This window comes from Myotis nattereri (assembly GCF_964212035.1).
Source record: "Myotis nattereri genome assembly, chromosome: 10".
Classification (NCBI taxonomy): Eukaryota; Metazoa; Chordata; class Mammalia; order Chiroptera; family Vespertilionidae; genus Myotis; species Myotis nattereri.
The window spans coordinates 25,906,725-25,978,437 of NC_138085.1; the positions used below are offsets into that span (position 1 = coordinate 25,906,725).

The 71,713-nt window shown below is 49.4% G+C and overlaps 1 long non-coding RNA gene across 1 annotated transcript; it reads left to right on the top strand.

The window, feature by feature from the left end:
* Window positions 1-9,386: 9,386 nt before the first annotated feature.
* On the top strand, window positions 9,387-35,853 carry LOC308525858. The gene is made up of 8 exons (XR_013996490.1): window positions 9,387-9,599; window positions 12,028-12,293; window positions 13,340-13,498; window positions 21,534-21,673; window positions 22,548-22,631; window positions 23,801-23,892; window positions 26,029-26,150; window positions 35,481-35,853. It is a non-coding gene; the product is annotated as an uncharacterized lncRNA (long non-coding RNA).
* The last annotated feature ends 35,860 nt before the right edge of the window (window positions 35,854-71,713 follow it).

Sequence of the window (71,713 nt, forward strand, 5' to 3'; positions counted from 1 at the left end):
GGCGTCTTCCTCAGACACAAACCCCGACTAGGAAGGCGCCTCCCTCCTGGAGCCACTGGTGCGGGCAGAGCGGGGGTCGCTGCCCAGAGGACCTGGGGCCTGAGCAGGGCGGTCCTCAGCCCGCGCCCCAGGGCCCCGCGGCCCCCACTCGCCATCTTCCCTGCAGAAGCCTCCTGGCTGCCCTGGCCGTGCGCTGCCAGCAGCCACACAGGTCGGACAGTGCCCACACCTCCAAGCTGTTGGCTCCACAGGCTCCTGGCTGACTTCCGGGAGGGGCGGGACTTCCGCGCAGTGGGCGGTACCTGCGAGGGCCCGTTGTGCGCCACCTCGTGGCGGGAGGCGGCAGCACAGGGAAGTGTCAGCAGCCAGGTGCCTCCTGGGGGAGCTCTGTGCTCTGAGCTGGGGCAGCAGGGGCTGCTCTAGCTCCCACAGCAAAGCCCTGCAGGTCCCAGTGCAGACGCCTCCGCCTGCCCCGCCATGGAGGGGCCCTGCTGCTCGCAGGCATCACGTAGGCACACGTGGGCGTAGGGACTTGGAGACCATGCCCACAGGGAATGTGCCCTTGGCCTGGGCGCCTATTGGCCAGAATTGACGGGAAATTTCTACTCAGCTTGCTGTTGCCACTCAACCCCGGGCCTCGTGCCTCCGTGTGCCGTGTGGGGCCTCTTCTGTGGTGTGTTCTGTGCCCCCGGTCCATGCGGATGGGACAGAGTGGCCGTGGCCTTGTTGAGAACGGCCTTGGCCGGTGGACTCCAGGTCAGAGGGGTCTCAGGGTCTGGGGTGGGTGGGCCTCACTGAGTGACAGGTGTCCTGGTGGAGGGAAATGAGACTCGCTGGCAGAGAGAAGGTCATATGACTTGGACGCAGAGATGGGTGGGCGGATGGGGCTCCCAGCCCGGGAACCGAGGACAGCTGGCTCCACCTGAAGCTGCGAGAGGTTTTCCCTGCAGCACCAGGAGGACCAGCCTTGCCCTCTCCCTGATCCCGGGGCTGAGAGTCTCACAGGCAGCGTGGAGAGCTCCGGTCCCTGCCCACCTGCCCGGTCACTGCCTCCTGGGCTCCTGGAGAGAAGCCACAGGAGAGGAAGGGGCTCCAGGCTGGGGCTGAGGAGCAGGAGGAGGGGTGCCTGGGGCGCTGGCTCATCCCTGATGCCCTGGGCACCTCCCATCCTATACCCTGACCTGTGGACCTGGGTTTATATCTGCCCAGAGGGCCTGAGGACCAGGGTGCAGGGCCGTGCGAGGGAGACTCAAGAGCAGGCGTGACAAAGCTCCTCTTAGGTCTGAGCCCACCTCCTCTAGTGCTGCCTGTACTCAGCACCCTCACTACCCCCACCCAAGTCTCTACAGCGTCTCCCTTCTGTCTTACACCCTGGAGCCCATGACTCTTTCTCATGCAATGGTTTCTCTGGTGCTAATTGGGAAGAGGGAGTCAGTCGCCCCCTTTCACAGGAACCAAATGAAGTGAATCCATTTATTCCCAAGGAGTGCTGACAAGGGCTCTGGCACAGAGGAGCTGCTCAGTGAATGAATGCCAGCGCCCTCCGCAGGCACTCAGGGCAGATGGTGGACAGGAAGTTCTGTTTCTCTGCTCCTGGTGAAAGGCCTGGTCGCAAACATAAGACAGTTCAAGAATGACACGGAGGCTGACAGGTGAGAGCTTGGGACAGGGTGCTGGTGTGCACGCATGTGTGCACGAGAGAGAGAGAGGGAGGGAGAGAGAGAGAGAGTGGGTATGTGTGTGTTTGCAGGACATGCAGTGTTTCCTAGGCTGTCATCCTAGAACTAGCTTAGGGAAAATGCATGAATCTATTTTAATGAAAAGGTAAGTGCAAATGTCCAAGCTGCTCCTGTGCCAGCTCACACTCAAATGGAGAGTGAGCGCCTGTTCGCCACACCCCCTCCATCATTGACTCCTTCCTGGGTTTTCATCTGTGCCCATCTGGTAGGTGGAAGGTCAGCATAGAGAGACCCTGTGAGAAGGGAAGGGATACGGGGGACCCTAGGCTGCAAGGTCACCCAACCCTCTTCTTCAGCTCCCTCCAGCCAGCCACCCAGCCACACCCAGCTGTTTTCCCCCCTGAGCCTGGGGAGAACATTCGGGCAGACCCTGGGAGCCGCCCAGTCTCTTCTCCCATCCTTGTGACCATGGTCCTGCCGCTCCTCCTGCGGGTCCTCTTCGGTGCACGCGCTGGCAGAGGGCTCACTCTCACCCTCGCAGGCCCCTGCCATTCAGCCCACCCTACCAGGCAGTGGCCCTGGCTGAGCTGCAGCAGCCTGTGCTGCTGCTGAGAGCCCATGGGTGTGTCCAGGGGCTTCAGAGGCCACGTGATACACACAGACATGGCTAACAATTAACTCATATGAACTTGGGATTCAATAAATTATATTAAAAGCAAAGGTGGTAACCCTGGCCGGTGTCGCTCAGGTGGTTGGGCATTGATTGTCCTGTGCTCCCAAAGGTCACCGATTCCATTCCCAGTCAGGGTTCAGGCCCAGGTTGCATGTTCAGTCCATGGTAGGGGTGTTGGCAGAGGCAACTGGTCAATGTCTCTCTCTCTCTCTTTCTCTCCCTAATCCTCTTTCTAAAATCAATAAAAACATAATAAGAAAGAAAGGTTATAAATACTCAAAACTTGCCCCTTGGCCTTGTTGGCGTGGCTCAGTGGTGAGCAGAAACCAATGAAACAGGAGGTCACGGTTCAATTCCCAGTCAAGGGCACATGCCTGGATTGCAGGCTTGATCCCCAGTGGGGGGTGTACAGGAGGCAGCCAATATATGATTTTCTCATCATTGATGTTTCTCTTTTCTCTCACTCTCTCTCCCTTCCTTTCTGAAATCAATAAAAATAGATTTAAAAAAACACAAAAATCCAAAACTGGTTACTTGGAATTTTTTCCCTGTTACCCATACTCTTGGGGTTATTCAGACCTATCGTACCTGCGTGGAGGTGATATTATAGAGCAGGGTGGACCATACATCTATCCCCAGGTTCGTGGTCGGGACACCATGTCAGCAGCCTGAAATCACCTCTGGTGAAAATATTTGCACCCTAGGAATTGGCCAGTGTTACCAAATCGCGACTTGATTTGTTTTCTTCTGTGCCTGTGGTCTCTAGACTTGAGAAAGTGATGCAGAAAATGTTAATAGTGAAGATTAAACCTGAAAGTGTGCCCTGGGTGAATATTATGACACGTAAATCGTCTCTCTGGTTTTTAAAAAGACCTCTGTAGGCCTTGCAGTGTCAACACATTATAAGAATTGAGGGACTGGGCTGGCATTCAGAAAAGCACTACCTGACTGAGTAGTCACTCACATCATGAACAAAAGAGTGAGCATCTCATAGGCACCTCCAGTTTGTCTTACTTGCTTACATAACAGCAAGCATCACCCAACATTCTCATTGGAATGACACTCATCCGTCAGTTGAGGGCAAGCATAGGGTAGCTATAAATTCACCTGTTTGGCAAAAATCAAGAAGAGCTTTCGAAGGGAGTCAATGGGCTGTGTATCTACATGTTTATATTCTCGTGTGTGTGTGTGTGTGTGTGTGTGTGTGTTTATGTGTGTGTGTCTCTATGTGTGTCTGTGTTTGTGTATGTGTGTGTGGACATATAAACACACTCCCTCCTCTTCCTCTGGTTGGTTGATAAACATGTGGCTGGATGCTTCTTTCCCGAGGTGTGTCTGACCTTTTCCCATTTTCTCACTTTCCTGCTCTCCCCAGGGGGAGCCCCTCTGGTGCCACAGGTGACCCCGCCCTCTCTGCAGGCAGACCTCAGCCCTGAGCAGTCACGTGGATGTTTACCACCCCCCAGAGCACACAGCTCCCAGCCAGTGCAGAGAGGTGGGGTCCTGGAGCTCAGGAGGGCCTCGTTTGGGTGCTCCCTCAGCCATAGGACCCCATGGCACAACCCTGGGAGGACCACCCCCTGGGTTGGGTGGTATGTGAGTGAGAAGTCAGAGTTGGGAGCAACTGGGGGAGTGAGGGATAGGACACGGGGAAGGGAGGGCGATGCCCAGCATGGTCTGGGGCAAGGGGACAGAGGGGATGAGAGGAGGAGCAGAGAGGCTTTGGTGGGGGAGGAGCGTGAACGGTGTGCTGAGCATTGTGGGGTGGAGGTGTCTTTGGGACCTACAAGCTGGGAACAGATCAGGCGGTTCCCAGGAGAGGCCTGGCCTAGCGGTGCTGGGAGTCTTCTGGGAAGATGGCAGTGAAAGCTGTAGGTACGACCAGCTTGTCTGGGGCTGGAGGGGGATGAGAGCGGGTGGGGTACACCCCGCGGTGAGTCACATGGAACACATAGTCCGCAGAAGGATGGGTGTAGCTAGTGTGGAAGCTGAGGGAGGGAGGTTCACAAAGGTAGGTCAGCGGGGTGGATGCCAGAGGTGTCAGGGGCTGAGAAGTTGTGGGAGGCAGGCAGACCAGTTGGCCAGGCCCTGCCAAGACCCAGGGACAGGGCTGTCAGGGGGACCTGGGATGAGAACAGTCAGCTAAGAAGGGCGGGCACATTCCAGATCCATTCCACACCCAGGTTCAGGAGAGCGAACACCTGTGGGAAGTGGAGAGAGGAGGGGTCCAGCCCGCACCCCAGGTTTTGGCTTCTGTGATTGACAGCTGGTGGCCTTGGTTAAGCAGGGAGCCCAGAGGAGTCAGGGACAGTGGAGAAGCCTGCAGCCTGGGCAGGGGGTCTAAGGCAGCGACCTCAGGCCTGAAGCTCAGGAGCAGTCAGTGCTGGGGAGCAGGTGGCTCAGCCTTGCAGAGGGGCAGGGAGGGGGCTGCCTCCATGGTGGAACCGGGGAGCAAGCACACAGGGAGCTTCAATGAGTGTTTGTGGAAAGGATGAGGGGGGACCCAGGGACCGGCCAGTATGCGCCCTGAAGAGCTGTCCCAGAGGGGAGAGAATCAGGGGACAGAGGCTGAGAGCTCCCAGGGGTAACCGGTCAGGTTCAGACCCTGCAACAGCCAATGGCGGAGGGGAGGCGGCCTGCAGGGGTCCACCCGCTCAGTTTGGCTCCCATCTTTGGGGAGGGCAGCTCGCAGAGGGGGCGGCTCCCCCAGGGGCAGGGCCTCGGAAAGAAGGGGAAAGGAGGCCACAGGAAGCACCTTACAGAAGAGGCTGGTGAGGGAGGAGGGACACGCAGGCGGCAGCTGGACGGGCTGCCATGAGGTCAGGTCAGGGGGGATCTTCACCTGTCGTCCTCCTCCCTCCTCGGCCTCTTCCTAGTTGAGTGGCCTTGGAAAACCCAAGGATCATTTTTTTTTTTAATATATTTTATTGATTTTTTACAGAGAAGAAGGGAGAGAGATAGAGAGTCAGAAACATCGATGAGAGAGAAACATCGATCAGCTGCCTCCTGCACATCTCCCACTGGGGATGTGCCCGCAACCCAGGTATATGCCCTTGACCGGAATCGAACCTGGGACCTTTCAGTCCGCAGGCCGACGCTCTATCCACTGAGCCAAACCGGTTTCGGCCCCAAGGATCATTTTAAGCTGAGCTCCTGCTGTGATAGAAATCCCAAATCAAAATGGGATTCCACTTAGAGGGACTTAAAATACACCAAGGCCTGGGAAGAGGATACACGGGGAGCCCGGAGCTCGGGCATCGCTGCCAGTGATGAGCGGTGAGGAAATCCAGGACTCAATTCTACTCCAACTCATTTTATTACAAACCCATCTTTGTATTCCAGAATCAATGGCTAATCAGTACAGGTCACAGCACTCGGAGACAGAACACATTTGCACACCCAGTTCTTTGTCAGCACATTAAGGCCAAAGGAAAACCTCTTTATAGAGCCCCGGTCCCCAGGCCAAGCCCATCCCAGGAGAGCACCTTAGGAAACCGGAAACCATGTGTCAGGAAACTGGCCATATACACACTAGAGGTGTGACTCCTAAAGAGAAAGATTGATGCCAGCTGATGTCAATATAGCCTGTCCCCCCCAAAAGGTAAAAAGAGGTAGGGCTGCTGATGGAAAATGAGTCCCCATTGGATGTAAATATGGGCTGTCCCCCAAAAAGGTAAAGAGAGGTTGGGCTGCTGATGGACAATGAGTCCCCATTGAATGTAAATATGGGCTGTCCCCCAAAAAGGTAAAGAGAGGTCAGGCTTCTAATGGACAATGAGTCCCCATTGAATGTAAATACAGGCTGTCCCCCAAAACAGGTACAAAGAGGTCAGACAAGTGATGGAAAATTCTCTCCATTGAATATACATGTAGTATCCCCCCAAAATGTAGACACATTAAGAGCTGATAACGCACTTAATTTTCACTTCTTTTCAGTTTGAACAGATTTGAAGAAATCAGTGAAGACGGTAAGATTTGAACGAAGAGCATGTCTCCACAGGACTTTTTATGGGGACACAGAAAAATTAAAGTTGAGGGGACGCAACACCCAGCAGTCGAGGAATCAAGGGCAGTTATTGAGAGATATGCGTACAAACACCTAACCGAAGGAACGATTCTTGATGTGTGCGGCTCCATGGCTGCGTCAGTTGTGGTCCAGGCGCTGCTGCTGCTGAAGCAATGGAACCGCAAACACCGAGAATCGCTGCGTTCCGTGTTTCTGCGCATCCTCTGTCCACAGCGGCCCTGGATGCCTGGACTGGGGCCCGTTCGGGACCAGACACTTCATCCTGGATGTGTCCCCATCACAAAGTCCAGAGGATACATCTTCTTGGTTCCAAGCTGAGTCTGGCTTCACCCATTACATCAAATCCGCTAACCCTGAAAAGGAGGGAAAATTGAGTTCTCAGCTGTTAAAGTGTGTGTACATTTGGTGGACAGCCAGCCTGTGGTACATCCATTTGGGGGACACCTCAAAACACATATATTCCATGAGTGCCTACACGGGTATGGAATATAGTAAATTGGGTTTCTATCCCGGGGAGTGACTCAGAAACAAAGACTCAAAGTGTCATCCTCGATGGTGGACACCGGGGGCTACAGCCACGTTAGCGACCAGGCTGTACCCGCCTCTCGCACACGCTCCCCTCTGCACACTGTGGCCTCTGCTGGGAGGGGCGGGCAGGGCTTCTCTGCGCCAGGCGGGGCAGAGCCCATGATGGTAGAAAAGTGAACCCGGGGGCAGGTCCGGGGCCCAGGAGCCAGCTGGAGAGAGGCACAGCCTGAGGCCACCTGCCTGGAAGGCCTCGGGCCCCGGGCTCAGGAGTGTGGGGCCCAGGCCTGGCTCGGCAATGCTCTGGCGTATCAGTGAGCCCGACTCCAAGGTCCACCCAGGGCCGCGAGTTCTTGGTCGTCAGGCCAGTCTGGGCTTCTCCTGGGAGCCCCAGGCTTCTGGAGATGGAGTCAAGTCCGGACCACAGGGCCCAGCCCTGAGAGCGTGCCTTCATGTACCTGCTCACCCACAGCAGCACACACATGGACGCTTTCATGGAGGTCAGGTTGCTGACACATGTTGTAAGGGGCACAGCATCTGCCTCAGGGAGTGTGTTTGTGACTGCACTGTGAGCATCCCCGGGCCAACGTGGATTTGTTCAAAGAGACCAGTTTCTGAAGGGTCAGACGTGTGCAGCCATCGTGGGAGTGTGACCCTAGGGTCCGGCAGAGCCTTGTCACTCACCGAAAGATGGGAGCAGCGGCGGGAACACTTCTTCATTCCAAAGTCGCTCCTGGCCCCTCCGGCCGATGGGAGAGGGGGCCCTGGTGGTCAGAAGGGGCGTCAGGAGTTTGAAGGCTCAGGGGCTGCGGGTCCAAAAGACCAGTCACCCACGGCCACGCTCATCTTCTGAGCTCCACCTGCTGGTCCCACGCAGCTGTGGCGACACCCGCCTGCTCTCTAAGTTGTTCCCATGACTGACGTTCTCAGGGGCCCGTTGGCGTGGGAGCCACGTCGGGTGACTTGCGTGGGCTCTTGGCAGGGAGCCCCTCCCTGTGGTCCTGCCCTGGACCCGTCGGGCTCTGAGAAGCTGACACTGCCAGGACAGGGGCCACGGTGGCCACGTGCCCTGAACGTCCGGGGCTGAGGCCTCGTCCTGGCAGCCGGGGCTGCAGTCACTGTGTGGTGCTGGGGCTGGAGCTGCTGTGGCCGCCACCTCCCGTGGCCATGGCGGGGCCGTGGAGGAGGCTGCAGGGGAGCCAGCCTCTCCTCCTTTGGGGGAGCCAGTGAGAAGCGCCTCCTGTCCAGTGGTTGGCACTGGGGACCCTGGCGGTGAAGGAGCTGGGGCAGAGGGTGTGGCTGGCTGTTTCTGCCCTCGAGTCCTCAGAACCCCCGCCTTCAGGTGACTCCTGTTTGCCGGCCTGTGGCCTGAGGTCCCAAGCAGCTGGGCTGAGGCTAGGCTGACTGCCCTATTTAGGGACAGGCACCAGCGGGCAGCTGTGTGGGAGGTGGGGGGGAAAGGGGGGAATGGGGTGGCCTGGCTCTGCCCAGAGAAAGGCTCTGAGGAGGCAGGGCTGCCTCAGGGCGCACTGGGTGGGCCTCGGGCTCAGCAGGTCTCAAGTTGGGCTTCACATACCGCCCCGCCTTCAGCAGCTTCCCCCGCAGGGGCTGACAGTCCTTCTGCGGGCACAGAGCTGGAGGGCATCCTCCCTTTGCTACTGGCAGGTGCGCCTGCCTGGCCCCCGGGGGTCAGGAGATGAAGGTGTTTCTGAGCAGGTACCTTGGCAGGTCATCGGGCACCTGGGAGTGTCCTACAGAGAAGAGAGGAACGATGGAGAGGACTTAGTGAGGGCAGGAGGGTTCTCGGAGAGCCCTCCCCTCCCAGGGCCGCCCCTCACAGGCCACATGGCCAGGACCAAAGTTTCCGCTCCTGCTCAGCCTGTTCACAGCCTAGCGTCACCCCAGCTCCCGCAGCGCCTTTGGTCAGGACGCCAGGCCTGGGTGCTGGGTCAGCAGAGGCATTTGAATGGTCAAGGCTGCCTCAGTGGAGGGCCACTCCCTTCAGTATCCGGTCTCCAGGGATGCTTCATCCAGGTCTAGGCGTCACCTGGGGGTGTGTCTGTGAAGCTCAGAAATGGCATGCCATGTTTCTGTGAGGACCTCCGTGTCTTTCCTGCACTTTTCACAGGGTCTGGCCCTACAGGGTGAAGGAGCACTGGCAGAGGGGAAATCAGCGCGCCCCTCACCGCCCCAGTCCCACCGGGGAGCGAGCAGAACCGGCCTGGAAGTGCGGCAGCTCCGGGTGGAGGCATCTCAGGCTCCTAGTGACAGGACTCGGCGCAGATGGAGAGGCCGGGACGGTCCAGTCACAGCTCAGCCTCCAGCTGACCGGGTCCTGCTTCCGGGCTCCACTCGGCGCCGGGGACAAGGCGGTACCGGCGGGCGGACCCAGCATCCTCCCCCGAGGCGAGCAGAGCCGGACCGCGGGCTGCGGCACCTCCCGCGAGACCCGGTGCTTCAAGGCCCCGCCCCCGGGCCCCGCGCGAAGCAGGACGGGAAATTCAGCGGAGTCTGTCCTTTGCTTTTAGAGCTGGAGCTGACGCCCGCGGTCCTGGGCTGCTGCTCGCCGGTTCCCGGGAGCGGGGGGCGGAGGGGGAGGAAACGCTCAGCGGCGGCGGAGTCCCCGTGACCGACTCTGCTGTGGCCCCGGGGGCGCAGCCGGGCTCCCGCGCCTCGCACGTCCCGAGTGACTCAGGCGAGTCCCGGCCGGCGGCACTGCTGGTCGCCGTGTGTCCCTGACCCCGCACCCGACCGCCCCGGGCGGCGTGGCCTGGGCTCCGCGCCGCCCCTCCCCGCGCCTCCCAGGCCTCCTTCCCAGCTGAGCGCGGTGTCCCCGCGGCCGAAGCTCAGAGCGGGCCGCCAGGCGGCTGGTGCTGCTGAGGCCCCGGCTCAGCCCGCGGGTCTCGCTGACCCTGAGGCCCCGGACGCGGCCCTTCTGCCCAGACCGGGCTCCGGTGCCTCCTGTGCCTTCGGGTCCCCCCCTCCCCCCCAGCCGCCTCGGGTGCTCTTGGCAGGTCCCTGTTCCCAGGAAGCCAGGCCGCAGTCTCCCTGGGAGCGCATCAGTTCCATGCGGAGCTGTTATAGGGCCCGGGGAACCGCACACACAGTTGGGGCTGCAAAGATCTAAATATACTAATCAGCACAAAGTGGTCATTGTTCTGTGCAGGCGATCCTTTAATTACCGATTCTGTGGCTTCCTCTCAGAGTTAATATGTTGGATAACCTGTTGACTAGAACATAGGAAGGCCGGCTGGATTTTGTGGTGTTTGGTGTAAGTTTTATAAGGCACTGTGGGGTGCACAGTCCTCTGCCAGGGGCTGTACCCACGTGAACGCCGGGCAGTAGACAAAGAGGACATGAGAGACAGAGGCATATAGGAGAGTCTTTTTAAAAAAATATTTTCATTTTTTTTTACGTAGAGGAAGGGAGAGGGATAGTTAGAAACATCATGAGAGAGAAACATAGATCAGCTGCCTCCTGTACACTCCCTACTGGGGATGTGCCTGCAACCAAGGTACATGCCCTGGACTGGGACCCTTCAGTCCGCAGGCTGTTCTCTATCCACTGAGCCAAACCGGTTAGGGCAGGAGAGTCTCTTTTGCAGGCCATGTAGCCATTGCTAACAAGGAGCCATCAGACAAAACAGTTCTTCAAAGTAGCTTCACACAGTGGCTGCGCCAAGCAGCCCTTGCTAATACAGTAGCAAACAGGAGCCATACCAAGCAGCCACCCACCGGCTGGTTAGGAACACGTTTGTACTAACTTAGACACAAAGGCTTCCTGCCCAACAGTGACATCAGTATTTGGGTTATAGTAAGGTACTCCTGCCCAGTGTGTACAGTACAATCTCTGTGTCCTTGCTTAGATTGGCCTTGAACATCCCAGTTAGGATTCTCCTGCTCAGATTGGCCTTGAACATCTGGCGTACCCTGATGAGGCTCCCACAGGCACTATCTCAGTCATGGCCCAAGTTAAACTGTTCTCAAAACTGACTTATCAGAAGGAGGAAAAAGTGTCATGAATGTGACATAACCGTTCTCTCAGGAATAACACTTAATTCACAGAAAACATAACTGCAACCCTAGAGGAGCTGCATGGGAACCACAGGCTTAGATATTTCAGCCAAGAAAGCTGCTGGTGCCAAAAAGATCTCAGAGGAGAAACGAAGTCAAATTAAACTGTTTGTGATGTGAAAGCCATTTCAAACACTGTTTTTAAAGGTTGTCTAGTGCTGACATGAATGTTTGTTTTGATTCCTGTATTTGAGGATTGCAGCTTAACCGCTATGCCACAAAACCGTTTTACATATAAGAGTTGTCTGAGGCAGAACTGTCATCCACCTTCTACAGTGGCCGAATTTGACTGGCTGTTAGTTACTGTTCATAGAAATGTTCTGGAAGTAAGGGGTGAGGGCTCTTACCACCCACAGCTCATCCACTTCTTTGTAGTAATAAGCTGAACTGTTAAGTTTGCAAACAAGCACGACTGTTCCATTGCCAGTAATTTTATTCATGCCTTGGTCTTTTGGGTTTGCACCAGAAATTGGAATTGCTTGCAATTATATGTTTAGGTGGATTGAGCCTCAAAATTAATGATGACATTTACTAGTTTCTTAAAGCACCAAGTGGTTCAACTTTTGATGCATTAGAAATGATATGTTGTTTTTGTTTGTTTCATTTCAATATGCCAGTCATCTGTCAGGTGTGCTTTTTAAATGTTGTTCCAGCATTTGAACAGAAATGCCCTTAAATGTTGAGAGCCATTTACTATAAAGTAAAACTTGTCTAAATCCTTAAATGTGAAATGTGGAGAAATTAGTGAGTAGTAGTAGGAAATGTAGGATCAATATTGTCAGACATCAGTGCTTATCTCTCAGCCCAGTGATTTCCTACAGTTGATTTTGTCAGCAGCTAACATGTAGCTGTAATGTTAATTATGTACTGATAGTGTGAGGTAACTATGAAATGGTAACTAATTCCCTGAAAGAATCAGATCTGGAATGCTCTTTGATGTTATGATTACTTGTACACCTACAATGTGATAGGATTGTATGACACTCATCTAAGGATTCATGGCTCTTCTGTAAACTTCTGATAATTTTCTTCTCATTTTGATCCCAGCAGCTGGCCAGAATGTGTTTGAATTCATACAGAAATAATATTGATATCTGAAAGCCATGTTGAACTTCTCTGAAGAAAGGGCAACAATGATTGCAGCTGGGGATTTGCAGGAATTTGTTCCTTTCCGTCGAGACCACTGCAGACAGCACCCTAATGCTTTGAACCTTCAGCTTCGGCAGCTGCAGCCAGCCTCTGAGTTGTGGTCGTCTGATGGTGCTGCTGGCTTGGTGGGATCCCTGCAGGAGGTTACAATCCACGAAAAACAGAAGGTTTTACCAAGTTTCTCAGTTTGCTTTTGAAATGTAGAGAGATTCGATCTACTTGTAATTTAAGGCTACCCAGATGCAACTGAGAAATGAGTATGATGCTACTTCTAGGGTATTGGTTAAGATTTGGTAATTTTCATGAAAGCTAAAAATAATGACCTTAATTGTATTACAGTGTCATGGCTGTTTAGACATATAACTCAGGGATTTATAATGAGAGTCACTATGATTATGGTCCATTTAAATCTCTTTTTCTTCATTTAGTACGTGGGACCAGATTTCATGTTATTTGATGGTTAGATAGTCGAGTTAGCAATGGTCCCTGCTGCCCAAAACTTACATATTTCTAGAGGAGAAAGGAAATGCCACATAAGTAGATACAGTACTAGTTTTTAAATAGGGGAATGAGAAGTAAGTGCATGTTAAACAGTCAGTCATTCTCATCTTAATTCCATTTCTGTATCCCTTTTGGGATACCAAAATTTCCAGGAGCGGAAGTCTGTAGTTAGGAATCCAAACCTTTCTCTGCCCTGTTCATTCTGATGGTTGGCACAAGGGCAGGAAAGTGAATGTATATGCAGTTGTGAAGCAGGGAAGTCTGCATGGTTGGTAAGCTCCCCCAGTGTCCCATGTGCACTTCACTGCCCCCTCTGCTTCACCCCCCATATGCTTCATATGTCTTTAGTCTCCCAAGAATGTTGGTTTAATTTTTGGATATATAGGTAAGGTCTAATTTTTGTTTATTTATGTTTTTGGCAGCATAAAATGGTAACGTAATAATAAAATACTTAATATAGAGAATTCTTGAGGTAAATTCCCATTTTTGAAATCCTGTAAGATACAGTATGATACATACACCCACACCCCCTCCTCTGTTAATCGGTGGCACCAAACCTAAGAGTTGGGCTTGGACTGAGCCTTACTCCACAGACAGAGCAGGAGACTTGTATCTGAATTGCGGTTCAATTTTAATTAATAAATCTTGCTCCATAATGTTGCAAAAGAAATAAAAACTGCTTAAACATGTCTTACATATGTAAATTTTTTAGGAAAGCTGGCAGTTAAGGAGAGGCAGAAATGAAATTGGAGAAATGGATTATGACGAGGAACTCTATGTGGCTGGAAATATGGTGATCTGGAGCAAAGGGAGTAAAAGCCAGGCATTGGCTCTTTACAAGGCCTTTACCGTTGATAGTCCTGTTCAACAGGTGAGTTGATTTGAATTTTAGTATTTGATTGATTATTTAGTGTTTTTTTTTTTAAACAATGCTTTTATCCTAATTTTAACAGAAATAATAAAAACAATATATAATGATCTCAGTAGCTAGATATATGTTTTAACATGTAGTGAAGATAATGGTAGGGAAATAAACATTTCAGTTATTTTCTATATCATCATTTTTTTGCACTGTTCTTTGTCAATTTCATGGTAATGTTTAAACACTTGAGTAATTTAATTAGTTATTGCCGAGAAAATTCATGACTTAAATTTAAGGGTATAAGAATATATTAGCACATGATTATATTTGGTTGCAAAGTGTTGAATAAATAAAAATCAAGTTCATAGTGAAAATAGAGAGTACGGGAAAGGAAAAAAAAATCTAATTTGCTGTCATTGCACATGCTTGGGTTGCTGGCTTGATCCCCAGTAGGGGGCATGCAGGAGGCAGCTAATGAAAGTTTCTCATCATTGATGTTTCTATCTATCTCTTCCTTTCTGAAGTCAATGAAAATATATTTATATATGTATTTATATTTCATAAATTTATATATAAATTTATATGTATATTTATTTATATGTAAACTACATGTATTTCTAACTGATTATAAAAAAAAGAATAGAAACAAATAAAAATTAGTAATTAAAGGGACAGAATTAAGCATTTGCTCTGCCTTTTTAGGAAGCCTTGCAGTTCATCTCCAGTTAATAAAGGAAAACCCTTATTTAAAGTAGAATTCCAGCTAATAAATATAGAAGGACTGGTAGAATTTGAAAATCGCTATTCTGTGTAACCTCTTACTCCAGTGTAACCTCTGATTCAGACAAGGATTGTAAATGGGATAGTAATGCCATTGCGTGAAAGGTGTTAGCATGGCACCAAGGTGTCACCCAAAGTGAAGAAATAAATGCATCTCTACTTTGAAGCTGCATGTTGTTCTCCACCTCCACAACCTGGTGGGTTACCATCACTGATAGGGGACAGAGGACTCCTTTATACCTACAGCTGTAATGTGGCATGGAGACATGATGTCATCTACTCAGTTTTCTTCCCCCAAATATTTGATATGAATATGTAGACCTAACTTCCAGTTATAGGAAGTATGGGGCCTAGAGGATCAGTTTGTAAAATGAGATGAGGAATGGGTGGAGGTATAGATGAAACAAGAACCACCAGAAATTGAGAATTATTGAAGCTGGCTGTTGGAGATTTATTATGTTACTCTGTTTCCTTTGTATATATTTGAAATTTTCTATAATAAAGACTTAAAGAAAAAACCACTATGAGATACAATTAGACAAATCCAGAATATGGGATAGTCTACATTCTGGTCTCCTTAAAGAGTTAGTCATGGAGAGAAACCAAGATGGCAGCATAGGTAAACACTGGAGTTTACTGCCTCGAACAACCACTTCAAAAATACAACTAAAAGACGGAATGGACACCATCCAGAACCACAGGAAGGTTGGCTGAGTGGAAATTGTACAACTAGAAGGGAGAAGGAAAGAGAAAAGCATACCGAGACTCAGAGGAGACGCAGTATGGCAGTAAAATACTATGGTGCGGAGGTGCATGCGGAGCGGGCTGGCGGCTGAGGGCATGGTTGTCGTTTTCAATCAGGAGGTAGTCTCAGGCTCTGAGCTCCGGTTCCAGGCAAGTCTCTAGGGACCCAGACTCATACGGGAGAAGCGGGACTGTCTGGCATAGGTCAGAACTCGAGGGCAGCTTTCTCTCCGAGGTGCTTGCAGCGATTACCAGGACATTGAGAAGCAGAGCCTCTGAGGGCTGGACTGAGAGCAGCCATAACTGCTAGCCCCACCCTGTTGATCCCGTGGGACCCGCCCCGCCTAATCCCTGCAGGGAAGATTTTGCTGTATAGCATCAGGCAAAGGCTAGATTAGCACCTCCCTAGAGATCCAGGAGCCAGGAAACCCAGAGGTAAGAGTGGAACCATCCAGTTTGCAGCTCCGTGGAACCATAAAGGACACACTCAGGGGGCAGACTCAGTGAGCACCAAAGCCCCATTGAAGCAAGTCTTGCCCCAGAGGAGTGTGTCCAGCACAGAAGTTCTCCCACTGCAGACACAGCTGATACTCACAGCCAATTGGCCTGGAGGTCAATTCCTCCCAGTGATAACTGCAACAATCAAGGCTTAACTACAACAAGAGTGTGCACAAAGACCACAAGGGGGTGCACCAGGAGTCTCCTCCTCAGGTAATTGGGGAGGCTGAACCACTGGGCCCTAGTGGACACTCAGCACAGAAAACCACTTTATCAACACAGGGAAGCATAAAAATGCGGAGACAAAGAAGAAGGACACAAATGACAGAAATGGAGGAAAGCAAACTACTGGATATAGAGTTCAAAACCACACTTTTAAGGTTTTTCAAGAATTTTCTAGAAACTGCCGATAAACTTAATGAGATCTATAAGAAATCTAATGAGACCCTCGAGGTTGTGATAAAGGACCAACTAGAAATTAAGCATACACTGACTGAAATAAAGAATATTATACAGACTCCCAACAGCAGACTCTCTAGCCTTGATTGCAAGAATCAAGTCCACGATTTGAAATATGAAGAAGCAAAAAACATCCAACCAGAAAAGCAAAATGAAAAAAGAATCCAAAAATACGAAGATAGTGTAAGGAGCCTCTGGGACACCTTCAAGCGTACCAACATCCGAATTATAGGGGTGCCAGAAGAAGAGAGAGAACAAGATATTGAAAACCTATTTGAAGAAATAATGACAGAAAACTTCCTCTACCTGGTGAAAGAAATAGACTTACAAGTCCAGGAAGCGCAGAGAAGCCCAAACAAAAGGAATCCAAAGAGGACCACACCAAGACACATCACAATTAAAATGCCAAGAATAAAATACAAAGAGAGAATCTTAAAAGCGGCAAGAGAAAGACAGTCAGTTACCTACAAGGGAGTGCCCATACGACTGTCAGCTGATTTCTCAACAGAAACTTTGCAGGCCAGAAGGGAGTGGCAAGAAATATTCAAAGTGATGAATGCCAAGAACCTACAACCAAGATTACTTTATCCAGCAAAGCTATCATTCAGAATTGAAGGTCAGATAAAGAGCTTCACAGATAAGGAAAAGCTAAAGGAGTTCATCACCACCAAACCAGTATTATATGAAATGCTGAAAGGTATCCTTTAAGAAGAGGAAGAAGAAGAAAAAGGTAAAGATACAAATTTTGAACACCAAATACACATCTATCAACAAGTGAATCTGAAAATCAAGTGACTAATCTGATGACCAGAATGAACTGGTGATTATAATAGAATCAGGGGCATAGAAAGGGAGTGGACTGGCTATTCTTGGGGGGCAAAGGGGTGAGGGGGATGTGGGAAGAGACTGGACAAAAATCGCACACCTCTGGATGAGGACAGTGGATGGGGAGTGAGGGAAGTGGGTGGGGTGGGAACAGGGTAGAGGGGAGTTATGTTGGGAAAAAAGAGGAACAAAAGTAATAATCTGAACAATAAAGGTTTAATTAATAAAAAAAAGAACAGTAGTAGAAAGCAAAAAAAAAAAAAAAAAGAGGCATGGAGGGGGAAAAAGGTGGGGCCTATTGTAGGTTAAAAGAGACTAAAGGACATCACCAAATGCAATATATTTTGCACCATTTTGAATGAACTTTGATTGAGTCCTGGTTCTAGAAAATTGTCTTAAAAAAACATTTTGGGGAAAATTTGAAAAAGTTGCAAATGGACTGAATATTAGGTGATGTTAGAAAAATTTTTTCTTAGGCAAGATGATGGTTTTGTGGTGTATAGGAGAGAATATTTATTTTGGGGAAATGCATGATGAAGTCATGATGTGGGGGATTTTCAGGTAGTCATCATCCCCCAGTCAAATCCCTCACATGCACATAAGCAGATATGGCATATTGGTAACCACTGTTAGATTTATTTGTTTATTTTTAAAACATTTTTTATTGATTTTAGGGAGGAAGGGAGAGGGAGAGAGAGAGAGAGAAACATCAGTAACATCAATGGTAAGAAGAGAATCATTGATCGGCTGCCTCCTGCATGCCCACTACTGGGGACTGAGCCCGCAACCTGGGTATGTGACCTGGACTGGAATCAAACCCAGGACCAGTCCGCAGGCCGATGCTCTATCCACTGGCCCAAACCGGCTAGGCCTTAACAACTGTTAGATTTAGATGAAACAGGTGTTCACTGTATTATTTCAACTTTTCTTACTGAATATTTTTAGAATAAAAAGTTTTCGGGTGGGGGAGAATATATCTATAGCAGTTGAATTAATTATTGGGCTATTGACAAGAGATTTCAAGACTTTTTGACTAATGTTAAATTCCTTAGTGGTAAGCACTGCAATCTTGGTACCTGGACATTGCTTTTTTGTGTTTTCCCCCATTAACTGTTTCCTGATGAACATTGTACCCTTCTAACAATATACTGGGAACGATAAACTGAATTATTCCTAAACTTGAGGGCATGTGTAAAAGCATTTCTGTCCAGGAGTGTTGAAGCCAGTGACCATTTTTTTAAAAATATATTTTTATTGATTTCAGAGAGGAAGGGAGAGAGATAGAAAGATAGAAACATCAATGATGAGAGAGAATCATTGATCGGCTGCCTCCTGCACGCCCCCTACTGGGGATTGAGCCCGGAACCTGGGCATGTGCCCTTGACTGGAATCGAACCTGGGACCCTTCAGTCTACAGGCTAATGCTCTATCCACTGAGCCAAACCAGCAAGGGCCCCAGTGACCATTTTGATGATATTTCCGCCCCCCCTGCCCCCCCGTAACCATATGGTTAGTGTAGTTGTGAAAGTGGCATGATGATATCCAACAAGGGTTTTTTTTTAATATGTATTTTTATTTTCCAGAGAGGAAGGGAGAGGGAGAGAGAGATAGAAACATCAATGATGAGAGAGAATCATTGATTGGCTGCCTCCCGGGGATCGAGGCTGCAACTCAAACATATGCCCTGACCTGGAATCAAACTGTGACCTCCTGGTTCATTGGTCGATGCTTAACCACAGAGCCATGCTGGCCGGGCTCAAACTCATTCTTTGCTTCTATGTTTCCATCTTAAATTCTCCAAAGGATGATTGCATGTTTACTAGATTCCATGGATGTGCAGTTAGATGAATTGTCTCTTTTGTCTCCGTTATCTTAAGACTGCTTGTAAATAGAACGATAAGATTTTTAATTTCAGTCCTTTTGGTCTGGAAAACATATTGTTCTTTAGTCTTCTTACTATATGCGGGAAGATATTTTATATTTTGGTTAGGAATCAATACCAGGTGTATGTGACTCAGATTTAGTTAAACAAATAAACAGATAACTAAAATGCTGTATGCAGATGAATTAAAATGCCACATAATACCTGTGTGTCCACAGTGTGGTGAGAGTCAGGGGACTGGCTCTGAAGGAAGGATTTCTCAAAGAAGTTGCTGATTGAACTGGAAGTTGGTAAAAGAAGGGCATTCTAGGCAGAGCGAATCAGCCAAACTATTTATGGAAAAACATGATGTTTTTAAGTTCAGAATGGATGTACACAAGGTTTGGGTGTGGAGAGATGCTTGCAGGTGCTGAGTGGATCCAAACTGAAGGGCCTTGTTTGTACCTGGGAACTTGAAATTTAAACTGTACACAGAAGGAGCCTGTCAAGGATGTTAAAATGGAAAGTACATCTTCAGTTCTGTATTTTGAGAAGATAGGACTTTGGTGGCAATGTGTAGGATGTGTAGGATTGGCTGGAGAGTAGAGAGACTGTTGTCAAGGATACTGTTCTATGATAGTTCAGGGGAAAAAGATTGGCTCTGAAGAGAGAAGACAGAGATGAGAGACAGAGCTGAGGGAATGTGCAAGTCCTGAGACATCAGGAGTAAGGGAGAGTATGAAAATACTATTGGGGTGGGGTGGGGATGGGAGTGGCCCGGAAGAGATTAATGCGGGGAAAGGAGGACCTATGTAATACTTTCAACAATATAGATTTAAAAAATAAAAATAAAATAAAATACTATCTGCTTTTAGAGACTGGGAGGATGGGATTTCATAAAAGGAAGCTGAGTCAATAATAGGTACATGCCGGTTTTTCCTAAATTCAACAACCACAGATCAGACAATTCAATTTAAAACTGGACAGAGGGCTTGAACGGACATTTCTCTAAAGATATGTACATGGCCAATGAGCACATGAAACAGTGCTCAGCATGTTTAATCATTAGGCAAATGCAAATCAAAACCACAGTGAGATACCATGTCATACCTAGTGAGATGACTGATTTATTAAACAATGAAAAAAATAAGTGAGGATGTTGAAACTGGAACCCTGTGATTACTGGTGGAAAAGTAAAAAATGCAACTATGGGAAACCATTTGCTGTTTCTCAAAATATTAAACCTAGGCAGGGTGGAGGGGATGAATGGGGGATAGAAAGGGACATCTATAATAATTTCAACAATAAATTTCAAGATCAATTGGCGAGGGGGTGGGGAGTTAAACCTAGAATCGCCATATGATCCAACAATTCCCCTTTTGATTATATATACACAAAAGACAGAAGCATCGATCAGATGCTCAAACCTCAGAGGGAAGGTAGGCGAGGGTGGGAGTAAGGGATCGAGGTCAACCAAAGTACTTGTATACATGCATATAAGCATAACCAATGGACACAGGCCCAGGGAATTGAGGTCATGAACGGGAGTGGGGTGGGGGGCAATGGGGGGATAAGGACATATGTAATTCCTTAATAAAAAATGTTGAAATAAAAAGAAAAGATTTGAAAGCGGGGACTCAGTCGAACACCAGTGTTCATAGCAGCATTATTCACAATAGTTGAAATTGGAAACAACCCCAGTGTGTATGGAGAGATGACTGGATATACAATACGTGGTATATGCCTACAATGAAATATTTAGCCTTTAAAATGAAGGAAATTCTGAGATGTGCTACAACATGGATGAACCTTGAGGATGTTATACCCAACATAACATAAATACTGTATAATTCCACCTTCATGGGGTACTTTGCTTCGAATAGGTAAATTCATAAGGACAGAAAATATAATAGAAGCTGAGGGAGGGAGAAACGGGGAGTTGTTGAATTGGCAGTTTCTGTTTGGGATAATGGAAAAGTTCTGGAAATGGATAGCATTGAGGTTACACAACTTTATGAATGAATGTATTTAATGGTACTGAATTTGTACACCACGAAATGGTTAAAATGGTAAATTTTACGTTATGTCTATTTAACCACAATTAAAAAACCCATAAAATACCATGAAATAATTTCAAGTAAGTGATTGTTAGGCATGCTAGTGAAAGTTGAATGGCATTTCCTAGTTTATGTTTTGCAAGATGAAAGGGAAAGTTTAGTTTTTCTAAAGATATTTTTCTGCCTGTCTAAGAATGATAAGATCATTAAGAAACCTGTAGGTTATGAATAGCTCTTCTGGTAATCTTTAGTTTTATAAAGGACATAAGGTCAATACAGGTTGAGCCACGGTTTGAGGTCACTTTTGTGGCAAGGCTTCTAGCTAGTAGATTTTTAAATTTTTGTCTACTCTTTTCTTAAAATTTATTTACACACATACTTTATCTTATAATATTTATCATTCATTTGTTTAATTTTATTTTACCTTTTTTAGTTCCCATGGTGCATGTGTTGAGCTGGTGAGAAGATAGTATATAGCTATATGTCATAATTATTTATTTATTTATTTTTAAAATCTTTCCTTTTGAAAGTATTATAGATGTCCCCCCTTTTTTATTGTCCCCTTCTAGCTCACCACAATTCTTATTTAGATATGATTTGTTAATAGGCTATTATTTAGATGCAATTCTTAGATAAGCATTTTGTTTTAATTTTAGGCATTTATCATATCACAGGGTAAGTCTGAAAAAGCCTACAATAATTTCTTTTTGGAATTTTATTGAACTTTTTGATTCCAAATGTATACCTCTTTTTTTTTGTTGTTCAAAACAAAATGAATAATGGTGGTTTTGTCTAAGCATTTTTATATTATTCATTAAAGGAAGAGTCCACATCTCTTTCCATAGAAGGTGCTGTGGAGACTGTGGAAATGACAACAAAGAGCCTCAAATCTCATGGAGAAAGTGCTTTGGAGACTGGAAATGACAACAGAGGATTTAGAAGATCACTAAAGTCATTTAGGTGTTTTGATATTCCTTTCATTTTCCAGCATTGTGATTACTTAATTTTTAAAATGTTTTAATTGATTTCAGGGACAGGAATGGAGAGGGAGAGAGATAGAAATATCCTTGATGAGAGAGAATCATCAGTTGGCTGCCTCCTGCACTCCCTCCTGGGTATAAAACCAGAAACCTGGGCATGTGCCCTGGTCAGGAATTGAACCATGACCTCTTGGTTCATGGATTGATGCTCAACCACTGAGCCACACCTGCTGGGCCAGCATTGTGATTTTTTTTTTTCATATTCTTAGATCAACTTAATGTGAAAATGGAACTTGAATTGCTTTAATTGAATTTTTTTATTGTTTAAAGCAGCGGTTCTCAACCTGTGGGTCGTGAGCCCTTTAGGGGTCGAATGACCCTTTCACAGGGGTCGCCTAATACCATGGGAAAAGACATATATAATTACATATTGTTTTTGTGATTAATCACTATGCTTTAATTATGTTCCATTTGTAACAGTGAAATTGGGGGTCAACATAACATGAGGAACTATATTAAAGGGTCGCGGCATTAGGAAGGTTGAGTTTAACACTGGTTTAAAGTATTACATATGTCTCCTTCTCCCCTCATCGACCCCTCCTTGATCACTCCCACCCCCCTAATTACAAGGAGGCATGATTTAAAAAATCAATATCTGTTTCTTCTTCTCGGGATTGGGAGTATTTACTGAATTCAGACCACCACCAGAAGGTTGAGTCTCACCTTTTGAACAGATCTTTATGTCTGAATCCTTTGGAAAGTTTCTCAGATGAAGGATGAAGACTTGTCACAGAATCTTAGTCTGGATTCTTCTACACTTCTCTCACATGCCTGCAATCTTTTTCCTTCTTCAGTGGGTCTCTGAGGAGCCTAAATGGAATACTCTGATGGGAGAAGGAATTCATTCACTTGTTGACGCCCCTTGTTCAGTTGGCAAGGTAAATACTGTGTGTAGAGTGAAAACTTCCAGGAGTGCTCAGGTGACTCAGACGTTGGCCTTAGGAACCCAGAGCATTTTTTGCAAAACACAGAATTGTTTGAAGATACTGGCTATGTAAGGGCTTGTGAGTCATCTTTGTCCTAAGATCAGCAGGAAGCCGGGAAACATGGTAAACCCTGGGGGTGACCCAGTGCATTTCATGTTGACAGGCTGACTGCCTGCACTGTGGTGGAAGCTCTATAACAATACCTGCTATGCTGTAACAATACCTACATTCTAGTAGTGCTTACAGTTCAGAGAATTGCAGTTTAGCTACATAAACTGTCAACAAGGCCAGGGAATCCTGACCCCCATTAGTGATGAGAAAACCTGTCAGAGTGTGTTTCCAAGACCATGACGCTGGGTTCGCTGTGGGCTCTCTGCTGCACCTGTGCTGTCGCCTTCTGTGTCTCTCAGGTTCCTGATGGATCTGCGTTTAAATGGTGCTGACACTGCACTCTCACAGCCTGGCCAGCACTCTGTCTAACACTGAATGCTAAAGGCCACACACTTGGGTATTGTGACCCTTGATACTAAAATGGAATGGAATAAAAATACCAACATCTGAGTTAATATTACAGCACATTTTCTAATTTTTGTGATCTTCCTTGAGATAAAGAAGTTGTATTCTGAGACATGGCACTTTTAATTTTTTTTTTTATTTCTCTTAGGACAAATCATTACTATCATGAAAACTGTTTTATAATGAAATGATTTCCAACCCTAATCATGGGCTCTGGTATTTTTCACATATTTTATTTAGTTTTAAAACTTCACAGTGAATTAACTGGTATTTCCCCATTTTCTGGAAGAAAATATTGAGGCTCTAGAGATGGGTTTGTTCAAGATCAACAGCCAATAGGTAATGGAAGAGAACCGAGATCACAGTGTTTTTACAGTAGTTTCACCTGCACAACATCTGTCTAGCAAAAGTAGTTGAGGTTGCACTTACAATACTGGGCACAGGAAAGTCCAGAAATAGAATAAAGGGGCTCTGGATTTGATTATCTTTTTTCTCATAAGTATGTTTTTAAATGGGAAAGTTCTATTGATGAATGCTAACTGTTGGGGGTAAATATTGGAATACCTTCCTAGTTATTTGTATTTTATATGTTCTTGTTGTTGTAGGGACTTAAAAATGGAGTTTTACTTAGGTCATTACTGCAAGGATTACACAGTGCTTTTCAGAACAACTGAAGAAGTATGCACACTTGATCAAGGTAAGCATCTGTGTCATTAAAGGTTTTGTGAACAGTATGGTGAAATTTGCTTGTATTTCGGTTATGTTTGGACTCTATGTTATAAACTCGCTTCTAAACAACATAGAGGACAGCCCAGTTGATGGGGTGTCAGGTCGTGTCACTTGTCTTGTACTCTCATTCTTGAGGTCCCTTCCTTCCTCTCAGCCTCTCTCTCGCTTTCTCTCTGTGTGTGCGTCTCTGTCTGTGCCACTGACCTGTTGTTCTGTCCGGAAGCTGAGTCCACACCCTTTTCCTTACCACTTTAGTAAATCTTGGATTTGGTCAGTTGTCCACTTTGTTCTGAGAGAGTTTTGGTCTGAGAAAAGATACGGCATATCCTGCTACTTTATTATAACTTCTAGACATAAGCTGTCAAGTCCCGTGAGTGGGATAGATTTCCACCTTGACATTCCTGATACGATGATTCCAGTGTGAAGCCATCAAGGTTAACAGCAAGAGTACTAAGCCACATTGACTTCGGTGCCTCCTGATCCCATGTGTGCTCTGTGACCTGTCAACCTCTAGTATCGCCAGGTCCCTAAGCATTCTCTACGGGCAGCCCGAAGGATCTTTTGAAAATGTCAATATGATCATGTCTCTTCTGAAAACTGCCAGTGGTCTCCTATGGCCTTTAGAAATGAGTCCCAAATCCTTAGCGTGTCCGTCCAGGCCGTCCATGATCCGACCTTAGCTTCTTTTGCAGTGTTGTCTCTGCCTCACCTTTTTTCTGTGGTCACACTTTGAGATCCTCATTGGCATCACACTCTGCCAGCCCAGCTTAGAGCTGTGCCATGCCCTGTATCCCGACGTCTCCCTCTGGAATCGGTGGAAGGCTGGTGTACTTTCCGGCATCTCCCATCTTTCCCCTGTCCTGCTCTCTGCTCCCATCGTTCTTGTTTTTGTTTTCGTGTTTGTTGTTGTTGTTTTGCAATACCATGAAATGCTACAACCTTGTCCACCCTCAGGAGTTTTAAGGATCTCATTCAGTGTGGCAGCTGAGAATTATAAGCAGCAGAATAGTGATGAAGCTAACAGTAGGGACTTGTCTTTCTCACAAAAGAACAAGTCCACAGGTAGGTGGATCCAATATTGAAGTCAGCTGCTCAGTGATGTCAGGGTAGGCTCCCAGCATCAACGAGAGGAAAAAAATCCTCTCCTCGCTATTGTGCTTTATATCAGGGAGAAACTTAGTGTCTCAGAAATCAACTATGAGACTCTTGCGTGAACCCTTGGGCAGAACGGGCCAAATTGCAAGGGACATGGGGCAGTTTAGTGTCAAAGTGCTCCCGAAGGAGGTGCCTCAGCCCAGGAGGAGGTGGTGAGGGGAAGGGCAGTGGGGACCTGTCGGATGGAGAACTTCCTGTTTCTACTGTGATCACTAAGGGCCCCGTACATTTCTTCTGTGTGGACTTGTGGAGGACAGGTGTCCCGAGATTCAGCGATGACTGTTTCACAACGGTTGCCTAGTGTTTTGAGGACCCAATCTGATAGGGTCCATATTATCCACATAGAACTGGTTAAACATATATGTTTTTATTGATCTCAGAAAGAGGAAGGGAAAAGTAACAGAGAGAGCAGGGGGTGGGGGTGGGGGCGGTGAGGAGGCTGGGGAAGGGGAGAGAGAAACATCAATGATGAGAGAGCATCATCAGTCCCATAGCCCCTAGCGCGCAACCCCGGTATGGGCCCTGACTGGGAATGAAACGGGGATCTCTTGGTTCTGGGGTCCACGCTCAAGTACTGAGCCACACCAGCCCAGCAGCCACATTATCACTGTAAAATGAAACTTTTTTTTTTCAATTCAAATTTAGTAAAACTTAAAATTCACTGAGACATTTAGGTTACTCTTGTTGGATACCTGAGGAGTGTTGGCTTGGTGTATTGACCAGCTGGTTTGCCTTGAAAGCAAATATGAAATGAAAGAAAGGAAATGTGTCTCCCCTCAGAGAAAGAGTACTGCTCACATGAGAACGATGAGCTTTGGATGATTGGGCCACAGCACTGAATGGATCCCTCTTGCACAGCGTGCCTCCTTTTGAAATACTCACCAGTGGCATTCCTTTGTCCTTTTCTGCTTAGAATTTTCTGACATGGTGGTTTTCATTTTAATTATAGATTGTTCCAGTGGTGGTGTCAGTGAACTATGGCCCCTCGGGTAGAACCAGGGCTGTGTACCTTGTTTCCGTACCGTCCTGTTCCAGTGGAACCATTGCTTCTCCCTAAGCTGAGTTTGACTGGTGAGTTAAATACTGGGCTCATGGAGGAAGGGAAATGATTCAGGAAGTGTTTAGTGGAGGGAGTTGTTTTGAGTTACTCCTGTTGCAACCAAAGCAATGCTCTTGCTATCCCTAGTGATTTTAAGTATGGTTGAGAGCTAGTCTACTGGTTGTTTCTGGCCAAATAGCAAATGCAGCTAAACGGCGAGGGAAGTAGAATGCCCCCCAATAAGTAATTTTTCCTTTCCTGAGACCATTTCAAGATACAAATTGGCACTTGGGAAAGTTTAGAAAGATATGATTTACTCTGGCCAGTGCTGCACGGTGGTGGAGCGTCCGCCTGTGAAGCAGGCAGGAGTGCACAGTTGGTTTGATTCCGGGTCAGGGCACAGGCCCGGGGTGCAGACTGGATCACCAATAGGGGTCGTGAAGGAGGAAACCGATCAATGCTTCTCTCTCATGGTTTACGTTTCTGTCTCGCCCTTTGTCCCGCCCTGAAATCAATCAAAGTGTACTGTTAAAATATATATTGAGTCTAACCCCAGCTGATGGGGCTCATTGGATTGGCATCTCCCCTTGCACTGAAAGTTTCCGGATCAGTTCCCTGGGAGGGCACATGGCAGGGTTTTGTGGTCAATTCCATGTCGGGGGTGTGCAGGTGGCGGGTGGTGCACCTCTCATCTGTGTTCTCTGCCTCTCCCTTCCTCTGTCTACTGTCTATCTATATCTTGGAGGTATGATCCTTGTGTCAACCAGAACCTATACATGAAGCAAAATGAGAAGAAACTGTCACTTCTAGTGTTTCACTACTGACAGTTCACCAGTGTGAACATTCTGGTGTATATATTTCCAGGTTTTATTTCCCCATTTTATCAGTGTATACGTAGTTATCAGAAGAAATTAAATGTTTCAAAACTTATTTTAAAACTGTATTATACAGTGAGCACCTTCCCTGTCACCATATATGTGTACGTGTGTGTGTGTGTGTGTGTGTGTGTGTATGGAATTATGTATATGTACGTGAGAAGACATGGTCTACACGTGTTTTTAATAAACAACCTTATTTATTCAAAAGGAGTATTTAACTTAATGGGAAATAGTCTACATAAATAGGTAGGTACTTTTAGAAATTATCCTTATTTACTATTATAAATGTACAGTTGGGATGTATTCCTCTGAATTATTTAAGATAATCGCCTAGAACTCTTCTAATAGCACGAGAGAAGGCTTCCAGGGCAGCCAGTAGCTGGCTCCATAATGGCTTCAGGTACTGCCTCGAGCCAGGCCTGGCCAGGGCAGGGCCTCTCGTTGGACCAGGCTCTGGCCCCTGAGCGGGCCCTTCCTCTGCCTCCGGAGAGCTCTGGAGCTCTGGTCGTGGACCTGGAGCAGGAGAAAGAGACACATTGACTCACACTCCTGGCTTTCCTGTGACTTAGTGCAGACAGGAAAGATGCCACCGCCTTTAAGGGAACTGCAGCCCATGAGCCTGCCCTCCCCCGATGATCTGCCCAGATGATCATTCCGCCTCACCTTGTTGAGTTGCCTCGGTGGGCTCAAGGTGCTGCAGCGCCAACCATAGATTTTGGGTGTGGCCCACCAGGTTTGGGCAGGGGAATTGACGGGCACCAAGGCCTGCTCTACCTCGAAGCAGGCGGAAGGAAGGGGCTGCCCCAAACCCTGGACGTGGTCCAGCCAGGTCCCCACCATCGCAGCAAAGGCCCTGGGGAGAGGCAGGTGGGCAGCAGATTCTGAGTCCTAGTCTTTCCTTCCAGTCTGCCCTCCCATGGCACACTTGTTTAGATCTGAGCATCTGTGCAGGTCTCCCAAGACCACCCATGGGAGAGCCCCATGGTAACCCCGGCCCTTGTGTGGCTGTCATGGTTGTAGCAGTTGTGGGATTCAGCTGGTTCAACACGGAGTCTGTGTGAGACTCTTCTTCCCACTGGCAGCTCACCTGAAGGTCCAGTGCACTGCCCACCCCCACCCTCCAGGCCCTGGGCATCTGGACTGAGGACTGAGACAGGCTTGTGAGCACCCTGCTCACCACAGTCCTGTTCTGAGCCTGGCCACCGTGGTCAGGGGAGATGGATATGAAGAGGGGCAGGCAGAGCGGGGTGGGTTTGTGGTGGGGAGGGGACTGTGAGGGACCACTCAGCACAGCGTCCCCTCTGGGTCTACAAGGCCCGGGACCCCACCCACTGTCGTCTTTGACTCCTATCCTCCTGGAATAGAAGACTCCAGAGCCCAGGCCTTTCTTGGGAATCAGATGATGTATAAGATTAAGGTTCTTCCAGGCACTCTCCACCCCCCAGCCACCACAGTCCCCACGATGCTGACTCTGAGGGCCCTCCTTCTGGACCCGGAGACCACTCACTTTATGACTTGGTCCTGCGATGTGTCAGCCCGGTCATTCTAAACAGGTGTGCATCCAGATGGAAAAATCACTCTGATCGCATCAGCCCTGATGGATGGTGGACACGAGCTGCGAATGATGGTGAGCGTGACTGCTGGACCCAGTGCCCAGAACTGAGGCCCAGGGATTGTGTCTGCTTCATTCCTTGAGTCAGGCTAAGTGTCTCCAAAAGTGCGTGCACATTGTCGAGTAAAGAAACTCCAACCAGAAGCATGCCACATCTGAGTGGACCTGGGCCCCTGCTCTCCCCAGAAATCCCCAGTGTGGTTACACCAGGGACCAGGACCGGCTAGGTGAAATCTCACACTGCTTAGCAGGTTGCTTTGCATGTGCTTTTCCAACCTCTGATGCCACAGGCCACTGATGGGTGTGTCAGAGTTCTTTCCGTGGGACAGAGTGAAAGAATTGCCAACAACAACTGACGCACATCCAGCTACCCTGTCTGCAGAGCCAGGGAGCAGGTGAGACCTGCCCTGGCTTGTCCCCACAGCAGTGCTATGAGGTTTCCCCCCCAGCAGCCCACTTTTCAGAGGAGCATCCTGAGACTCGGGAAGATGTGGTGACATTTTCATGCCTCACAGCTAGCAGTGGGCAGAGTCACGAGTGTATGCTCACCTAGATAGAAGCTCGTCCAGGAACCGTTGGGCTCTGCAGAAGGCCAGCGTGGAGATGTGGGGGTGATTCCCCCCGGGAAAGCTGGTACCATGGCCATGGCAAGATGAGGGACAGGACACAGTTCACACGACATTTCTCTCTCTGATATTGCTACAAATATGTGAGGAGCGTGTCTTTACCGTCCCATGTAGCTGGACAGGGGCGGGGGGTCCTCATTTCTTTGTCTTGGGCCAGTGGGACACTAGGGAGAGTCCTGGGAGGGTATCTGTGGAGTCCCCAGATTTGAGTGTGGGTTCTGGGCACTGCCAGGTTGTGTTGGGGTTTTGGGTGTAGAGACCCTCGAGGCCAGCTCTCACCTCAGAGAGGCACTGGTCTGTGTCGTCAGCCTGGTGCACCTGCACCCTGACCCCGTAGGTGGTGTAGTCGGGTCCATGAGCCAGCACCTCAATGATGTCTTCCTTGGAGCTCTGCAAAGACAGAGTGGGTACTGAGCCAGGAGGCATCAGGAACCTTCCACCCAATCTGTGGTCCTGTGTCATGGCAGACCTAGCCTATGAGGACAGTGAGGATGTACCTGGCAGCCCTGCTGAGCTTGCAAGAATCGATTTGTGTCAAGCTGTAGCCACAGTGAAAGCCTGAATGACTGAGGAAAACTCTGTCCTTGTTGGGATGATATGGAGTTGGGTTAGGCCACAGCTCCTGAGCTGGCCGCACTGCAATGGTTTGTCGTCCTCTGTGAGGTGATAGGTTGCAGAGAAAAGTAATCAAGCCCTTTATCCCTTCCTACACCCCTAACCCCCACCCCTGCTTCCCCCTACCCTATTTTTTTTCAATACACAGCAAGGCTTGGAGAAGGTCTACAAGGACAGTCGGGCTGGGGCTGGTCCACAGGATAGTTTGGGCAGGGATTTCATCAGTTGAAAGGAGCATGAGGCAAAGACAGCAACAGATGCTTTCTCTCTGATCCCAAGAACACAGGAAGAAAGACTGCTTTTCTCCCCTACCAGGGAGCTGGTCGGGAGGATTGAAGGTAAAGATCACTTTGGGAGTGGGCCTGTGAGAACTTTGAGGCCCCAGATTTGAGTCTGACTTCTGGTCCCACCCCAGTCACATCAGGGTTCTGGGTGTGGGCCAGCGCTCACCTCAGTTTGGCACTGGATGGTTTCCCTGTCCTGACGCACTTGTCCTTTGTACCCGTTGAGGGCATAAGTGAACCTGTCAGCCAGCTCCTTGACGCTGCCCTTGTTGGAGCTCTGCAAAGACAGAGCCCCTACCGGGCCAGGAGGCATCAGGGGCCCCGGACATTACCAGTGGGGAAGATGCCCACCACCCATTCTGCTCCCCAGATCAGGCAGAGAGGGGCATCTGCAAAGACCTCTAGGCAGGGAGTGAAGTTGATGACCCCTTGGGCACCCCTGCGATTTAACAAGTGGGTAGCAGAGCTCTGACCCCAGCACTCAAATTCCCTTCCTGTGAGCCATGACCTAGGCAGTGAACAAGATACACCCTCCAACACCCTCCAGGCTTCTGACACTTACCAACCTGCTCCTTAGCCCAGGTTGAGCATCCCTCATCCCCTGCTTTCTTCCCCTCACCATCCCGGGCGCACACACACACACACACACACACACACACTCCTGGGATGAGGGGTAAGAGGTGTGGGGCTCCCCACGTGTGACCCCCATTTGGCGCCCAAGTGTGAGCTGAAAGGGCCTGCCCTTGGTTACCTGTGTGTGCCTCCTGCCAGAGGGCGAGGGGTAATGGTGGTGGCGCTTGCGCCTGTTTCCCCAGCAACAGAAACATCTCTCGCCCTGGGGTTTCTTCTTGCCAGAGCTTCGGAAGAACGGGAAGCAACAGAGAGACATCCTGGTCTCCTGACCTTCTGCACTCAAGTGAGCTGGAAAGACAGTTGTCTCTAGAACAGGGGTGGGCAAACTTTTTGACTTGAGGGCCACAATGGGTTCTTGGCAGGCTGTAAGAAAAGCATGGATGGAGTGTTTGTGTGAACTAATGTAAATTCCAAGTAAACATCATTCAATAAAAGGGTGCGGTCTTTTTTTTTTCAGTTTTATTATTTCCAAAGGGCCAAATCTAGCCCGCGGGCCATAGTTTGCCCATGGCTGTCCCAGGTGCTGGGACTTGGAGTGTCCCATGGGGTAGTGGCTGTTGTGGGTGGGAAGGGCTCATTCCAAGGGTGAACTTGGGCTTGTCAGGTATTTAAAACGCTTGGAGGATTGGGGTTCCCCTGGGCCTTGCTCTCTGGGGGCAGCCAAGGAGTCACTTTCCCGAAGAATGGGACTTGGGCAGCCCCTGGTTCCTGGGAGAAACCAGGAGAGTGGAGAGGCTCCATCAAGTCGCCACCTGGGACCAAGAGCCCCAGTGAGAGACCAATAGCCCCAGTGTGGGCGCCTTCCCTGTGCAGGGCTGGTCCCCTGTCATTGTGGGGCAGGTTGCATGTGCTCCCTGGACCTGGAGGAGTGGTGGCTGCTGAGCTGACAGGAGGCAGCTGGGGACAGAGTTCCAGCCAGACCCCAGCAGGGCCCCCTGTCTATTAAGCCAGGCAGTGAGGGGTCCTGCTTCTCTGGGGCTTGTGTCTCAAGCCAGGGGACAAGACAGATCTGTAGTCCCCAGAAAGTTAACTACCTGGCCAAATAGGGTGTGTGTGGGGGGCAGGGGGGGTGAGCAGGGGAAGTTGGAGAATCGAGCTGAGGGAAGGGAATGGGCAGGGGCAGAGCTTATTCCAGGCCTAGGAATATGTGTCTTGGAGGGTAGTCACCAAGTGAGCCCATATACAACTTGGTTTTTATTCAGCAGTGGCTTCAGTGCAAGGATGATGATTAAATTGTGGTTGGTTGGGTGGTTGGGTGGTTGGTTGGTTGGTTGGGTGGGTGGGAGGTTGTTTGGTTTGGTCTCAGAAGAAATAAGAGGTAGAGACAATCGTCAGTCTTTACTTAGAGCCCAGCAGTGGCCGGACTGGGTCTTGGCTGGTAGGGCCTGTCCTTCTCAGGCTTGGAGTTTGGAAGTGTTCTGAGAGAGATGGCAGCACTTCTCCCACCTGTGAGCTGAGGCTGGCATCCGTGCTGCCTAGCGGCTGGCTGTGCAAGGGGCTTAGTGGCAGGAATGATTCACACACAGCTCCCTTCCTCACTGGGGAGAACAGGTGACGTGTGGCTCTCAGTCCTTGCACTAAACTAATGTCAGGATGGGGCAGACCCTACATGGAAGTATTTCAGCTTCACAAACAATTTGAGTGAGTTAAATAACAACTCTTATGTTTTTTTAATTTTTAAGGCAGAAAATACAGCCACATTTTAATTTGATGTTTACAGGAGTTGATTTTTACACCCCCAAAATTGGCTTCAGCTGAAGTTTTCCATACCTGGGAAGTTACTTGTTGAATTTTGATAAAAGTGACATATGGTGCTCAACACATCTGTATTTTCTGAGCCTTTTCACACCAATACAAGGAATATGCAATTGATGTTTTAAAAAGATAATGCTAAATTTACTAATTTGGGTTATAGTACAGTTACTAAGAAATGTTTAATAGTATCTACCAAAATGTTATAGGATAAGGTTTATAGAGATTGTATATTTTTGAAATGAGTAGTATTATAAAACTGTGTTTACATTTTTGTGAAGTTTTGTACCACAAAGTTTAAAACAAGGAAAAGTTTATTATTGCTGAGATATTTAGGAACATTGTAGAAATCTGAACCTACAATTATTTTTGAAGCCTTTGAAGAAACCTTATTTAAGAGGTCTAATTTTACCCTCATCCTATAGATGCAGCTAGGAGACCCAGAAAGGGTAAGTGAAATCCCCACGACCACAAGCTATTAATAGCAGAGATCAAATGAGAACCCAGGGCAAGTGCTCATTCTATTTTTCCTGTCAGCCTCTGTAGACCCAGTTGAGGTTAGAACCATAGAGCTGTGACTTAGGAGATCTGAATTCTTTAAAAATCTTTTCTGTATACATATGTTTCTCTTAGGCGTCTTGATAGTATTATTTAATTACTAGAGTCCCAGTGCATGAATTGGTGCACATTGAAAGGAAATTAATTAGAAGAAATATTGTAAGATCACTATTTGCCCTTTCTCAATAATAGAAGTGTATACCAAATTCACGATCAACAATGACAGATGGAAACACATGCAACTGGCGCCAGAGAGATAGATAGATAGATAGATAGATAGATAGATAGATAGATAGATATAGATGTAGATATAGATATAGATATAGATATAGATATAGATATAGATATAGATATAGTTATAGATATAGATATATAGATATTTGCTTACTTAGACCTGCTTTCTGATTAGGTAAACTTTTTCCAGCTTGGTGAAGTGCCCCAATTTCTTTTTCAGGATATTGACAGCAAAACAGCATAAATACCAAAATGAAAGCAGATTATTATTGTGGATCATGCAGAGATAACAAAGGGAGAAATATTTAACTATAACCCCGTTTGACTATATTCCGTGCAGTGAGAAAACCTGAAGTCATGTTCAGGCTCTACCATTTCTTGCTTCTTTTCAGTTGGGTCAATTTTTAAAACATTCTAAATCTTCATTTTCTGGATAATGAAATGAAAACAGGATTCTACCGAGTCTCCTCTCTACCTATTCCGGGACTTCAGTGAGGATCAAATGAGATGAGGCACATGAAAACACTTCAAAGACATTTGGTTAAAGTGTAAAATGTTTGCACCTGGCTATAAAGCAAGTGGGTGAAGAAACTCCAAGGAGGCTAGCCGCTAGGGAGAGGAAGCCTGGCATTACTATGTGACATCATTACCTGGTGCCCACAGCCACCATTTCTGTGCTGGGCTGGCCTGTGGGCTTTGTGCCATGGGTTCGTGGCGGGGCCTGTGTCCCACTTGGGAAAAGCGGAGTGTTGCTTGTGGACTCTGGGTGCGCAGTGCCCTTCCTCTGTAAAGGGCCAGTTCAGGTCACAGCAGCTCCAGTATTGAATGTCTGCCCCTGGTGGTCAGTGCTCTTCATAGGGAGTGGTCAGGTGGTGGAATCCTTAGCACATTAGCCTTTTATATATATGGATTTGCAATAAGAACGGCAAAAACCGTTTTTAAAAAAGTTACTGTGGCTCATGTCTGAAGTTTATCAAATCTGAAACTTTACTGTAGATATCAGCCTTCCAATGAGGAATTCTTCAAATACAGCCTGAGCTGTGGACCCTGAGGCATCCTACCTAGGAGCCTCTCTTCAGGGTTGCTGACCCGCCCCATCCCCTACCGTGCCTCCAACCCCTGCCCATTATTTTTTCCAAGCAGACCCAGCATCTCCAAAGCCCAGTGTTCTCATTCAGGAGCTGTTGGAGTGCAAGAATGCATTTTAAAGGATATTTCACAACGCAAAGCACTTTTTAAGCTTCTCAAAGATAAGTGGATGGTCACTGAACATGGATGCAAAATGCATTTTACACCAAAAAAAGTTACTTAAATGTGTTTTAGAAAATTTTTTTCATTATCAAAATAATATAGGATCATTAGAATTTTAAAAAGAATAGTATAAAGTAAAGGAAATCACTTCTTTCCACTATCCAAGGTTAACCACTGTCAACATTTCAAAGTATTTCCTTTTGTCTTTCGTACATTTATATATCTAGATACCTTTTTGAGGTGATACTATTAATTCATTTATATTAATATATGTTGTACTGACTTCAGAGAGGAAAGGAGAGGGAGAGAGAGAGGTAGTAGTAATATGAATGATGAGAACGAATCATTCATCACCTGCATCCTACATGCCCCCTACTAAGGATGGAGCCCCACGTACTCTGACAGGGACTCCATGTATGACCTCCTGGTTCATAGATCAAGGCTCAACCAGTGAGCACGCCTCCAGGGCAAGATGATACTATTTGTTATGTGTGTATCCTGATTTGTTTTCTCTTAGTTATGGTGTTTTCATTCCACTGCATCTATAACCACTTTTTTCCCGTTTATGAAGGCACTGTTTATTTTTCCCAGCTTTATTGAGAAATAATCAATATACACCACTGTATAAGTTTAAGGCAGACAAAAGGATGGTTTGATTTGCCTACATTGTGAAATGACTACCACAGTGGGTTCAGCTAACATGTACTGAAGATGTGACAAACCAAAATTGAAATCTCTAATGTAATTTGGGTTATTTTTTCTTCAAAGTCAAATCTACAATTGTTACTATTGCAAAAAAGAGCTTGTACTTGGAACTAAAGTGCAGGGTGTGGTGGGTCTGCAGGCTGGGGCTCTACTGCCCTGGCCCCTTGCACTTGAGCCCTGTGCCTATTCACATGCAGATCCTTTCTCCTTCCAGACTTCACATGAGGCTGGTGATGGATGTGCTGCCCCTGCTGGACGGGTTCCACAGTCTGTCTTCCCACCACGGAGTGTCAGAGGTGAGAGCCCCCTGTGTAAGGCTGTGGAGCATATGAAGTTCAGAGTCACTTGTGTCTCAGCAGCTCTGGGGGTGACCTCAGCATCAGCATGCGCAGAGCCTATGCTGGCCTCCAGGGTGTGCTCTGTGTGGGTCCAGCTCACCCACAGCTCCTCTCTCCCTGGATTTCAGCCACCTTCCTGGTCCTTCTGCTAGAAGCTCTGGTTCTCTCAGAACCTTACACTCCTCTCCACCCATGAGCTGTGTGGAAGCTTCATATAACAGGATGGTTTTCAGGGAAAACTGGCAAGAGAAAAGAAGAAAAATAATCAGGAGTCGCCCCAATACTTTGGAGTCCAGGGCCCCATTTTCTCAGGTCCTCACCAGAGATGGCTTTTTCCTCAGCATTTGAGGGATTTATGCCCAGTCCATGGTGTTAGAGCCCGGCCAGGAGAGAAGGGGGAAGGGTCCAGGGCAGCTGCCACTCTGGCTCCCACAGGCCCCTGATCCAGTCCTCTCTGAGTCATTCCCGTCTTGCTCACAGAGCAGTGCTAAGACTCACTGTCTTCAAGACAAATCAGCTCACCACCGTGCTGGTCACTGGTCAAGTTCTCAGTTCGCTCCCCACTCAGCCCACTGCTGCTCTCTCTGGAGTCTGCAGATAGTATTCTCTCTGAGACCACGGTTGTCATCATTGGGTGGACAGCTGGCCATTGGTCTGCTCCATCTCGGTGGCTCCAGAATGATGTGTTTTCTTCTTTGGAGAAGAAGAAAAAAGAGCAAGAGTATGGGTCTGGACAGAAAGTAGCCTTTCTGTAGAAATGCATGGACAGTGAGTTTTTTACTCTTAGTACTTTGAAGTGCTATGTGGATTGGCATGAGGTACTTTTGTTTTATTATTCTTTCTGGATGTTCTCCCTGAAGGTGACTGAGTTGGCTGGCTGCACAGGTAAAGGAACAAGAGGGTGAGTGTGCTGCCCTGGGTGCCAAGTAGCAAGGAGTTTGTGCTGTTCTGCATTTCTGAGCCTCTCTCACCATGTGAATCAGCTCTGGCCAGAGGCAAGGACAGCCATGAGTGGCTGCTCCAAGTCCATCCTGACTCCACTCGTCTGTCCCACCTCCACACGATTGAGCTGTGCTCATTGCCAGCTAAATCCACAAGCCAGGGGAGCCCTGGAGCCCTCAGTCACTGTGGGAGAGGATGAGCATTGGTGGCTCCCTGGCCCACATCATGGACCAAAAAGAGCAAGATTTTATGGGGTATAGACACTGAAAAGGCCTTCATGACAGCCCTACATTATTACCCTAATGATACAGGTTTGGATGGACAATTACAAACTCCCTACTTGACCACAGAATAAAGTATGAAACCTTACTGAGTGACACTCCGTCTCTCATCTTCATTTCACCCCTTAAAATAGGGATGTGTTGATTTCATCCACCAGCATTACTTCTTCCATCTTGCATTCAAGTTGACAGGAAAATTGGAGCCATCTATGGAAGGAGAGAGCATATGAAGACAGGGTATTATTTTTACCTTAATTTTGAGCACCACTCTGTTGAGTACAAAGAAAAAAATTATTTATCTTTCCAGACCTTTAACAGAGCATAGGTATCTTTTCTACAGTTGAGATCTGCAGATGATTAAAAGGCACGTGCTTCCAACGACAATGCTGCCTTCCATCATCCTTGTCCTTGGGAAGTGTCACCCTGGGCCCTGTACCCTGGTCCCAACCAAGACACCGAGAAGTGAATCTGCTCTGTCGACAGGACCCTGGCCCAGTGTTCCTGGAATGGCACAAAAGGCCCATCCTTGTCACTTGGTGGATGTGGTTTAATGAAGCAGAGGGTCACTGTGGGAGGATTGCACTACCTGCGTTGTGTTTTGTGAGATGGTTAAAAGGTTTGAAGCTCCTTTAAGAAACCAGGTGGCACAGTGAAGGAGCTGTTCCCCCCAGTGATCGCATTAGAGGTGGCTGAGACACAGCAGCTGTATTAAAAGCTGTGGAAGCTTCATGATGGGATGAGAACTTAGCTGTGTAGGTGACTGGTCTGGATGGTGGCCCTCAATCCCACTGACCACCAGTTCCTGTGGGCAATTCCTTATACTCAGCCCTGACCCCAATGGGACCTGCTGGACCAGATTCTCTGGGGCAAGACAACCAAATCTGGTTGTCGCCCCTTTTATTTTTTAACCTTTTAAAATTACAATTGTAGATTCCCATTATTTATAAGAGATAACACAGAGGTGGCCCATGTAATCTGACCCGGTTTCCCTCAATAATATCTTATTAAAATCTCACAACCAGGATATTGACAGTGACCCAACCAGCCATGTAGAGCCCATAGAAAACAGCTCTACCCGATTCTCCCACACCCAGGACAGTGCCTTCTATTTTTTTTTTTTTTGGTATATTGTTATCACAGTAATATATACACAATGAAATTTACCATTTTAAGTATTTTTCAGGGCACAGTCCAGTGGTGGTAAGTGGTCCTTAACACAACTTAACAATCATATTGTTGTGCTGCCCTTACCACCATCGGCTCCATCACTGTTCTCATCTTCTCCAACTGAAGCTCTGTCCCCACTAAACAACAACTCTGCATCCACTCCCCCATTACTGGTGCCCTCCATCTTACCTCTATGACTCTGATGGCTCTAGGGACCTCATGTGAGTGGGATCACACACTATTTGTCCTTTTGTGACTGGCTTATTTCATTGAGCATCATGTCTTCAGGGTCCATCCAGGTTGTAGCATGTGCCACAATGGCCTATTTTTCGAAATTGAATATATTGGGGTGAGATTGGTAATGAAATCATGTAGCTTTCAGGTATACAGTTCGGTAATACATCATCTGTATGTTGAATTATGTGTCTCACCGCCCTCCCCCCGACCCAAGTCAGGTCTCCTTCAATCACAATTTATCCTTCCTAAACCCTCTTCTACACACACCCCTCTCTTTCTGATAATCACCAAACTGTTGTCTGTGTCTATAGGTCTTTTCTTTGCTTAATCCCTTCACTTTTCCCCTAGTCCCCCAACCTCCTCCCCTCTGACAGTATTGAGTCAGTTTTCTGTATCTATGAGCCTTTTTCTATTTTGATTGTAGTTTATTTTGTTCATTAGATTCCACATATAAGTGAAACCATAAGGAACCTGTATTTCTCTGACTGGCTTACTTCACTTCACTTAGCATAATACTCACCGGTTCCATCCATGCTGTTGCAAAAGGTAAAATTTCCTTCATTTTCTGTTGTGTGTGTGTAGGTGAGTAGTATTCCATTGTGTTAATGTACCATAGCGTTTTCTCCATTTATCTGCTGCTGGGCACTTGGGCTGCTATGAAATCTTCGCTATTGTCAATAATGCTGCCGTGAACATAGCATTGCATATATCCTTTCCGATCTGTGTTTCAGGTTTCTGCAGAGATATTCTCAGAAATGGAAATGTTAGGTCATAAAGCAGTTCTATTTTTAATTTTTGAAGGAACTTCATACTGCTTTCCACAGTGGTTGCACCAATCTGCATTCCCACCAAGAATACACGAGAGTTCTCTTTTCTCCACATATTCACCAGCACTTGATGTTTATTGATTTATTGGTGATAGCCATTCTGACAGAGGTGAGGTGATACCTCGCTATGATTTTAATTTCCATTTCTGTAATGATTAGTGATGCTCAGCATCTTTTTATTTGTGTAATAATCATCTACAGATCTTCGCTGGAGAAGTGTCTGTTTAGGTTATTTGCTCATTTTTAAATTGGATTGTTTTATTTTGTGATGATGCTGAGTTTTTTAAGTTCTTCATAAATTTTGGATATTAAACCCTTATCAGATGTATCATTGGCAAATATGTTCTCCCATTCAGTGGGTTGATGGTTTCCTTTGCTGTGCAACAACTTTTTAGATTGATGTAGTCCCATTTGTTTAGTTTTTCTTATGCTTCTGGTGCCCAAATAGATATATCAGAATAAAAAATATTTCTATGAAAACTTATTGCCTTTATTTTCTTCTAGAATTTTTACGGTTTCAAATCTCACTTTCAAGTCTTAATCCATTCTGCATTTTTTCTTCAATATGGTGTAAGAAGGTAGTCAGCATTCATTTATTTTTCTACTTATGTGTCCCATTTTCCCAATTGCATTTATTGAGTGGACTATCTTTACCACATTGTATAGTCTTGTGTCCTTTGTCAAATAGTAATTGACCATAAGTGTATGGGTTTATTTCTGGACTTTTTATTCTGTTCCGATGATCTTTATGTGCGTTTTATGCCAGTACCATACTATATTTATTACTATGGCCTCGTAGTATAGTTGGTTATCAGGTAGCATGATTCCTCCCACTTTGTTCTTCTTTCTCAAGATTACTCTGGCTATTGGTTTGGTTTTATTTTGTGTGTGTGTGTGTTTTTTTTTTTGTTTTGTTTTTTTTTTTGTGTGTGTGTGTGTGTGTGTGTGTTGGGTTTTTTGTTGTTGTTGTTGTTGTTGTTGTTGTTTTTGTACTTCCATATAGATTTTTGTGATATTTGTTGTAGCTCTCTGAAATACGTCACTGGACATTTGAATGTTGTTAATTCTTCCTATCTTTGAACACCATATATGCTTTTATTAATTTGTATCTTCTTCAACTTCTTCCTGTCTTCCTTCCTTTCTTTCACTTTCTTCTTTCTTTTTTTCTTTCTTTCTTCTTCATAATCTTTATTATGTTCAGGGGAATTCCCTCTATTCACATTTCGCTGAGAGTTGTTATAATGAATAGGTGTTGTGTTTTGATGCTCTTTCTGCATCTATTGTTATAACCATGTGATTTTTATTTATTTTGTTTACGATGTATCATGTTTTGTATGTGTAGATACTGTACAAAGCTTGCATCCCTGGAATAAATCCCACTTCATTATGGTGTGTAATCTTTTTAATGTATTACTGGATCCAGTTTGCCAATATTTTGTTGAGGATTTTAGCATCTATATTCATCAGGGATATTGGCCTATAATTTTTTTCTTTGTAAAGTCTTATTCTGGTTTGGGATTAGGAGAATGCTGAACTCATAAAATGAGCTTGGGAGTCTTCCCTTGTCTTGAGTGTTTTGGATGAGTTTGAGGAGAACAGGTGCTAGTTCTTCTCTGACTGTTTGTTGAAATGCACTGTTAAACCATCCAGTCCAGCACCTGCATTTGTTTTTTGCTGCTTTGTTTATTTCTGCTCTGATCTTTATTATTTTCTTTATTCTTCTCACTTTATGGTGTCTTTGTTTTTCTTTTGCACTAGTTCCTCTAAGTGTCAAGTTAGATGATGTATTTCAGATTTTTCTTGTTTCTTGAGGTAGACCTGTAATGTTAGGAATTTCCCTCTTAGGACTGCTTATGCTGTGCTCCATAGAGTGAGGATTGTTGTGCTCTCATTTGCATGTGTTTCAAGGTATTATTTCATTATTTCCTTGATCTCATTGTTATCTATTCATTGTTTAGTAACATGTCAATTAGCCTCCAAGACTTTCTGTGTTTTACAGGTTTTTCTTTTTCTTTTTCTGTTTTCTTTTTAATCCTATAATTACTAATTTTTATTGTGGTAAAATAAATATAAGATTTAGAGTTTTAACCACATTTAAGTATACATCAAGTATATTGACATGCAATTCTCACCACCATGTATCCCCAAATTTTTATGTATTTATTTATTTATTTTTGCTTGTCATTGTTTTTATTTCTCTGTTAATAAATTTATTGGGGCAGGGTGGTTTTAGGTGTGTACAATTCAGTAATAGATCACTTGTACATCAGTTTTGTCTAATTGACTTCTAGTTTTATACAGTTATGACCAGAAAAGATTCTTGATATGATTTCAATCTTCTTAAATTTCCTGAGACTGTTTTTGTGCCCTAACATGTGGTCTATCCAGATAATGTTGCACGTCCACTTAAAATGAATGTATATTCTACTGCTTCAGGGTGAAATGCTCTGAAGATACCAATTAAATCCATTTGATCTATTGTGTTATTTCTGTCCACTCTTTTTTTTTTTTTATTTAAAGACTAGGTGTGAGGCCGCCCTGCACAAGGGTGAGAAGGTGCCCAAGTCTCCCCCCCACCTCTCCCTCCCCCCCCAGCCCCCGCCCGTCTCCCTCCCCCCCCAGCCCCCGCCCATCTCCCTCCACCCCCACCCGCAGGGGCCCCAGCCCAGGGGAGCCAGGGGAGCCTAGGGGAGCCAGGAAAGCATGTCCCACGCTAGGGGGAAGGGAATGCTTCACTGATTTGAGTGTCACCCTTGCGCAGGGGCCAGCCTAATCTCATCTGTATCATTCCAGCTTTAGGGTATGTGCTCCTGCTGCTGCTGCAGAGTCCAGCACCAGGCCACTCTTTGCTTCTTGATTTTCTGTGTGGAAGATCCAGCCATTGATTCCAATGGGATGTTAACATCCCCTACTGCGTCTGTATTATTGTTGAACTCTCCATTTATGTACATCAGGATTTGATTTACACATTTACTTGCTCTTATGTTGAGGAAATACATGTTTGCAAGGGTTATATCCTCTTGTTGGATTGCTCTCTTTATCATTCTGTGGTGTCCATTCTTATTGCTCAATATAGCCTTTGTTTTAAAGTCTGTTTTGTCAGCTATAGGTTTACCTCCCCGGCTTATTTTTCATTTGTTTTTGCATGAAATACCTTTTGCCATCCCCTTGCTTTTTGTCTGTATATCTTTCATTCTGAGATAGATCTCTTGTTGACTGCATATATATGGTTATTAATTTCTTATCAATTCAGCTACCATGTCTTTTAACTGCAGCAGTCAAGCCACTTACATTTAAAGTGATTATTCGTAGATATGTTTTATTCTTTTAACTCTGTTTCCCTTTTATTCCTTCTTGATAGTTCTTATACTAATGGTTTGGTGGTAAAACACTTGTTTTGCTGTTTCTTGTCTAGGACGCTCTTTATTTCTCCATCAATTTTAAATGACAGCCTTGCTGGGTAAAGTAGTCTTGGTTGAAGGTCCTAGCTTGTCATTATTTTGAATAGTTTGTGCCAATCCCTACTGGCCTGGTATGTTTCTGTAGAGAAATAAGCTGACAATCTTATGGGAGCTCCCTTGGAGGTAACTGACCGTCTTTCTTTGGTTGCTTTTAAGATGTCCTGTCTTTAATCTTTGTCATTTTCATGATGATGTGTCCTGGTGTCAAGCCTTTTTGGGTTCATCTTGTTTGGGACTCTCTGCTTCCTGGACTTGTGTGTCTCTTCCTTCACCAGGTGAGGGAACTGTTCGGTCATTGTTTCTTTTAATATGGTGTAGTCCCTTAATCTTTCTTTTCTCCTTGTACTCCTATAATGTGGACGTTGTTAATGTTTCATGTTGTCCCAAAAGTCCCCTAAACAGTCCTCATTTTTAAAAGTTCTTTTTTCTTTTTGCTGTTTTGTCTTCTGTGACTTTGTCTTCCAAATCACTCATTTGATTCTCTCCTTAATCAAATTACTTATTTTCTCTAGTGTATTCTTCATTTCAAAGATTTTACTCTTTATTTCTGACTGGATCTTTTATATGGCTTAAATATACTTTTTCATATCTACTATCAGTTTTCAAGTTCCTACTGATTTCATCCATTCTTCACCTAACTTCAATTAACATCCTTACAACCATTTTATGTATATATATATGCGGTATCTGGAATATTGCTTGCCTCACTTTGTTTAGCATTTTTTCTGGATGTGTCCCCTGTTCTTAAATTTGGGGCATGTTTCTTTGCATTTTGGCTGCCTCTGTGTGTTTCTTTCTTTGTATTAAAATCCAGGCCTTGATAGTGTGGCTTCGTGTAGTAGGAGTCCTGTGGAACCCAGTGGCGATTTCTTCTTGATCATCTGAGTTGAGTGCTCCAGGGATGTCCCGTGTGTGTTATGTGAACCTTCCTGTGGCAGTTGGTTCTTGATGGCTGTTGGCCCATGCATGTACTAAGTCGATGCTCAGGCTAGTTGGCTGCGACCACAGTGTACCCTGCCTATAGTATAGTGTATAAGCTGCTGACAGGTGTTGACCACGTGGAGTGCAATTCATCTCAGCGGGGTCTGGTGCCTGCCTAGATCTCTCTTTGGATCTGCCACTTCTGAGGCTAATTGTATCCTTCTCTGATGTGCTCTGAAGCTGGCCACTGGGCTTGTTGGTCCTGAGGCTTCCTGGGAGCGACTCTGTTGCTGAACAATGTCAGATGCTTGATGTGACTGGCCCAGGGCAATCTATTTGCATCTACAAAGCAATTCACAATTTGTGACAGGCACTCCTGAGGCCCAGTAAGCTCAGGAAGGCCCTGGCAGGGCACCAAAGCTGGCTTTTACTAGCACTGATCCCGGGGACAGGTCAGCAAAAGTCCCAGAGCACACCATGTTCTGCCTCCCTGTCTGCCTCCATGTGCCGAGTGCCTGTTATTCTCCGCTAATGAAAGCATCTCTGGAAGCACTCAAGTTGCATGAGGTAGGTTCTCAGGGAGTCCCCAGGTAGAGGTGAGTGGTGTTCACCAGATGGATGCAGGTTCACGCTCAGTGTCAGTGTTGGTTCTGAGGCCACTCAGCAAATGTCCCAGGGTATACCACGTCCAGCTGCCACCCGCTGGGTCCTCACACATCTTTGAGCAGTGTACAGAAGACACAGACCTGGCATTGTTTGTTGGAGGAGAATGAAAAATCAAAAGAGGCTGCTTCCCAGGATTGAAGATGTCTGGAATCTGTAGTCTGAGATCAGCCGTGTGAGCTTAAGGGCTTTGCAGAGGGTCTGTGGATTTTCAAAGGCCAGAGAGCTGCTTTCTGTTGTAGATGATCCATGGATCCCCTGGGATGCCACAGGGGAGGGAGAGCATGGTGGGATCATGCAGGTGTAATCCAGTCATCATGTAGTGAAAAGTTGAGTCCCCTTATGGGTGGCTGATTTCAGCAGATTCATCCCTCCATTTCTGTCCTAAGAGAACTGAAGCTCTCTCCAGACTTCTGACCACATGCATGCTCACTGGCTTCCCAGGCAGCACTGTCCCTGCCTTCTTTCCTCCAGGCTGGGTGAGCCAGGCTGGCTGGAGTGTAGGGAAGGGAGGATAGAGGTCCATTTGGTGGGTTGAAATGCTGTGAGAACCTTTAAGGCTTAAATTTATTTTTTCTGTGTTGGCTCCCACACTACAAATAAGCAGCCAAAGTGATGCTTAGCTCACTCTCAAGGAAGCACAGTTCTGCCCTGCACCAGTGCCACACATCACCGGAGCCATGAAGGGAGCTACTGGAGGAAGAAAACAGGGCATTCCTCTCCCAGGAGTGTAACACCCTCACAGGCATGATGCTGTCTGTAGAGCTGACCACTGTTGGAGCGCTTAAGGCTTTTAGGCACAGAGTGTAATGATCTGATTTACATTTTTTAAAGATCACTCTGATTCGCATTTTCATTTTTATTCAAAATTGTTTTACTACTTTAATTTAGTTTCAATTGGGGATGACATTCAATATTAGTTTCAAGTGTACAAAATAGTGGTTAGACATTTATATAACATATAAAGTCATCTCCTGATAAGTCTAGCATGGGATATCTTTGAACAGGGTATTAATCGTATTCATGAGGGCTCCACCCTCATAACCTAATCAACCTCAAAAGACCCACCTTTCATTTACTTTTAATCAACCGTATTTGGGTGACATTCATTAATGAAATTGCATAGGTCAGGTGTGCAATTCTATATTGCATCATCAGTAGATTGCATTGTGTGTTCACTGGCTTCAAGTCAAGTCTCCTTCCATCACCATTTATCCCCCCTATTCCCTCTTCTCCCTCCCCCACCTGTCACCCACCAACCCTACCCCCTACTCCGCACAGGCCACCACCACCTGCCACCCGACAACCACACCCAGCCCCCACCGGACTCACCACACCCCCAACCCACAGCCCCCTCCTGCGACCCCATACCACCCACGTGCCAGCTCCCATCCCCCACCACTACCGCTCACCCCTACCTCAAACTCTTACCCACACCCCTACCCACACCCCACAACCCACACCTCACACCCCACACCACCCCCCTGATTCTTGACCCCCCATTCCCCAGTCCACACGCCCTAGCCCCCACTCCCCTCCCACCACCCCCACCTACCATACCCACCCCCCAACTCCCCACCCCCAACTCCCACTCCCATCCCCCACTTCCCACTCCTAACCTCCCACCCCCACCCCCCTTCCCCTGTTTGTGATTTGACATTTGAAATGATATTTGAGATGTGTCTTGAGAGCACAGGTAGGACTTAGACAGATGAAGAAGGTGAGAATGTACTTCAGGTACAGAGAGTGGACACTCAGCCTAAAGGCAGGAGAGATGAACACTGGAGAGGCCAGAGCATATGCCCCTCAGATGCCTGTGAGTGAGGGGTTAGGGCAGGGAAACAGAAGACCCTGGCATGGAAGGAGAAGGCAGAGGGATAAGGTGACCAACCACAGAGTGGTCAGAGCAGCGGAGACAGCAGGCCCTCCATGGGAAGGCAGGGCAGTGGGGGCAGGGGACCAGGGGAGGGACCAATGGACAGGGAGGACAGGGAATGCTGTGAAGGGGCAGGGCTGGGGAACAAGGGCCCCACCATGGGGGAACAGGGGACTCTCCATGGAGGGGTGTGTTTCCCCTGTTACCTATCTCTACTCCCCTGTCCTCCCTTCCCTGGCCCCTCCATGGATGGTGCCCTAACCTCACTATCCTGCTCAGACTATGTGGGGTCCTTTGTCCTCCCTGCCCTGCTACCTCGCGGGAGGATGTCCTCTCTCCCCTGCCCTGCCATCTATCTAGAGGACCTGTGCTGGAATCCTTGCTGTCTCAAAGTAGGGTTCTCTATGCCCCCAGCCTCTCCCCTCCATGGAGATTTCCCTGTTCCCTCTCCTGCATGACCTGTCCCTCTATGTAGGATTCTGTCTCCTCCCTGCCCTTCTCCCTCAAACTGGGGTTACCTTTCCCCACTGCTTGCCCCCTCAAAGTGAGGTTCTCTGTCACCCTGCCCTGCCCCTTCCATGAAGGAAACCTTATCCTCCCTGCCCATCCTCCTCAAAGTGAGGTTCTCTACACCCCTGCCATGCCCCATCCATGGAGGGTTCCCTGCCTCACCTGTCCTGAAGCCTCCATGGAGGTTTCCCTGTCCCCACTGCCCTGCCCTCTCCCTGGAGTGTCCCCTCTCCTCCCTGCCCAGTCAACTCCATGGAGGATCCCCACTTTCCCTGCCCTCCCCCCTCCATGAAGATTCCCCTCTACTCTCTGACTGGCCAATCATACAGGGTCCCGTGTTCCAAGTCCCCACTGCCCTGCCCTATCAATGGAGAGTTCCCTGTTCCCTATACCCCCTTCACTTCCCCCTCCACATAGAGTTCCCATTCCCACTATCCTTGCCTTCCATGGAGGGTCCTCTCCTCCCTGCCGTGTTACCTCCATGGTAAGTCTCCTCTCCTCTTTACCTGAAACATCCATGCATTGTCCCCTCTACTCTTTATTCTCTCCCTCCATGGAAGGTCCCTTCTCCTCCCTGTCGTCTCCCCTCCATGGAGGGTCCCTTGTCCTCCCTGCCCAGCCCCCTCCATGGAGGGTCACCTCTCCTCTCAGTCTTCTTCCCTCAATGGAGTGTCCCCTCTCCTCCCTGCCCTACCCCTCCATGGAGGGTCCCCTGCCCCACCTGTCCTGTAGCCTCAATGGAGGGTTCCTTGCCCACTGCCCTGTCTCCTCCACGGAGGGTCCCCACTTCCTCTGCCCTCCTTCCTTCATGCAGTGTCCCCTCTCCTCCCTGCCCAGCCCATTGTTTGGGGTTCCCTGTTTCCCGTCCCCACTGCCCTGCCCCCTCCATGGAGGGTCCCCTCTCCTCCTCTCCCTTCCCACTCCATGGAGGTTCCCTTGTCCTTCCCGCAGAGCCACTTAAATTGAGGGTCCCCTCTTCTCCCTTCCCTGTCCCCTATACTCCCCCCTCCATGGAGGATACCTTCTCCTTCTTGACCCATCGCCTCCATGGAGGTTCCCATCTCTTCCCTGCCCTTCCTCTCCCTGGAAATATCCTTCTCCTCCCTGATCTGTCCCCTTTATTGAGGGTCCCCTCTCCTCCCTGTCTAGCCCATCCCTGTAGGGTTCTCTGTCCCCGTCCCTGCCCTCTCCTCCCTGGCCTGTACCCTCCACTGAGGGATCCTTCTCCTCCCTGAACTGTGGCCTCCGTGGAGGGTCCTGACTCCTCCTTACCTGTCCCCTCCATGGAGGGTTCCAATAACCCTACACTCCCCCCTCCATGGAGGGTACCTTCTCCTCCATGACCCATCTCCTCCATGGATGTTCCGATCTCCTCCCTGTCTTGTCCCCTCCAGGAAGGGTCCCATCTCCTCCCTGCCCTTACCTCCATGAAGGGTCCCCTCCATGAAGGGTTCCCACCTCCTCCCTGCCCTTCCCATGCATGGAGGGTCCCCTCTGCTCCCTACCCTGCCCCCTCCTTGGAGGGTCCCATCTAATCCCTGCCCTTTCCTCCCATGAAGGATCCCACCTCCTCCCTGCCCTTCCCCTCCATGGGGGGTCCCATCTGCTCCCTACCCTGCTCCCTCCATGGAGGGTCGCCTCTCCTCCCTGCCCTTCCCCTCCACTGAGGGTCCCCTCTGCTCCCTACCCTGCCCCCTCCATGGAGGGTCCACTCTCCTCCCTGCCCTTCCCCTCCATGGAGGGTCCACTCTCCTCCCTGCCCTTCCCCTCCATGGAGGGTCCCATCTGCTCCCTACCCTGCCCCCTCTATGGAGGGTCCCATCTCTTCCCTGCCCTTCCCCTCCATAAAGGGTCCCCCTTCCTTCCTGCCCTTCCGCTCCATGGAGGGTCCCCTCTCCTCCCTGCCCTTCCCCTCCATGAAGGGTCCCATCTCCTCCATAACTGTCCCTTCCATGGAGGGTTCCCTGTAACCACTGCCCTGCACCCTCCATGGAGGGTCCCCTTTTGTCCCTGCCCTGTACCCTCCATGGAGAGTCCCTTCTCCTCCCGGCCCACCCCTCCATGGAGGGTCCCATTCCTCCCTGCCTGTCCCCTCCATTGAGGGTCCCCTCTCCTCCCTGCCTTCTCCCCTCCATGGTGTGTCTGCTCTCGTCCCTGCCTTCTCCCCTCCATGGAGGGTCCTATCTCCTCCCAGCCTGTCCCCTCCATTGAGGGTCCGCTCTCCTCCCTGGCTGTCCCCCCATGGAGGGTCCCCTCTCCTCCCTGCCTTCTCCCCTCCATGGGGGGTCCCCTCTCCTCCCTTCCCTTCCCCTCCATGGAGGGTCCCATCTGCTCCCTACCCTGCCCCCTCCATGGAGGGTCCCATCTCTTCCCTGCCGTTCCCCTCCATGGAGGGTCCCCTCTGCTCCCTGCCCTTCTCCTCCATGGAGGGTCCCATCTCCTCCATAACTGTCCCTTCCATGGAGGGTTCCCTGTCACCATTGCCCTGCACCCTCCATGGAGGGTCCCCTTTTGTCCTTGCCCTGTACCCTCCATGGAGAGTCCCTTCTCCTCCCGGCCCACCCCTCCATGGAGGGTCCCTTTCCTCCCTGCATGTTCCCTCAAAGGAGGGTGCCCTGTCACCACTGCCCTGCAACCTTCATGGAGGGTCCCCTTTTTTCCCTGCCCTGTACCCTCCATGGAGAGTCCCTTCTCCTCCCGGCCCACCCTTCCATGGAGGGTCCCACTCGTCCCTGCCTGTCCCCTCCATTGAGGGTCCCCTCTCCTCCCTGCCTTCTCCCCTCCATGGAGTGCCTGCTCTCCTCCCTGCCTTCTCCCCTCCATAGAGTGTCTGCTCTCCTCCTTGCCTTCTCCCCTCCATGGAGGGTCCCCTCTCCTCCCTGCCTGTCCCCTCAATGGAGGGTCCTTTTCCTCCCTGCATGTTCCCTCAAAGGAGGGTGCCCTGTCCCCACTGCCCTGCACCCTTCATGGAGGGTGCCCTTTTGTCCCTGACCTGTACCCTCCATGGAGAGTCCCCTCTCCTCCCTGCCCACCCCTCCATGGAGGGCCCCCACTCCTTCCTACCTGTCCCCTCCATGGAGGGTCCCTCCTCCTCCCTGCCCGCTCCCCTCCATGGAGGGTCCCCTCTCCTCCCTCCCCTCTCCCCTCCATGGAGGTTCCCCTGTCCTCCCTGCCCTGCCCCCTCCATGGAGGGTTTACTGCCTCCCCTACCCTGTCCTCTCCATGGAAGGACCCCTTCCCCCTGCCCTGCCCCATCCATGCAGGGTCTTCTGGTTCCCTGCCCTGTCCCATCACTCACAGGCTCTGAGAGGCATGTGCTCTGGTCCCCAGTGTTCATCTGTCCTGCCTCCAGGCCGTGTCCACTGTCTGCACCTGAAGCACATCTCACCGTCTTCATCTGCCCAAATCCTCCCGGGCTCTCAGGACACATGTCAAATATCATTTCAAATGTCAAATCACCGAGTGATCTTTAAAAAATATAAATCAGATCCCCCTATTCTCGTGCCTAAAAGCCTTCCTGCTGTGACAGCATTTTCAACCCACACTAGGGCCCTCTATGCCCCCCCCCCCTGCTGTTCCCAGCCAGCCTGGCTGTCCTTGCCCTGGGGCACTGCCTCTCCTTTTGGGGTGGCTTCCCCAGGTCTGCATGGGGCCAGCTCTGTCTCAACAGCCATGTCTCAGTTTAAATATGTTGGGGAGCCCTTTCCTAAGCCTTCTGGGGAGTCACTTTGCTCAGGAGCCCCCATCTAGCCCTATGGTATATCACCTGGCAGTAGGTCACAATACTAACAGAGGTCAGAATGGTAAGACAGGTCATAGAGGTAACCTAGCCACCAGGCCAGGTCAGCCATGTGGGCCAACCTCTCAAGTTTTCTGGTGGTGGTGTTGTTAAAAATCAGTGAATAAACATTTATTGACACCAACACACCCCAGGTCCTCTACAGAAAGCACAGGAGGTGTGTCTCCCCCCGAGGTCCTGGCCCTCAGTAACCAGGTGTTCTTCAAAGTGAAAACTGGCTGGGAAGGAGGGGCAGAGAAGCCAGGGAGGGACCCCATTTGAGTTGCTGGCTTTGAGGCTGGAGGAAGGGATCAAAAGCCAAGATTTTTGGGAGCCCCAGGAAGCTGGGAGTGGCTTTGGCAGGGAACAGAAGGGAACTGTGCCATAAGGAAGGGAATCTGCCACCTCCCCATGAGCAGGCCCCCCAAGGCCTCCTGGGAGGAGGGCAACCCAATGAACCACCTCAGGTTTCTGACCCACAGCACCTGGGACCCCACACTTTGTCCTGTGAACCTCTGCCTTTAAAGTCATAGGTCAGGGCACCAATAGAAATCCTTTGTGTCCCTGTGGCTCCCTAGTCATATAAGCTAAGTCTGTTTTCTTCATGGCTCTTCCTGTCCTCTGAAATAAAGTGTGGCCTTGGTTCTTGTTCACCTGTCTGTCTCTCAGGCCCTCTCAGCACCTGAAAGGTGACCTGTGAAGGCCCTGCCCCGAGATCCAGGTAGACATCACACACTTGCTGAATGAATTCCTGAGCAAAGAGCTCTTTTTTGATTTCCTTTATTTCATATTTGTAATAAACCTGATTCATTAACATGTACATACATATGATATCTTAATCCTCTTTAGGACATCCCACATAGATTCATGAATTTTTAAAATATCTTAATTTTTTGGTCAAAACCCATGTCTCAATTTCTTGTTCAGAAATGCAGTAGCTGCTTTATGACCTGCCTTGGGGAGGAGAGGGCTCTGACTGCAGACCAGGTTCACGCCAGGATGTGGCTCCTGTTCCTGGTCCTTCGCAGGCCAGCCCTTTTGGCCTCTGGTGACCAGTTTACCCATGATGCACCTTTACACCTCATCTTCTGTTCACCAGCCTGGTGTTGCTTCCTCAGTTGGGCACAAGGTGCAATATACAGATCCTGTCACATAGAACCCACACCTAAAACCTGTATGTTCTTGTTGACCAATGTCACACTAGTGGATTTAATAGATAAAAATATTCTTTAAAAAATCACATATTAGTTATTTTGCAGATTGAAACTGGTTTAGGGAGATGAAGTGACTGCTCTGAGGTTCCCCAATATTCCCACTGCTCATGATTCTGAATGCCCAGCACTTTCTTCTCTTTCTCCCATTAGAGTTCAAAGGCCCTGCCTTTTAGAAATCCAAAGAAGCTGAAAAAACAGTAGGAAGCTTCAAACCTCCTTTAGAAAGCAAACTTTAAGTCGGCAGAGTGGAACATCTTCTCTGTCAGTGTTTCTTTGCTTCTTTCTTCACTCATTTGCCAAATGTATGTTTTACAGACATTTCTAGAACTGACCTTTTCAGTACTGGATCTCCCTCTCAGAAGGTGCCTAGGCCTGTGCTAGGACCAAAGAGCCCCCAGTGCTGAGTGGGAATTCAGCAATGACTTTTGAAGGTTTCTTTTTAAGAAATACATACAAATTCTGATTTTACTTTAATCACCAGATACAATTGGGCCTTGACTTACGAGTTTAATTCATTCTGAGACCAAGCTCGTTAAGGAGCTCGTTAAGGCGCCCCTTAACTCAAATTACTCTGTCAACTCAATGCAAAAAATCAGCCAAGACACAGCTGGTATCTCAAAACACTCCTTAGTGGGGACACTTGTAAGTCAAGGCCCCAGTGTACTAGGAAGGGTTCTCTCCTCACAAGAGCCTTTATGCTATTTTCACAAGACACTTGCTCAGTGTCTGGTGAAAGGAAGCTCAGCTTATTTCACAGAAACACAACAGCTAAAACCACAGCACTATTTTCATAATAAGAAATTTCCTTTGCACATTGTAGCAAGGAAGAAACACCTTTAAGAAGAAATGTCAGATATAGTTACAGTTTTGCATGAATAAAGATAAGTATGGCTCAAAGTTGCAAATATATTCAGTATGTTAAATGTGCAGGAGAAATATAGCTTATTTACGTGTTTCTAAATGAATTCGCTCTTGAGTCCCCCACGGAAGGATAGAGGGGAGAGGAGCAAACGAAAATATTTAGCCCAGTTTACTATCTGAGCTCAGCCTCAGGAAGGGAATCCTGTCTTTAAATGAACCCAGTGCCTTTCCCATGGGTGTGATATGGGATGGGAGGCGGAGCTATTTTGTTCCTATGGCAACAGGGGCGGAGTCTTTGTATCTCCTGTTGTCTCTCAGGGAGTAGCTAGCCTGGGTCCCTGCCTGGGGTCCTACTCCAGGTTTCCCTCTGGAGTTCTACTCACCCAGAGAGTGAGGACATGCAGCATCCCTGCTGGGGGCTCCCAGTCTGCCCAGATAATCCCAGGGGAGCAGTCCTCAGCCCTCCAATTCTAACCCCAGTGTCTGTGTGTCCCCCTCTCCCCTCTGAGAGTCCTGGCTGCAGAGGAGGGGGCAGGAGGCATCTGCAGTTCCCTGTCCTCAATCTCTTCATTTGTTCCCACAGTTACCAGAGCTCAGAAGGCTTTGCTTCTCCTTCCTATCCATACAGACCTTCCCTGATGGAAAATTTGAGAACATTGGAAATCAGGGCAGGTAAATGCTTTTCAAGAGCATGCAAGTGTATACAAAGTATTTGAGAAAATTAATTTCGAAATTCCACATTTCTTTTAGGTGCTGTTTTCACATTTGGTCTGCCTGAGGAGTCATCTGTGATTATTTTTTTTTTCCATCTCACCTTTCACAGTCTCTTCTCTCATTTTAGTAAAGAAAACCATGCCTTCCCCACCTCCTCCCAGAAATCTTACCTTTGCCCCTGGGTGTGACACTCTCAAGCCCTCTGAACTATGAGTGCATGCCAACTAATCGCACTGCATGAAGCAAACCCTATCTGAGAAGGAATTCTTAGGGTGATCTGAAGGCCGCAGGAAAAACAAAAGCAGAGACTTCAGAGGTAGTTGGAGCCTCGGTCACCTCCAGCTACACAAATGTTAAACACAGCCTGACACCTGGCCAGACAGTGTAAAATCTCACAGTGCTCAAAATGGTTGATAAAAGGGAAAAATGGATTATTTTTTTGTTAAATAAACATCAGCATAATAAGAACTAAACAAACCTAGTTTTCTTCCATAATTCAGGCACTTTACATGTATTGTTCTAATCCCACAATGGTCCCCATGTGCCTCCCATTTTAGAAAGCAGAGAACTGAAGTCAGAGGACTGAAGACAGGAGGCCAGAATTGGTGGGGCTCCAAATCTAGCCAAGTCGGCTTCCCCAGAGCAAGCTGCCTCCTGTGTCCAAGGTTTCCTCATCCTACTGATGGAGAGTTTGAGCTTCCGTCCATAACACACATACTGGTGTCTTCATGAATTTAAACCAATTTCCAAAAGTACCAGTGGGTAAAGAATTTTTACGGTTAAGGACTAGCAATAGGGACACAGAGGAGACTCTCATTCAGAACAATTGGAGCATAGACAATGTTTACAGATCTGCTTCCGAATAAATGAATGAATGTCACCCTGGGCTCAATGTTTAGACAGGTGCAGCTACAGAGAGAATCCAGAGACCACTCCGCTGCTCTGTAGACATGGGAGCATCCTACGAATGACACTTGCCTTGACACCTGCCTTGGTGACAAGAATTATGCAGACGGCTTGAGCGGATATACAAAACATTTTATACATCGAAAAAATCTTTAGTTGTGTTTTTTTTTAAGTGAATTACTGAATCTTCTGAAACTTATTTTGGCTTTTGCAAAAGTTCAAAAAATTCCACATTCTTTTTATAGTTTCTTCTTTTATTCATTTTTCCCCCGATATTGGAAAAAGATAAAAAATAAAGCCATGTTCAAAGAACATAAAATCCGCCATAATTTCACATCCCACAGTTAACAGATAATAGTATGATCTTTTTCCTTTGTTTCTTTTACATATATATATATATATATATATATATCTTATAAAATTGCAAAATTTGGAATTATATATTCAAATGTGTATATACATATATTTATGAAAATATAAGTACACATACTTTTTGCTTCCTCTTGTTCTTAAAATTATGCCATAAACCTTCCTGCACATTCTAAGAAAAGACTATTTTAATGGCTTTGTAATATTCCAGCATATGTTTAAATCACAATTCAGAGAACCCAAATTCTATCGCTGGACATTTAAGTTTTTTCCACTTGTTCAGCATTATGAATAATAGGAAGAATCAGCACTTTCTAAAACTTTCTCCATTTTTTAAATGAAAGGAAATTAATTTTAAAATCACTAGAAAATCTGTGAGAATAGAAATGTTTTATTTTGCATTGCTCAGCAGTGTAGCCAGCAGCCACATATGGCTATTGAGTTCTTGATAGGTGGTTAGTGCCACTTAGGAGTGTGATTTCTCCTTTTACTTCATTTTAAATTAGCCTCATGTGGGTAATGACTACCTTATTGGTCACAGCAGAACTTGAGAGCGCCGAATCCTAAGCACTAGACCACCAGAGACTGTGGTACATATAATGAACAACATAAACTGATGAACAAAAACAGATCCAGAGACAGAGAAACATCTATCAGACCACCAACCTCAGAGGGAATGTAGGGGAGGGTGGGGGTAAGAGGGAGAGATCAACCAAAGGACTTATTTGCATGCATATAGGCCTAACCAATGGACACAGACAACAGGGAGGTGAGGGCATGAGTGGGAAGGATGGGGAGGGTAATGTGGGGATAAGAACACATTTGTAATAACTTAATCAATAAATAAATCTTAGAAAAACAAACAAACAAACAGAAACCAACAAAGCAGAACTTGACACTTGAGAGCTCAATGCACTGCTTTGAGAATTTGCTTGTATGCAGGAATACCCCCATCTTGTGGTCTTTTAGAATATTGTTTCTGAAATATTGGGAACTTAGGTGTATTAGCAAGTATGAGCAAGTATTTTTTCTTATAACTTCAGAAGGTTCATAAACCATAAGAGTCATCTGGTAGATTATGTAAAGTATCTGGAAGTTTAAAGACTGGGGTGACTAAAAGACAGTGAGTACACAGGGCAAATGAATTGCAGAGGACAGTAAATATTTAGAAAAACACTAAGAATAGAGTCACTCTTTTGATTGGGACACAGGGAGGACTTTAAACAGAGGGACCTTGTTATCTTCCAAGTCCAACAATATTACTATTTGCAGATAAGGCTTCATATGGTTATTCCTAGAATTAGTATAATTGGGAAATGATCACATTTAGGCATCAAGGATATCTTTTTCCAAGAATGGCGAAATGTGAAGAGTTCCTGGAAGTTGGTTCATCCTTGAAATACCCTTGAAACAGATTTCATTGGAGATTTATCCCTAAAGCACACCCCTTTGGGGCATGTTACCAAATATCCAGGATGCTACTTTAATATCCAGGTTTCAGAGCAGACCGTGACTTCCTAGTTCATTAGTTGATGCTCAATCACTGAGCAAGACTAGCTAGGCATATTTTGTTGATTTTAAAGTGTGCAATATGCGACATTTAAAATCATTTGAAATCCAAATACAGTGCTAATAATAATGCACACGGCCTTCATCTACTCTGTGTAGGACAAGGGTCCGCAAACTTCCTGTGTCAAGGGTTTGGTAGTAAATGGTTTGGGCTCTGTAGACAATACCATCTTGGTCATAACTACTCAACTCTGCCATTGTAATATGCAAGTAGCCAATGACAATGTGTAAATGATTGTGCATGACTGCTCCCAGTAAAACGGTAATTATGGACACCAAACAGTAATTATGGACACCAAAATGTTAATTTCATATTATGTTTATGTATCAAAAATATTCTTTTCATTGTTTTCTAACATTTAAAAAGTGAATAAAAATGATTCTTATCTCATGTGACATATATAAACAGGCAATAGTCCAGATTTCACCCGCTGACTATAACTTCCTGACACCTGGTACACAGACAATATAATGACATACCCTCCTTTATAACATCTACAAAAAAATTATTTCCTTCTTTAATATAAAATATTTAATAAAATAAGTCAAAAATTAAAAGCTCAGATATTGTACATGATGATGAGCAAACCAGTGACCTAATGGAAAATTCTGGCTCTCGACACTGACTTGGTCAGAATGCAGAAGTGTCCTGTGTTGAAGTTATTCTGCAGGGACAGACTGTCAGTAGGCAATGCTGGGTGGAGGAACTAACCCACACTACTGAGCACAGCAGGATGGCAGCAAGGAGCCCAGGGTGGCCTCCTGGTGCTGACCAGAGGCGCCACCAGGTGGCGCTGCAGCGGCAAACCATCCTGGCAGGCCAGCCTGGCAGATGTGGCCACAGGTGGCCACATGGGTGAGGGGGACAAGCCTGGGGTACCGCGAGTCACAGGAACCGCTGGGCTTCCTGGCTCCTGCTACTGCCTCATCCGGGTCCGCCAGGGTCCCGCGGGCGGAGGAGCCGTTGGAGGCCGAGCCCAGCTGGTGTGGAGCCGCCCCCGCTGCCAGACCAAGTGCATCTGCCTGGAGTCCAGGCCACCATCCTGCAGGCGCTCCTCTCCCGCATGTGGGCTGGATCCACTTTCTCATCTGAGGGGGGAGCTGGAGCGGAAGCTGGTGAGGGGCAGCAATGGGCCAGACCACCTTCCTCAATGTCACCAAGGTGAGTGCCCTCCTGCGCACCTGCCCAGCGACTCCCGCCTAAAAGCCTAGTCGACCCCCCCTCCCCACCCCCCCGCAACTGTGTGCGGGTTCCAGCCTATCTGGCACCTCCCAGGTGCTGGGAGTTGGAGTGTCCCATGTGGTAGTGGCTGTTGTGGGCGGGAAGGGCTCATTCCAAGGGTGAACTTGGGCTTGTCAGGTATTTAAAACGCTTGGAGGATTGGGGTTTCCCTGGGCCTTGCTCTGTGGGGGCCACCAAGGTGTCACTTTCCCGAAGGGTGGGACTCGGAGAGCCCCAGGGTCCTGGGAGAAAGCAGGAGAGTGGAGAGGCTCCATCAGGTCGCCACCTGGGACCAAGAGCCCCAGTGAGAGACCAAGAGCCCCCTGTGGGCTCCTTCCCTGAGCTGGGCTGGTCCCCTGTCCTTCTGGGGCAGGTTGCATGTGCTCCCTGGACCTGGAGGAGTGGTGGCTGCTGAGCTGAAAGGAGGCAGCTGGGGACAGAGTTCCAGCCAGACCCCAGCAGGGCCCCCTGTCTATTAAGCCAGGCAGTGAGGGGTCCTGCTTCTCCAGGGCTTGTGTCTCAAGCCAGGGAACAAGACGGATCTGTAGTCCCCAGAAAGTTAACTACCTGGTCAAATAGGGTTTGTGTGTGTGTGTGTGTGTGTGTGTGTGTGTGTGTGTGTGTGTGTGTGGTGGGGGGGCAGGGGGGCGGTGAGAAGCAGAGGAGCCAGCCTCTCCTTTGGGGGAGCCAGTGAGAAGCGCCTCCAGTCCAGTGGTTGGCACTGGGGACCCAGGCCGTGAAGGAGCTGGGGCATATGGTGTGGCTGGCTGTTTCTCTGACTGCCCCCCCCCCCCCGAGTCCTCAGAACCCCCGGCTTCACGTGATTCCTGTTTGCTGGCCTGTGGCCTGTGGGTCCCAAGCAGCTGGGCTGAGGCCATGATGGCCCCTGTGTTCACGGACGTGCACCAGAAGGCAGCTGTGTGTGTGTGGGGGGGGGGGGGGGGGCGGTATTCGGTGGCCTGGCTCTGCCCAGAGACAGGCTCTGGGGAGGCAGGGCTACCTCAGGGCGCACTGGGTGGGCCTCGGGCTCAGCATGTCTCAAGTTGGGCTTTGCATACCGCCCTGCCTTCAGCAGCTTCCCCCGCAGGGGCTGACAGAGCTGGAGGGCATCCTCCCTTTGCTCCTGGCGGGTGTAGCTGGTGTGGAGGCTGAGGGAGGGAGGTTCACAAAGGTAGGTCAGCGGGGTGGGTGCCAGGGGGCTGAGAAGTTGTGGGAGGCAGGCAGACCAGTTGGCCAGGCCCTGCCAAGACCCAGGGACAGGGGTGTCGGGGGGACCTGGGATGAGAACAGTCAGCTAAGAGGGGTGGGCACATTCCAGATCCATTCCACACCCAGGTTCAGGGGAGCGATCACCTGTGGGAAGTAGAGAGAGATGAGGGGTCCAGCCCGCACCCCAGGTTTTGGCTTCTGTGATTGACAGCTGGTGGCCTTGGATAAGCAGGGAGCCCAGAGGAGTCAGGGACAGTGGAGAAGCCTGCAGCCCGGGCAGGGGGTCTAAGGCAGCGACCTCAGGCCTGAAGCTCAGGAGCGGTCAGTGCTGGGGAGCAGGTGGCTCAGCCCTGCAGAGGGGCAGGGAGGGGGCTGCCTCCACGGTGGAACCCGGGAGCGAGCACACAGGGAACTCCAATGAGTGTTTGTGGAAAGGATGAGGGGGGACCCAGGGACCGGCCAGTGTGCGCCCTGAAGAGCTGTCCCAGAGCGGAGAGAATCAGGGAACAGAGGCTGAGAGCACCCAGGGGTGACCGGTCAGGTTCAGACCCTGCAACAGCCAATGGCAGAGGGGAGGCAGCCTGCAGGGTTCCACAGGCTCAGTTTGGCTCCCATCTTTGGGGAGGGCAGCTCGCAGAGGGGGCGGCTCCCCCAGGGGCAGGGCCTTGGAAAGAAGGGGAAAGGAGGCCACAGGAAGCACCTTACAGAAGAGGCTGGTGTGGGAGGATGGACACGCAGGCGGCAGCTGGACGGGCCGCCATGAGGTCAGGTCTGGGGGGATCTTCACCTGCCATCCTCCTCCCTCCTCGGCCTCTTCCTAGTTGAGTGGCCTTGGAAAACCCAAGGATCATTTTAAGCTGAGCTCCTGCTGTGATAGAAATCCCAAATCAAAATGGGATTCAACTTAGAGGGACTTAAAATACACCAAGGCCTGGGAAGAGCGGCTGCCTGGGAAAAGGAAAATTGGCTTCCCCTTCTCTGGCCTCCTGGCCGAAGGAGGTCTGCATTCCAGGGGCCCAGGACCCGGGGGTGGACGCGGGGAGCCCGGAGCCCGGGCATCGCTGCCAGTGACGAGCGGTGAGGAAATCCAGGACTCAATTCTACTCCAACTCATTTTATTACAAACCCATCCTTGTGTTCCACAATCAATGGCTAATCAGTACAGGTCACAGCACTCGGAGACAGAACACTTTTTCACACCCAGTTCTTTGTCAGCACATTGAAGCCAAAGGAAAACCTCTTTATAGAGCCCGGGTCCCCAGGCCAAGCCCATCCCAGGAGAGCACCTTAGGAAACCGGAAACCATGTGTCAGGAAACCGGCCATATACACACTAGAGGTGTGACTCCCAAAGAGAAAGATTGATGCCAACTGATGTCAATATAGGCTGTCCTCCCAAAAGGTAAAGAGAGGTAGGGCTGCTGATGGAAAATGAGTCCCCATTGGAGGTAAATAGGGGCTGTCCCCCAAAAAAGTTAGAGGTTGGGCTTCTGATGGACAATGAGTCCCCACTGGATGTAAATACGGGCTGTCCCCCAAAAAAGTAAAGTGTGTTGGCCTGCTGATGGAAAATGAGTCCCCATTGGTTGTAAATATGGGCTGTCCCCCAAAAAGGTAAAGAGAGGTTGGGCTGCTGATGGACAATGAGTCCCCATTGAATGTAAATACAGGCTGTCCCCCAAAACAGGTACAAAGAGGTCAGACAACTGATGGAAAATTCTCTCTATTGAATGTACATGTAGTATCCCCCCAAAATGTAGACACATTAACAGCTGATAACGCACTTAATTTTCACTTCTTTTCAGTTTGAACACATTTGAAGAAATCAGTGAAGACGGTAGGATTTGAACGAAGACCATGTCTCCACAGGACTTTTTATGGGGACACAGAAAAGATAAAGTTGAGGGGACCCAACACCCAGCAGTCCAGGAATCGAGGGCAGCTATTGAGAGAGAAGCGTACAAACACCGAACCAAAGGAACGATTCTTGATGTGTGCGGCTCCGTGGCTGCGTCAGTTCTGGTCCAGGCGCTGCTGCTGCTGAAGCAATGGAACCGCACACACCGAGAATCGCTGCGTTCGGTGTTTCTGCGCATCCTCTGTCCACAGTGGCCCTGGATGCCTGGACTGGGGCCCGTTCGGGACCAGACACTTCATCCTGGATGTGTCCCCATCACAAAGCCAGAGGACACATCTTCTTGGTTCCAAGCTGAGTCTGGCTTCACCCATTACGTCAAATCCGCTCACCCTGAAAAGGAGGGAAAACTGGGTTCTCAGCTGTTAAAGTGTGTGTACATTTGGGGGACAGCCAGCCTGTGGTACATCCATTTGGGGGACACCTCAAAACACATATATTCCATGAGTGCCTACACGGGTATGGAATGTAGTAAATTGGGTTTCTATCCCGGGGAGTGACTCAGAAACAAAGACTCAAAGTGTCATCCTCGATGGTGGACACCGGGGGCTACAGCCGCGTTAGCGACCAGGCTGCACCCGCCTCGCGCACACGCTCCCCTCTGCACACTGTGGCCTCTGCTGGGAGGGGGCGGGCAGGGCTTCTCTGCGCCAGGCGGGGCAGAGCCCATGATGGTAGAAAAGTTAACCCGGGGGCAGGTCCGGGGCCCAGGAGCCAGCTGGAGAGAGGCACAGGCTGAGGCTACCTGCCTGGACGGCCCCGGGCTCAGGAGTGTGGGGCCCAGGCCTGGCTCGGCAACGCTCTGGGGTAACAGTGAGCCCGACTCCAAGGTCCACCCAGGGCTGCGAGGTCTTGGTCGTCTGGCCGGTCTGGGCTTCCCTGTTCCAAAGTCACTCCCGGCCCCTCAGGCCGATGGGAGAGGGGGCCCTGGTGGTCAGAAGGGGCTTCAGGAGTTTGAAGGCTCAGGAGCTGCGGGTCCAAAAGACCAGTCACCCACGGCCACGCTCATCATCTGAGCTCCACCTGCTGGTCCCACGCAGCTGTGGCGACGCCCGCCTGCTCTCTAAGTTGTTCCCTTGACTGACGTTCTCAGGGTTCCGTTGGCGTGGGAGCCACGTTGGGTGACTTGCGTGGGCTCTTGGCAGGGATCCCCTCTCTGTGGTCCTGCCCTGGACCCGTCGGGCTCTGAGAAGCTGACACTGCCAGGACAGGGGCCACGGTGGCCACTTGCCCTGAACGTCCGGGGCTGAGGCCTCGTCCTGGCAGCCGGGGCTGCAGTCACTGTGTGGTGCTGGGGCTGGAGCTGCTGCGGCCGCCACCTCCCGTGGCCATGGCGGGGCCGTGGTGGAGGCTGCAGGGGAGCCAGCCTCTCTTCCTTTGGGGGAGCCAGTGAGAAGCGCCTCCTGTCCAGTGGTTGGCACTGGGGACCCTGGCGGTGAAGGAGCTGGGGCAGAGGATGTGGCTGGCTGTTTCTGCCCCTAGAGTCCTCAGAACCCCCGCCTTCAGGTGACTCCTGTTTGCCGGCCTGTGGCCTGCGGTCCCAAGCAGCTGGGCTGAGGCTAGGCTGACCGACCTATTTAGGGACAGGCACCAGCGGGCAGCTGTGTGGGAGGTGGGGGGGGCAAGGGGGGAATGGGGTGGCCTGGCTCTGCCCAGAGAAAGGCTCTGGGGAGGCAGGGCTGCCTCAGGGCGCACTGGGTGGGCCTCGGGCTCAGCAGGTCTCCAGTTGGGCTTCACATACCGCCCCGCCTTCAGCAGCTTCCCTCGCAGGGGCTGACAGTCCTTCTGCGGGCACAGAGCTGGAGGGCATCCTCCCTTTGCTACTGGCAGGTGCGCCTGCCTGTCCCCCGGTGGTCAGGAGATGAAGGTGTTTCTGAGCAGGTACCTTGGCAGGTCATCGGGCACCTGGGAGTGTCCTACAGAGAAGAGAGGAAAGAAGGAGAGGACGGAGTGAGGGCAGGAGGGTTCTCGGAGAGCCCTCCCCTCCCAGGGCCGCCCCTCACAGGCCACATGGCCAGGACCAAAGTTTCTGCTCCTGCTCAGCCTGTTCACAGCCTAGCGTCACCCCAGCTCCTGCAGCGCCTTTGGTCAGGACGCCAGGCCTGGGTGCTGGGTCAGCAGAGGCATCTGAGTGGTCAAGGCTGCCTCCGTGGAGGGCCACTCCCTTCAGTATCGGGTCCCCAGGGCCTGGGGCAGAGAAGGACAGTGAGAAATGGGGCTGCAACACCCCATGCCAAGGGGGGGCGACCACACCGAGGCCTAGCAGCAGAGGCAGCGGGGCCCACGGAGCCCAGGGACAGAGGTGAGGCTGCGCCTCACGGGCTGTGGTCTGATTGGGAGGCCCTGGCCGCAGGCCTGAGTGGAGGCCTCCACTCTACCCATCGCTCACAGGGTGGGCTCTGAGCAGCTGGGAGAACTTGGGGGACCAACTCACGAGGCTGCACCAAATGTTGGCACAAGGCCAACACATAACTCCTGGGCACACCTGCTGTGAGACACTGTGTCCTCAGATCCCTGATTTCAAAGCACCCTGACCCGAGTCTGCCTAGGACCACTCCACACCTGTGGTCCAGGCCCTCATGGTCCCGGAGGGCACCCTTAGGATTTGAGAACCAAGTTGGTTACCACCCGAACAACCCTCTGTTTAAGAAGTCCTCCTCTCGCCTGACTGGTTTGGCTCAGTGGATAGGACGTCGGCCTGCAGACTGAAAGGTCCCGGGTTCGATTCCAGTCAAGGGCATGTACTTTGGTTGCGGACACATCCCCAGTGGGGGGTGTGCAGGAGGCAGCGGATCGATGTTTCTCTCTCATCAATGTTTCTAACTCTCTATTCCTCTCCCTTCCTCTCTGTAAAAAATCAATAAAATATATTTAAAAAAAAAAAAAAAGAAGTCCTCCTCTCTGCATGGTGACTTTGACTGCACCATGAGTTTACCTGGTATTTTGTGCTTTCTGCAATCTCTGAATTTTCTACCATGAACGTATACTCTTGTCAAAGCTAAACAGAATCCCAATTAAAAAAAAAAAACACATGAGGGCAAAACCCCGAAAAGACCTGCAACTACCTCATCCTGGGACAGGCGATGGGCTCTCCAATCCCAGTGGCACAGGTGTGCGGTGGAGCTCCGGGAGCACGAGGACAGGCTGTTTGCACAGCGTAGGCTCCAGGCAGCCCCGGGGCTGTGGGCCCGGAGCCACACCCACTGTGGGGATTGCGGGCCCCTCCTCACTCTCCCAGGACCTGCCCCCCTGCCCCTCAGCCACTCAATGTCACACCCACCATGAAGTCTGAAGCACCCAAATCTTACCGCTTGACATCAGGCCTCCACTGCGTGGCGACACCTGGAGGAGCAGAGCGGCGGACACAGCCAAGCCAGAGAGACCTCGGGTTTCCAACTGCGCCCACTGGAGACAGGCCGAGGGAGGACCAGGCCGTGCCAGCCCAGGAGTTACAGCCGGTGCAAGAGGCCAAGTAGGGGACACATCAAGCCACTAAGTCAGGGCGATGGTGACTCCTGCTTTGGCGTGGCCTTGTTGTCATGGCGACTGAGGTTTCCATTAGGTTCAGGATTTTTCTGCTTCCAAGCGAACTGGTTTTCTTTGGGCTTTTGTTGTTGTTGTTGTTGTTGTTGGAGTTTTTTTGTTCTTTTAAAAGAAACTTAAAAAATTTTCAGAAATAAAGGGTATATGTTCAAGACAGGGATAAAGGGAAAGGATTATAAATCTTCGTGGTCGGAAAAAAGGGAGAGGCAAGTTAGGGAGGAGAGGGTGGGTGCATTAAATGCAGCATTTCATGACGTTAGACCAAGTTGGTTACCACCCGAACAACCCTCTGGCCACTGGAGGCTTGTCTTTGACCGCAACATGCTTCTTTATCCTCCAAAAGGCACTCTTGCGTTGTTCCGTCGCTAAATCGTCATCCCGGATAACCAAGGGAGGAAGGATCAAAACACAGAAAACAGCAAGTAAATGAACTGAATAATGGACAAATGACGCTACATTCGCCAAATGTACTTGGGAAGTCAGAATCCAGTCCAGCCCGGGAGAGACGGCAACATTCCCCCCAGCACAACCAGCATCAGGGCCCGGTGGACCCTTTCTGCTCGGACTCCAGTCAAGTGTTGGAGTGGCAGCTGGAGCCAGGGCTCCACGTAGCACGAGAGGAGCATTCTGTACTGCTCAAGGAGTGGATGTCTTAGACTGCTTTTCCATTTCCATGGGTTACATTATTAAGCAAGGGTGTTTATTGATGTAGGGGGCAGCTTTCCTTACTCATCCGCTTTTTTGTCCAATGTGTTTTTATTGATTTTCAGAGAGGGGGAGGGAGAGGGAGATAGAAACATCAATGATGAGAAAGATGGATCGGCTGTGTTCTGCATGCCCATACTAGTGTGCCCTGACCGGGAATCAGAAGGTGATCTCCTGGTTCATGGGACGATGCTCCCCCAACTGAGCCACACCAGCTGCGCTTACTCATCCATTTTAATGACAGGCTCCCTGACATCCTGTCTCACACACAACTAACTCCTGCTCCCCTCCAAACACTTAGTGGCATGCTTCTGGCCTGCTGCATGCAGTGAAACAGTCCACCTGGACTCCTCAGTCATAATACTTCTTTTTAAAAAGTCCTCACGGGAGGATTTCTTTCCATTGGTCTTTAGAGAGAGAGTGGATGGGAGGACGTAGGTGAAGGGAGGGAGAGAGCAGGAGAGGGAAACATCGATGGGAGAGAGATACATCCACTGGTGGCCTCTCTCACAAACCCCAACCGCGGCCAGGATCAACCTTGCAACCGAGGTATGTGCGCTTGACTGGAAATCTAAGTTGCGCCCCTTCGGTCCTTCGATGCTCTAACCACTGAGACAAACAGGCAGGCTCACTAAGAATTCTGGTACCTCTCACAGCCTCTGATGGCAGGATGACTTTGCACATAATGAAAATACCTACCTCTATCTGATACCAAAACACCCTCAAACTCAAGCATTCTTCCACTGTAGATGGCGCCGCATCCTCTCCTCTTGGTTTAGCCCTCACAGCCTTTAAGTTCTAGTCTTATGAGAGCAGACAATTGGTCTAGTGACTTCCTCAACACGTCAATCCATGAACAGAAGGGATTTCTCCAGTCCTGATGGAGGATTCAAGTGCACAGCTGCACCTCTGCTATTTCTTCCCCCGCAGCGCCACCTGCTGACACAGCTCACACCACAGAGAAGGGACCCACTCCTCAGTGCTGGGGCCCCAAGTTGGTTGAGCATCTTCAGGGACCAAAGCAGCTTGAAGGGCAGGCAGTGCTCACAGCGGTTAAGAGTTCGGGCCCCGGAACCTGTCAGACGCGGGTTCGGGTCCCAGCTCCAACACTGATTCTCTGGGCCAGTGCTGACCCTGGTCAAGCATTCCTGAGCTCCCCTCCCAGCTCTGAACAGGGGGCAGGAATGGAGCCGACCTCCCACGGCAGCTAGAACTCAAGGAGACGGACAAAGTGGGTCAACTACCGAAAGGCTGCTGAGCCCAGAAAGCCCCCTCGCACGGCTGCCGTTACTAACTGCAGCCCCTGACCTGCTCACTCAGGGATCCAAACCACAGTGGGGATCTGTCAAGCAGTTTTTTCTCAGAAGGTTTTGCTGACTCAATTGGGCTGATTATAGCTCATTCATCAACTTAGCCAATCACACAAGTGGACGTGATACATGTCCAAAAGTGTGAGGAGCCAGTAGGAAAACCCCAGGCCAAAGAACCCTCTGGAGAAAACCCATGCTAACAAGGCAGGAAGCTTCATGATCATTTACCTGCACGTGAGCGTTTCCCCGACTTCACCTCCTGTGAGACCGGGAACGCAAGCAGCAGCCCCCAGACAGTGTGTCCGGTGCACACACTTCATTTCTGCATCTCGAGTGACACAGCAGGACTTGCAGTGGCGACTGCCACCCGGAATGGCTGCTGCACCCGTCACAGCCACAGGGCGCCTTGTCACGGCCCCGGGTCCTGTCAGGTCCTGTCACCCCAGCCCCTGGGAGCCCACGAGTTCGGGCCTGGCCCCGTCTTCAGAAAGTCCTAGTGTCCTTCATCAAATTGTTAACTTTCTCAGGGGGCATGTTTGGCAGGTTTATCGGCAAATAATCAATAAAATGATATTTCAAAGTGAATGTGAAAACTAAACCACCTTTCAGTCAATGGCTTTGTTTAATTGGTTCTAAGAGGAACCCCCCACCCCCGCAACCTTCCATCTCTGAAATCAGGGTGCAGCTTGGAGCATCCCTCCCAGTCACTGTCGGCTGGTGGCGATTCTGACAAAACCCTCACTGCCACCACCCGATCACTTTCTTTCTATGAGCACAAAATCGGGCAGCTGACAGCTGACAGCCTCTTAGATCCCAGGAAACACAGGCAGCACATGCAGCTACAAATCCACTGTGGACCCACCCAATGGCTCACTCCCATCACAGCCCTCAATGAGCAGGTCCAGCGCCCCCTGGTGGGAGGACTCAGGGCCAGGTCAGGTAGGAGAAGAGAACCACCCCTGCTTTTCAGAGCAACAGCAAGAGCAGAGCCCGAGCCTGGCTGAAGGCCTGGCAGATGTCCACGACGGGTTACATGGGGGCTCGCCCGACAGAAATGGCTAATCCGAGGCCTGGCAGAGACAAGGAGCCCCAAACACATCCTCTCCTGAGCGTGTCTCCGCGGTAACTGTCTGGAGATCCGCTCTGGATATCCGAGGACCCACCACAGTGTACGTGATGGGGAGGCTCCTCATGCTGAAGGAACTAAATGGTTCTGGATGAAACTGCCGCCACAGTGACGTGGGCTTACATGTTCTACCTGGGTGTTCACACACCTGAGGGGGCAGACGGGGGCGTGTGGAGCCCCCTTCAGGCTCCAAGCACACGTGTGCGCACCCAGCTCGCATCTCTTCGGTTCTGCTCTGACCTTGAGGAAGGCCTGAGATTCTCCCCTTCACTGCCCTCCTGCAGCCAGGCCAGCCCCTCCTACCTTTTGGTGGGGGCCCACTGCGGGCGTCTCCCTTCTCCTCCCAGTATGAGCACGATGGGGTTGCCTCCAGGGGCCCAGGACGGCCATCTGCGGGTGACTTGGCTTGTCCTCGTGAGTGGCCTCTCTGGCGTTGGAACAATTTGAGGAAGGCTCTGGCTCGACTCCAGCGCTTTTTCCTATTAGGAGTAGAGGGTTAGGACACTGCCAACCCCCACTGCCCCTCCAGCCGGGGAAGCGGCCCTTCCCTTGGGGTTCAGCACCAGGTTCCCCAGGAATCTGCATCGCCAGCACCAGGATCATCGCATGTGGCCTCAGGGCGTGGGGCATCATTGGCAGTTCATTCTCACAGACCCAGGGACGGGAGAAGCGTTCCTTGTGGCAGAAACCCGCACTAGCCTCTCGGGAAACAGAACCTCACATGCAGCCTCCACTCTGCGTCACCGGGAGGCACCGGGAGAGGTGCTGTGCTCATCTAGGTGTGCTGGCAATTGTGCACCCCAGGGCCATGTCAGGGAGAGTCAGGGCCTCCTCATTTCCCCCTGGAGCTCCCAATAGGTGAGACAGGCGGGCAGACTTAGCCCCTTCCGGGCACTGAGGAATCTGGGTGAGGGGGGAACAGGGTGGGCCCAGTGGGCCATGTGGATGAAAAAGAGTGGACACTGGCTGGTGTTCCCCAGGGGTTAGAGCAGTGGCCCAAGCACTGAAGGGTCAAGGGTTTGATTCTGGGTCAAGGGAGTGTACCTGGGTTGCAGTTTTATCCCTGGGCCCACTGGGGGCGTGTGCTGGATGGCAACCAAACAATGTGCCTCTCATATTGATGTCTCTCTCATTGATGTCTCTCTCTCTTCCCCCCAACCCTTTGTTCCCCTCTACTCTCTCCAAAAATCAATGAAAAAAAATCCTCAGGTGAGGATTGAGCAAAATTAAAATAGCCCTAGCCGGTTGGGCTCAGTGGGTAGAGCATCACTCTATGGACTGAAGGGTTCTGGGCTCCATTCTGGTCAAGGGCACATACCCCGGTTACAGACTCAATTCCCGGTGGGGGGTGTGCTGGAAGCAGCCAATTAATGATTCTCTTTCATCACTGATGTTTCTCTCTCTCACCCTCAGCCTTCTTCTCTGAATTGAGTTAAAATATACTAATATATATACATATACACATATATATATATATACATATATATATATATATATATAGTAAAATAAAAACGAATCAATGAAAACAGTGAACTTAAATGGTCATACAGTGCAGCTAACCGGAAATGGAGGCATTCTAATGTCACAAGAAGCACCGCAGCTGGTTCTAATCCTGGCTCTGCCACAGAGCGACACTGTGCTGACTCAACTCGAGTACTTTCCTCATCGAGGCCTCAATGTCCCCGCCAACACAAGGGACAGGAGGAGGGTGGGAAATTATGTGGTTTTGTGATGTCAACAGAGAGCCCTTGCAGGATTCATGGTGATTTGCCCTCAAGGCTGGGCTGGGGCAGGACAATCTGAAGGCCCAGCTCCTGGGGCTCAGGCCCGGACGCAGGGGAAGGCCTGCTGGACGGAAGCCCGCAGCCTCGGGGACCGAGCCGCCCACCACCGGGGCTGCTGCTCTGCAGAAGGGAACGTGTTTGAGAACCACCCTGGCGTCCAGAGACTCCAGAGGAATGTAGGGAAGACCAAGAGGTTCCTGTGACTGAAGACCATGGGTGCTGGCCCAGGTGTCCGGCCCACGCTTCCTTCCCAAAACAGATACATGGCTTTCTAGGTCCTGAAACCTGGAGACACAGCCTGATAGTCCTGCTTCAGTGGCTCTAATCCAGACGCTCTGCCCCTTCAACATGGCAGCTGGCATTCGCCACCCTCAGAGGATAACCCCGAGGAAGGCCGGAAAGAAACTCTCAGTTCTTTCAGAGCTGGGAGGGAGGTGCGCTCAGGGGACCTGCCCTAGAGGGGAAGGTGCGGGCCCCACACACTGGGCACTGCTCCACATGGCTTTCCCCACTCGTGAAAGAGCAGCTTCCTGTTCTGAGTTGAAGTTCCTGCTGCTGAAATCAACTCACTTCCTAGGAGCAGGACACTGAGCCTCCTTTGGAGCCCCAATTCTGTCCTCTTCCGCCTCTCCTGTAGGCATCATCTGCCGGGTGTCGCTGGAAACAGAGGAGAAAGAAAGAACAGTCTGGTTTTATATAAAACGTGTTAAGGGACTCATCAGCCCTGGCTGGAACCTGGCCCAGAAGGGCCGGCATTTTCCGGGGACTCGGACATCACGGTGCTCATGACTGTCAAGCTCGCCGAGGGGGGAAGATGGGGAGGGGAGCTTGTGGCGTGGGTCCGGGAACCCTAACACGTGAGGAGACCTGCTGTAGCACCAAGGAGCAGGCTGGACCACATCTCAGGAGAGCAAGCCCCGAACCATGTGCAACTCAGGATGGCAAACCCGTGGGCCTTGACGGCAGAGACCCTGGTTTCCTTGCTTGAACATGAGTCCCCTGGATCGAGGCAGCAGCTCAGGCTCCTTTGGCCATGAGGCTGCCGAGGTCCCACCTGAGACGCGGGCTTTTCTGAGACTTCACCGTGAAGTGAGCAGCTGTGAAAAGCGATGACTCGCAAACCGCTGGGCCCAGGACCACTGACCCTGACCTGCTCCCAGCGGCCTTGGCTCGGCATCTGTTCTTCTAGTCTGTGTTCCTCTCTTCCCTCAGCCGTGCTGCTGGGCCTTATGCTAGAGCGCTTTCCTGTCTGGCTCTGACCGACCCCCACCACTAGGCGCACAAATTCACACAAGACAGGCCCCCAACCCGCCCCGGGCTGGGAAGACTCCACTCGGGGCAGCTCAGGAAGCCTGCCCACTCCCTGGCCTCCTGCACACACTGTCTAATGCAAAACCTTCATCAGATCATCCCCCTGGGTACCAGGCCCCGATGCTTCTAGTTGGCACCTACCCAACCTCTGCTGGTCATTGGGACCCGCTGCGCTGTAGAGAGCCAACTCAGGCCACGGTCATTTCCACCCCAAACTACAGTGTGGCTTTCCCTGTAAACCATCCTGGGTAGGTGGCGAGCCAGCTGTAGACGAGCAGAAGAACCCGGGAGAAAAGTGAAGCAGCACCGTGACCCCGCGGGGCTGGGTCAGTGCCCCTGTGGCCACTGTGACCGTGTCCCTCTGTCCCTCCTGGCCAGTCACTCCCCATCACAAGGAAGGACAGTCCCACAGCTCAGCACTGAGGGGTGAAGAGCACCCTGGGCCCACCAGATGCATCTCGAGTCACTTGACTTCCAACCCCAAGGTTTCCAGCACCAAGCCTCTTCCTCCTGCCTCGTCTCTGGTAGCTCCCTAGGCCCTTAGACCCGCCTCCCTTAAACACTCACTCCCAGGGAATCTGACTCCTTAGCAAGGCATGGAGGCCTTCCCCATCTGAGTGCCCCCTGCTCCAGCCTTCCCTCCTGCCACTGCCTGCACCTTCCCTGCACCCCGACCACCCGTGCTCCACCTTCACGTCCCCCCAACTCCCGCCCCCCCGGCTAGCCTTGTCTCCATCCGGGTCAGCTGCAGAACCCCAACTCCCACACCACGCTTCCTTCTCCGCCTCCTTGGAGCTCCTCAACATCTGTCTGCTGGGCACACAGCTCTGCTCACACGCCATCACCCCTGCCTGTGTGTGGCCACCAGGTCACTGGTTCTGTGCACCTCGCAGGGCCCCCTGCCACAGCCAGGTCCGTGTCACGTCAGCAGAGGGAGGACAACCCTCTCTCCAGCCCCTCACGCGGAAATCAGACAGAGAACGGGCTCAACCCGCGACCTGGATGGCTTCCCTAGGTACCTCTCTTTGCCTCTGTCATCATTTTTAAACTGAGCTTAATTCCAAAAGCAGATTAAGAAGGGGCTGGCAGTGGGCCATGTCGTTGAAGCCAGCAAAATCCAACCACCGCTCCTTGCAGAATTCTAGAGCCATTCCGGGGAGAGGAGAGCAGGCTGCACTGGGAAGATGGTCTGTTCCCTTGCCCTGGGGACACCAGTTCGCCGGCGGGCTCTCTGCCCAGAACGTGGAGGCCTGGGCGTGGAGCTGGAAGCCCGCAGCCCTGTGCGGACAGGTGTCGGTCACCCCTCCCCCTTACACGTTCTCAGTGCAGTGCTGGCCCCATGCGTCCAGGAGGCTCTGGTTCAGCTCTTTCAAGGTGTCCTATCTCCTTCCTCAGGCGACACTTCTCCTCTTGCCAGTCCTTCTCCGCAAGGGTGAGCGACTGAAACACAGATCAACAATGTCCTCAACACCACGGGCCCCTGTGACTCCACTGCTGGGAAACTGCTCCCAAAGGAGAAAAGGGCCACGTGCATGAACATGGCCATTTCGGCATGAGCTTCACCAGTCGCAAGGACCAACACAGCCAATGACATGGGGATGGCCGAGTGCACCGGCCAGTCGCGCAGCCCTGCCCACGTGTGGCCACTGAGCACGAAAACACAGCCAGTCTGAGCAGAGAGGCGCCATC